General features: G+C 35.2%; 3 protein-coding genes and 1 long non-coding RNA gene across 5 annotated transcripts in view; 2 read left to right on the forward strand and 2 right to left on the reverse strand.

Moving 5' to 3' along the window:
• Positions 1 to 7,289: 7,289 nt before the first annotated feature.
• Positions 7,290 to 16,223, reverse strand: LOC105445422. The gene is made up of 5 exons (XM_030974450.1): positions 15,538 to 16,223; positions 14,736 to 14,774; positions 10,694 to 10,747; positions 9,879 to 10,039; positions 7,290 to 9,086 (listed from the first exon to the last, which is right to left on the reverse strand). Exons 1-5 carry the CDS (start codon positions 15,644 to 15,646, stop codon positions 8,601 to 8,603), a joined length of 849 nt encoding a protein of 282 aa, XP_030830310.1. The 5' UTR covers positions 15,647 to 16,223; the 3' UTR covers positions 7,290 to 8,600.
• Positions 16,224 to 22,907: 6,684 nt separating this feature from the next.
• LOC581114 (acyl-CoA 6-desaturase) lies at positions 22,908 to 51,974 on the forward strand. The gene is made up of 13 exons (XM_030973876.1): positions 22,908 to 22,952; positions 26,931 to 27,162; positions 32,722 to 32,868; positions 37,803 to 37,949; positions 38,905 to 39,006; positions 40,456 to 40,515; positions 41,053 to 41,179; positions 42,469 to 42,545; positions 43,914 to 44,011; positions 44,876 to 44,972; positions 45,425 to 45,504; positions 46,095 to 46,220; positions 47,619 to 51,974. The coding sequence occupies exons 2-13, from the start codon at positions 26,938 to 26,940 to the stop codon at positions 47,689 to 47,691; spliced, it is 1,359 nt and encodes a 452-aa protein (XP_030829736.1). The 5' UTR covers positions 22,908 to 22,952; positions 26,931 to 26,937; the 3' UTR covers positions 47,692 to 51,974.
• On the reverse strand, positions 28,853 to 31,681 carry LOC115919755. Of its 2 annotated transcripts, XR_004062006.1 has the most exons (3): positions 30,834 to 31,675; positions 30,406 to 30,468; positions 28,853 to 29,857 (listed from the first exon to the last, which is right to left on the reverse strand). It is a non-coding gene; the product is annotated as an uncharacterized LOC115919755 (long non-coding RNA). The 2 variants fall into 2 exon arrangements; XR_004062005.1 differs by having other exon boundaries at positions 30,406 to 31,681.
• A 7,219-nt stretch (positions 51,975 to 59,193) lies between the features above and the next one.
• LOC100890060 (cyclin-Y) overlaps positions 59,194 to 72,089 on the forward strand; it is a 21,828-nt gene continuing 8,932 nt past the window's right edge. Inside the window, exons 1-5 of the mRNA XM_030973968.1 lie at positions 59,194 to 59,310; positions 61,232 to 61,437; positions 67,411 to 67,479; positions 68,428 to 68,563; positions 71,414 to 71,501. Of these exons, the coding sequence (XP_030829828.1) occupies positions 61,263 to 61,437; positions 67,411 to 67,479; positions 68,428 to 68,563; positions 71,414 to 71,501 (468 nt within the window). The 5' untranslated portion in view covers positions 59,194 to 59,310; positions 61,232 to 61,262. The remainder of the gene's footprint in view (positions 59,311 to 61,231; positions 61,438 to 67,410; positions 67,480 to 68,427; positions 68,564 to 71,413; positions 71,502 to 72,089) is intronic.

Raw genomic sequence — 72,089 nt, forward strand, 5'->3', positions numbered from 1 at the left:
AAAATCAAATTGTCAGAAATTTAGGATTTTATGTTAGCTGAATGGGATTAGTTAACAAAAATGCAAGGGGAATAACAAACTAGTTTTAAAAGCCGTTCTTGTTATATCTTTTCACAGCTTTGTTGAACATCCCATTACTTCGAAGGTTCTCTGTTCGACAGCTAGTGATGTTCGGAGGGACAGTAGCGACCCTAGGACTTGTGAGTTCTTCTTTCGCCCAAACAACCTGGCAGTTTTCGGTAGCAATGGCAGCATATGGTGAGGTTATGAAGGAGTTAATATTTGTGATAGCTAACTTTTACAATGCGCTTTTCATTTCTTGCACCATTTAGGGCATAATGCGGAAAAACAACTGTATAGTTCAGGACACAGTTTTCCCGTTGACGCAGCTTACATGGACAATTTCAAATGAGAAAGCTATATATTTATCGATACTTTCATTTATTCATTCATGTTTATAACATTTGACTAGTTTCAACCAAATACGATAAGGATTCTATAATTGGTGTTTAAAGGTAAAGACCAGTATTGGAAACGCCCCAATTTGAAAAATGAAATGGAAGCTCTTATTACCAATCATGTTAAAAGAATATGTTTTGACTAATACATGATGATAAAAATTTTGCCGGGAAACCGCCTACTAATTGATATATTTGGTAAATTAGTTTATCTAATGGTCTGTGTACAGTGCTTGTAACTTTACGAAGACTGGGCCAAATTTCTTATCATTTTGATGATTCCAGAACCTTGCAGTACACACCAATACTTATATGCTAAATGATCAACCTTTTCTGATCCATTCCACAACGTTTCTTTCACAATGCAATCGCATGACCATAACTGGTCTTTAGCTTTAATCATGCATTTTGGGAAATGTCTTTGCACTCTTTAGACCTATTATAAACAGGCCTTCACAAAGTATCGAAGTTGCTCTGATGATTAAATCTTTTGAAATTATAATTAAAATACTAGCCGAATTGTCGTAGAACGAATTTCTAGGGGAAATCTTGACTCCGTCTTTCCTGTATTTTCTTCTTCGTATTACTTTTTTTGACAGGGATTGGAAACGTTCTTATCTTGCTACCAACAAACACCTGCCCAGATGATTACTTTCCTAACCAGATGATAATTGCCACTGGCTTTCTGGTATCTGGAGGAAGCGTAGGAGTTATAGTGATGCCTTGGCTGTTTGGACAACTTCTTGTTCAGTACGGTTGGAGGGGTTCTCTTTTAATTCTTGGTGGATTAAACACTCACGTTGTTGCGGTAGGCGCCCTCCTGAAACCGGTGAATAAGACAGATTCTTCAGAGGACATTGACGAGAACAATCAGTCCCCATCTTGTGTAAGGGAAAGTGGAAACAATGAGGAGATGCAAGACGGCGAAAGTTCATCAACTTTGGATGTTTTATCGAGGTCTGAGAGGGAAGTAGAAATTTGCATCACCGAGTGTGGCCAAAAAGCAGACATAACTCAAAATGAAGACATTGACAAAGACGCTGGCGTTAGGAAAATTGGAGAAAGTGAGGAAATACATAATTGCGAAAGTTCGTCAACTGTGAATGATTTAACGAGGTCTGAAAGGGAACTAAACATTAGTAGGACCGAGGAAGGCCAAATGGCAGACATATTTAGAAGCGAAGAAGGGGTAACAAGTGAAGGTACTGGAATCGCAAATATGAACTCTATCGACCAGATAATTAGTGGGGCATGCGAGCCTTCAAAAGTTTACTCGAACCCCATAAACGATGCTGTTGACCAAGATGATGACAGGACCGTTGTGGGCATTTTGTTAAAAGCTCTCCGAAATGCTACAAGATTCCTTGGCTTAACAATCTTCAAAGACCACCCATTTATGTTCGTTGTTTTTATCAATTCTTTGGTTTTTGGTCTCTCCTATAACGGTTGGCTACAATACATATTGCCCAATGCCCTTGCAAAGGGTCTTCCTCACCAGAAAGCTTTCCAAATATCGACCGTAGGAGGCGCTTTCAACTTCATCGGTCGTCTTGGAATTGGCTTCCTCTGGTCCAGAAAGTGCATTTATCTTCTCTCTGCGGCCGCCTTCTCGATCAACTTTGTTGCGCACACTTTCGAGGTTTTGATGGTCCTTTCTGCTTTCTATGGTCTCGCGATGGGCGCATTAGTACCATCTCAATTCCATTTGGTGCTGAAAAACGTTGGTGAAGGTTATTATAAGAATGGAATGTCTATCTTCTTCATCGGGATAGGTCTAAGCGGTCCAATAGCAGGAGCAATGTTTGGTAGGTTCAAAATCATTGTTCATACATGTTATATGCTCTGAAATGAAATATACGTATAAGCTTTGGTAATACCATGTTTGTTATGATCTTAGGACATCTTCTGCTCAGTAGAGGTGTTGTGGTCAAGTGGATAAGTTACCAGACTGTAGATCACAACGTACAGGGTTCAAATCACAGTCCGGCACTAACGTCTTCTGGCAAGTCCTTAATATACATTTGCCACTCTCCACCCAGTTGTTAAATGGGCACCCGCGTGGATGCGAAATTCATTGTAGTTTGCTTAGAATAGTGAGCGTCTGTAAAATGGGGCCTGGCTGGAATGCTCTCCAGGGAGTGGAAAGTGGTGGTGGTTATTTTACCTGACTGCTAAGAGAACAGTCAGGGTTAGCGGAAAAGCCTTAATGACCGTCGTTATAATATATCTGTAAAGAGCTTAGAGACATTGTCGATGTATATATATATATATATATAAACGCATAATAATATTAGTAGTATATTCTCTTTGTGTCAAAATATAGGTAATTTGATGGTATGTCTAGCAAAATACAGGTCTTGTTAACACTCAGAATGACTGTCAGAAGGCTCTCGAGGACATGTCATTCTTGTGAGCTATAACAATGTGCAAGATAGGCAACTCGTCAAAAACAAAACACAAATAAAGGCCTAGGAAACTGATAATTCCCTTTTTCTTGTAAATTAGAGAAAGTAAAAAAAAATAAGGATGAGCGGACAATATAACTTTTGCAAACTTTGTAAACTGTATTGTCGTACATTTATATTCGACTCTTGTGTCATGTCTTACAGGTGGGTTGTATGACCTTACTGAATCATACGATATCTCGTTTGGTGTCATATCGGGCTTAAACATCCTCAACGCTTTCCTGAGTATTGCTCCACTATGCTGGTCTCGATGCCGGAAACGATCTTCACTCGATGACGAAACGATAACAGATAGAGAAGGCGAGTCGGCTCTGTCGGCCTGAGTGTCTGCCCGTCGATCCCTCCTCTGTCAGTTATCCTGATACCAATCATATTAATGAAGCGGGACATTCAATATAAAGCATGAAAATTAAACAGCTATATGGGACATACCTACTGCTAAGTACACAACCCACCAAGCTCCTTTTGTACATGCGAGTTGCAGTTGGGTCGTAAGCCAACCCCTGCAATCCGCACGTCCTTCTTACGATCTCTAGTTGGCGCCTTTCACCCTCCTCAAAAATATATTTCCCACCTTTACCTGCATGACTCCTTGACTTGAACGTGCAACCCCTGTGCAGGTACCTTGCAACTGCAGTATTACGGCTCCATATAGGCCACCGCAAGTAGCCAGTGCAATGCTCGCAAGAAGTCCTTGCAAAGTCTACAAAGAAGAACAATATGGACTTTTAGATTCGCACGAAGACAATGGGGGTTGCTACGATCGACGTCCTTTTAATGCACTGCCTTGAATGGACGTTACACTTATCAGTCCAGGCAAATCTAAAAGTCCCTAATGACTGCATGTGTTACGTGCATAGCCACACGCAGATATTATTGGACATGTCGAAAAACATCGTGCAAGCGCTTACGTGTTATGCTTGCCTTCAAAGACACGTCCAGATCCCCGCGTGTCAGACGCGAGGATTTTCTACGAAATTCATCGTAAGCGAGAGACATGCATGGCCGGTTGTGACCATGGCTTTAGCTAGAATTCAAATGGTCTAACATTTCTCAAGATTTTAGTTTTAGATTTATTTTAGTCGTTTTATGTACACAGGGAAACTCTCTCCGAACTACAAAAAAACTGAGAGGCCCTGTTCAAATGAAAGATTACGCATAGGGAGCCTATAGGGAGAAAATCGAACAAAGTTTGCATACATTCAAAACATATGAAATGAAGGAATTCTTCCCGATGCCCAAGATGTAAATTGAACCCCGTTCGGTCTTTTTTGTTTAAAATTATCTTATTCTTAAGAGTCATTCAAAAGCGATGAAATGGAGGAGGTGAAGTTGTTTAATCTATGCGGTATGTCCAGTAAATGCGTTGAAAAGTATGTTCGATAAAATTTTGCCATTTAAGTCTATGTGGCCCTAGGTGTTGTAACGACTAGTTTTTTTTATCACAAACCAAATAATTAATGTCTATGCCTATATTACAGGAGATGTATGAACCCCATTGTTAGAATTTTTTTATATTTTTGGGGTTCCGTGTAAAAGTTCTGATACTCACGATATTCACGTAATTTATCAATGATTTGCAAATCCCTGATATTGATATTATGTTGATAAAAGTGAACATCCATATGACTAGAATGAGAAACCTGAGTGATTTGAAATTAATTTGAACGCACATATCGTCAATTCAATCAAATAAAGGCAATATGAATACCATTAAGTGATTAGGGAAATTCATATAACTAACTTTTTAGGATCTACTATCTACTTCCTTTATTTGATTTAGATTACCTAGAAATTAGGTAGGTCTATATTATGATTTTATTATAAAAATATTTTGTTTTGTTTTGCGTTCAACATATATTTTCCTTCCTGCAGCTATCAAATTATTTATGATTTATTTTCGTACATGTCAATTTTTAACATTATGGCGTATACAGAATTTATAGCTGTCTCTTGTGTTGCTAACATTTGCAGAGAGCCACAACATTTGTTCTCCTATATTTCGGAAGCTTTGAAAGGAAGTGATATTGAAACCCTGCAATCAATGCTAGTTTTCAATTATATCTCTAATTTTGTTGGGGGTGCGTAAATTTGAATAGGCAGGTTTTTTGCTTGGTATTAATCTTTCTTGAAAAGTCTGCATCTACATGATAAACCCACTCTATTTGATAATACATGTACCATTGAGATTTTCCAAAGCTCATCTATATTTAATTTCAGTGAATTGCCATTTCCTTTCCTTTCGTTTCTTTTCATTTTCTTTGCACTGGCAATATACACTCTACATACAAATTGACATCTTTTCCATTTAAGAATATCGAGCAGATAGTTTAATGGAAAAACACATTTCTCAATGCTAAATGAAAGTAAGTGCATTTAACCGAGGAATTCATATTTATAACCTATATTTAATATATATAAATAACAGTAGTCAATATTATTTGCACAAGAAAATAGATGAAATGTTTTGGTGATAGAATTTATTTATTCGTTGTACAAATTTCAAATAACTCACTTATAATTGGATGGGTGAATTTCATTATTTGTATTCATTATATGAATAGCGGTGGTTGATGAGTAACATAAGACAAATTGATTAAATGGTTTAACGACGAAAAAAATTATTATTTTGTAATACAATTTTTCAAATTATTTAAATATAATTTTTATGATTTCACGCAATCAATCGCGTGTCTTTTGCAATAGTTTAACAGATAACAGGTGTCATTGCTGCTACTTTGCGACAAGGATTATTTCCATCATTTTCACATCTTTTTGAATTATAATAATAATATATGCCTTCGTGACTAAAAATGTAAAGCTCTGGGAGCGTCGTAACAACAAGCAAATTGTATACGCATAAATACGCATAAATCTTTGGTTCTACCTGTTAAATAATCATTAGGTTTACTTACCAACGATTTCAAATAGATTTCATGTAATTCATGTTACATTTTCTTAAATGACGAATGACTACTCTTACGACATTTTCGTGAGAAGTGCTTCATACAAATTTAAACAGAAGTGTACTACTGATAACCAGAAGTATATCTAAATGATTAGCTTAAATCACGCCGTACGGTCAATATACTCAGAAAGTCTTGAAACCATAACCTACTGTATGCCAGATAATAGAAATAGAGTGAACGACTTTCTTAATGACAATTGATGCAGAACTATGTACAATGCACGAATGATACTTCTTTTTAATTATAGATATATACATAATTAGAGATATTAATTGCCCTTTTTGCTCATACTTGCGATGTTGGTTTTGTAAATAATATTTCGATGATATTTTATAATAATAATAATATATTACATTTATAAAGCGCTTAATACAATTTTTCTAAGCGAGTCTGGTATAAAGTACAGTGAAATGCAAGTTGATAAAGAATTCTGAATAAATTATTACTTGATTAAGTAAAGTCCTATAAACCATACATTTCTGGAAAGCTGAGACAATGGAGAATCTAATTCTTTTTGAGAAATTTATTTACCCTCATTGAATATGCAAATTATATGCAAATTTCTCAAAGGCATGAATTAGTGATTGTTCTGTGTGCTACTACTGTTATTGTATTTACAATATCAAAGCACTTTTATTTGATTTTGATAGAACTTGCTATGCACAAGAATCCTCTGACACCGTTTGTATGATTTTCATCATTTACATGAAATGCTAATATTTCAAAGAAAAAACAGAAATTAGAATGATTATTGGACGTAATTTTGCTTGTGAGGTATGTATGTGCAAAAACCATCATAGGATTGTTTTTTTTTGTATAAAAGCAAATGTAACGGCCAATTTTGAAGTAATTCTGATGAATATTTTTCAAGTTATAGCAATTTTTGTCAAAAATTTCTAATTCAGAGATAATTAGCATATTATGAAGGTACTTCAACCACAGTTTCCCCATAATTCGATTCAAAGTGGGATTAATTGACCTGCAATCGCAAGTTCAGTTGCACTCGAGTGCCTCCATGGAGGCAGCTTTCTTAGCAATGTACACAAATGCCCTGACCCTACTAGGCCAATAGATGGTAGCAAGTACACTGTCAGTTACATCATGAGGTGCAACATTTTTTTAAAAATAATTGTGGATCAAAGTTGTCCACTTCCGGTCTGATTATTGGCTTACCTGATATTTTCTTTGCCCTAAAATACAAAACAAATATTAAAAATATCATGAAAACAGCAATTGAATGTTGAAGAGCATAATATCAAAGTAACACTTAAATACTAAAAATAAAAAGTGAGATTTTTTTAACCAGACTGTTTGTTCCCTTAACAAAAATACAAAGTAATGTTAACCTACAAGTTACAACAATATTATACATGAATAACATGATACATAATTCTGATAACAAATTCCTAATAATTAATATTTACATAGCGCTTTATACATTGAAAAATGAAATATGATTACATTACATATTGAACAGATAAGTTTTAAGTTTACTCTTGAAGGTTTCTAACATTGGGGACTCGTGTATTTCATGGTGAAGTTTGGCACAAATAGAAAGGGCACGATTGCCATAGCGGGTGTGGGTGCGAGTGCCTGGGGCTATTGGTACCTTCCGGTTCACAAAAGCAGCTTTCATGAAATGATACAATAAAACGTTTACATTACTTATACAAAAAAATACAAACATTAATAATTAGCTTGAGCATATGCTTTGGTAGTATAATGAAGAAGTCAACAATGTTAGCTTACAGTAAACTTATCAAAAAGTGTTGGAGCACAATCCCATTTTTTATTATGGAAAGAGAGTTTACCTTTTCTCTTTGCAATTTGATAGTTTATCTTCTTCATCATGAATCCTCTTAAAACAAGCAACTCTTGGCTTAAATTTCTTGCCGACGCACGAGTAAATTCATCGTGATTAATCATTGTACTATGTGGATAGTTGGATTTAAATGTGTCTATTTACAGATTTTGAATGTGATGCGTACTATCTTCTAATCAATATCATTCCCTAAATTATTTGGTCGCTGTAATTTTATATATTTATAGCATATTTATGATTGTGAATCATTATAAAAGATGATACGAATCGCTTTCTTCCTTTAAGATAGATTATCTTATAATAACGGTTAAAACTAAAATTTAACCGAATCAAACTCATTTCCAACCAAATATTTGAGTCTGGAAGAAAATCTGCAACTGCTGAGTAATAAAACAAAACATACAAGGCTTTCCGTTATTGCCGGGAATTAGGTTGTCAACCTCTAACGTCATCATTGTTCTATAAAGTCTGCATTTCTCAGCAACTTTCTCTATTTCGTTTACATTGAATTTGTCCTGGCCTTAACTGTATCAGACTATCACGTATAGCACTTCACGATGTTCCAAACCAGTCTTGACATGAAACTTCACAGTGAGTATTTCAAATTGGCTTGAAAAATAACAGAATCTTTACGATGTCCTTCCATTATTGCAATCTGAACTTTCCCGGCTAACATGCATACATCGATATCTCCGGAAATCAGTGAAATTTAAAAGAAAAAGGCTTTGTAAATTATCTTGAAAGTCATTTATAAGGATGATTATTCTCGTTACTATTTATTTCAGTATTATCACAGATAATTATATCGGGACACACATACCTAATTCATAACAGGACAATCGAGTGTGGTTCTGTTCGGAACCGAAAGGCTGATAGATTTTACATCTCATAAGCGAGGGTCTAGATAACCGTCTTCATCATAGGTAAGACGTGGTCGAAACTGACCGCCTGACTGCCTCACTTGACTTGGTAACACGTTGCTTGGTACTGTTAGAATTGGTTGAGTGCTTGGAAGAATATAACCAAAGTCATCCTGTTCCACATCTTTTAAGTGGTCCTCATCTTCTGCATTTACATACGTGCTTTCAGGAAGATCTGAAAGAACAGTATTGGTGGCGCTCTCGTAGTGACCCTCCAGCTTGTCCGCTGGTACGGTGTCTGTGGCGCTTTCGTAATTCACATTAAGTTTGTTCGATGGAATGCTTTCATAGTATACCACAGTAGGTTTCAAATGCTTGGTGTCTTTATCTTCTTCATCTCGTGACTGAGTTCCTGGGAGGGGTCGGGAGAGAGTTTCATTCAGTGCTGTCCCCTGGTTTTGTGTGTCACCTCTTTGAAGAGATCTAGACATGTCGAGGTAGGTGTGAGTCACCTAAAACAGAGTGGAGGCGCAAGTTAAACCCATAATTATAACCTAAACAATAGTTGTTAATTCTGCGATATTCGTCCCTAAAGACACTTTAGGTGTCACCATTTCAATGTATACATTCAAGTCACCAATGGTCCGTTATTATCGTTTTTTCAATGTTTACATTTTTATCTGATATACCAATTTATTACATTGCTTTATCTTAATTATTGGATCGATAATCACCAACTACATGCTTATCTTGAAACAAAGATAAAACATATAAATAAATCAAATCAAATTTATAACCAAGCAATGTGTGGCTATAATGTCTAATGCGAATGTACAAGAAACCTAAATGAAAGTTACTGAGAGGATAATAATTCTCTGAAAACTCGGGTCAGGCGCAAATCAGTTATAAACATACCATTTTTTCTTTAAACAGGAAAGAATGTTCATATGTTACAGAGGAAATAACGGAAACTGCATTATCAATTTCCTTTAAAAAAAAATAATTTAGACTTAAAAAAGAGGGGTGGTGGTAGAGGAGGTATCGAATAAAAAAATAAATAATAAAAAGTTGGTCTTATTTACCAAGGGTAGCCAAAACAGCCTGCTTTTCTTGCGGACACTGCAATTACTATTACCCCCAACATTGCCAAGTATGCATTTTACACATGGCTGGAAAGGGACAAAATGTGGGCAAAACACCTCGTCCATGGATTAAGCACCGATGCAAGATCTAACCCAGTCAAGAGCCTTCACCAATATACCACAGTGATATACTACGACCGCGTGTGGGAGTGTCTTCATTACCTCTTTTTTAGCCACATGTTTAGTAGAAAGATGCCTTCGAATCCGAGACACTATCCAGCATGATGCTATGAAAAGGAGAAGAACAGCCAGTCCGCCAGTGGTGCCCATAAAGACCAGAGTTTGTGTGGTAGGTGGCACGCACTCCTTGCTATATGGAGGAACTTATAATGAACCGGGAGATATAAGAAAGAAAATGACTTTCCTTGAGTATATTCCGGAACATTGTTGAATTCAACTTGGCAATGCGAAAAAGTGGCGTATACATGATATAAGATTCAAATTTCAAAACTAAATGTTATAATTTATGGACGTTAACATCACTTTGATTAATTTTGTTTATTTGGTGTATGAACGAAATACTTTAGATTAAGGAATATAATTTTCGCCATTGTCATGATCGTGGGTCTAGGTGTTTTCAAGCAACTGTTTAAGGTTATAAATATTGTTGAAAGTGAAATATTCCTGACTGAAGCTCCGAATAATAAGTGTACAAGAAATCGAAATTATAGAGTATTTTAAGAGACAGAACCAGTTCAATATTGGGGTTCAGTCAGAACAGTCGCTAGATTGTCTCCTCACATCATGTAGCCGTAACTGTTTATGGAGAATTGTGATTCTCGTGTCTAACTTTTGTGAGTTTGGAGATGCCATCACAAGACATGGGGTATCTTGAATATATTCGTTATTGAAAACAAAATATACATTAGGTCAAACTATGTCGATGGTTTTCCACAGGAGTGGGTTTCCTGAATTTACCTTCATTAGAAAGGAAGTTCCTTACAATACAAGACGAACATTTAACACAATTTATTTACCTTTGGTGGGCGTGGATGCCATTCCCATATGTACTGATGACGTAATGTCGAAAACTGTGAAATAGATGGTGACAATGAGTTACGTCTTTCTTTTTCAACCCCCATCATTCGTTGCAAATATTTTTCTTCAGGCATACTTTCCTTGATGAGATATACAAAATTAACATCATCAAGCCATGCAAACATCCGAAAAACATCCGGAAATTGTGGGAAAAAAAAAATCGCGAAAAATGCCCCAATATGACCTCTAATAATGGATAGGGGTTTCGAGGCTTGAGCGGCACACCCCCGTCCAAACCAAATCTGAGTATCCCTCGGGAAGAACACAATTTGCAATTATTTATGGTTAGTCCATTCTAATCATTCCAATATATATTGAAGGGAAGAATATTATTAATAGAACGAAGAAAAAACAATGAGTGGACTCAAAACAGTCCGAATTGACTGAAGATCTAAGGGACTGACTGTGAAGTCGATCGACCTATTACATTGGATTCCCAATGTCAGTTCTACGAGACCCCAAAACCGTGAAAAACGAACAGCAGATTTTGGCCTCATCGGCCTTCGTTCCTGTGTGCCTCCTGTTCACTGGGAAGCATTTCCACTTTCAGAAGAGGATGACTTTCTTTGATGGTGTGCGAACGGCAGCAAGAACAAAACATAGTAATATTCAACATATTTATCGTTCCTAAATGGACACTGTTGATACTATAAGGCTATCCTCCCAATTAACTGCATGATTTACCTTACAAAATATACCCCTTTTTTAGAGGGGGCGGAGGAGAGGGGGAGGGGGGGGGGTGGAGTTCTTTTTAAGTTCTAACAAACGATTCTACAAGGAAGCTTTGTATTACAAGACGGCTTGGACTATCATAGCGGCTTACCATGCACTCCTTACACAAATAGTTTTATTATTCGTTCAAAACAACTACAAAGACCTAGAAAGTAAATAACATTCGAAACTATTTAATCACCTGGCATTAATAATTATATCTTTACGAAAGTGTATATTTTAGCGGTTTATTCTAAAAGGCAATAATCTTTTAACATTATTTATATTCTCATTGCATTGTAGTAAGGGGTGTTTTATATGACCCATCAGATTCACATTACGCTCAGTTATCCCGATAAATTATTATCAGCATGCATATTAATTAACCTACTAATCAGAAAGTGAAACTGAATGAATAATAGATGTTCAAGTTGTTTGTGAAAATTGCATGCATCATATTTGGTATCACATCCCATTGTGTGTAAGTATGGTATACTTTACTTCCATGTTTCTCAGTCCAATGTATTTTTACACCATAAAGTAAATTGTGGTGTAAAACAGACCTTCTTTCCCTACCAGTTAGGAATACAATATGTTTTCACACATGTTTCTAACAGAGATAATGATATACATTTTGAATGATTTCAAACTAACTAACACGTACTAGACAGAATCTTATCCTAAAATAGTGCCAAAAAAAGAGATAATAGAAATGATTTGTTGGGAGAAAAGGGGGAAAATCTTTCTTCGTCTTTTTCTTTTTGAAGTTAGTTGTATTTCTATAATAATAGGCAGGCTTCATTATGCGAAAAAAATCATACACTGTAATTTCCGATGAGATAGCATGAACTTTATGATATATCTAGAAAGGTTGTATACAATGATGATTACAATGTCTCTTCAATATAGTAATGTCCTTTCAGTCCATGAGGAAGGCATTTCATTTACGTTGTTTCTCTCCACCAAGAATAGATGTTAAGTGGATACTCGGTATAGGATGTAAATGCGATTGTGGTTGGTTTGGCATGATCTTGTCCGTAAAATGGCCGAAAATAATGCTCCCAAATGTAGTGGAGAGTGTGCATTGTTTTGAATCCATTCTTGAATCCACTGACGGGGTTGGGGGAACACTGTTTTAAAAGCGCTTTGATTATGGTGCTACATTAAAATAGTTATTACTGTTTTCTTCGTTAGTAGTTTACTGTAATATCCGAATGTTATCATTAATATCGTTATAATTATCATTATCATGAATATCTTTATCATTATCATTATTATCACTATCGTTATCATTATTATCACTATCGGTAACACTATCATCACTATCGGTATCACTATCATCACTATCATCACTATCACTATCATCACTGTCGGTAACACTATCATAATTAATCATCGTAGGTTCCATTTTTATTTTGCTTTACTATACCATCACTAGTAGTCATGTGATAAATCACTGCTCTTCATCAATCCACAATTATATTTTATTGACAGACTTGAGAGGATCTCGTATAATCAAAACAACGTGAATAAAAAACGAAGAGGTCTTCAGAATTATTTGGTTTTGAAATGCATATCCTTGCTTATTCACGATGTATAAAAAGGTTTTCTTTCTACTTAACATTTTTACAAAGACAGATAGATACTTGAGTATCCATCTCTTATTTTCACTTTCACTATAAGATTGAAGGGAGAAGGCTATACATAAAGCCCATGGTTGATAAACAGGAAATAAACGTAATGCGATGAAAGCTGTATGAATTTAGCGTCGGAGGTTTTATGCAATTCTTAAAATTCACTTTTATAAAATAAGTTAATTTGAACTTACCTAGCTGTGCAATGATTGATATTATTTTATACAAAGGTAATTCACAACATGTACTTAACAATTAAAAGTACAAGCTATGCTTATGTGCATGATTTCTTGATCACTATAACTATGAAAGAAAATATAAAAATGTTATGGTAAGAACTACCGGATGTTTGCAAGTAAATTCCTTCTCTAAAGTTTATGATAAATTACCATTAACTGTTAAATTATTTCGGTTTTAACTAGTTTACTGCCCTCTCATTTATTTTTGTTCAGTTTTCTATAATCATCCATACACGCACACACACACATCTGATGGATATTATTCTCATGATGCCTTCCGTTGTCCAAAAACAATAACAATATAAAGAGATCACAGGCAAAAATCAACTGAAGAATAAAGAATGTACTACTGTTTACAAAATATACTAAAGGTTGTAAGTTTTGCATCACGGCTGTGTCTTGAATGTACCTATTATGTTTATGCACTATTTACTCATACTTATGAGAAAAAAAATACTTCACATTGGAAAAAATATTCATATAGTCCTTTATAATTATGTTTTTAAAGTGTCAGAAATGAAAATAAATGAATGAAGTGAATGAATGAAATGAAAGTGGTTAGAATAAAAACACTGCTTATTTAATAGCTGATTGTGCTAGAAGAGGCGTCTTGAACGAAACGCCATTTTACAAACCCACATAGCCATAAACTAATGGTGTGACCCCCACTGCAGGAGGCCCACACGATTGACTTAATTTGATCTCACTACAGATTTAGAATATTACCTTTGAATTGGTCCGTGACGACAGTCAGTATGTCTGTCACTGTAATAATAAGAAGTAAATCAATGTAAATATTTTCACACTCCTTCGTCAAATCATGTATACCGCCCTTTTTTTTAAACTTAAAAGTAGTTGAATGCCCTCTCGTTGATTTTTATTATTTTTTATCTTATCTAGAATTACGCACTCACACACCCCAGGTGGATATTATTTTCATGATGCCTTCTGTAATTGTCCGAAAAAAGGGGAAAAAAGATCACAAACAAAAATAAACTGAAGAGTAAATAAAGTACTATTGTTTTTAAAACGTTTCGAAGTGTGTATTTTTGGAATCATGGCTGTGTCTTGAATGCACTTATTATGAAGATTTACTATTTACTCTAATATATGAAAAGAATGCTTCTCATAGGAAAACAAATATTAATATAATGCTTTATATTCATGTAACTTGGTAAAGTATCAAGAAAATGAAAATAAACAAATGAATTGAATGAATGGAATGACAGGAGTTTACAAGTAAACACTGCTTATGTGATACAGTAGTTGATTGTGCTAGAAGAGGCATGGTTAATAAATGCCATTTTAGTGTGTGGCCCCCACTGCAGTAGGCCCACATGATGAACTTATTTAGATTGTTAACATAAAATGGCTACACTATAGATTTAGAATTTTACCTTTGAATTGTTCCGTGACGACAGTCGGTTTGTCTGTCACTGTGATAATAAGAAGTGAATCAATGTAAATATACACACTCCTTCAAATCAAGTATACTGCCCTTCTGGACTTTTTTGATACACTGCATTAGATGGAATAACGTAAAGATTTAAGCGGGTAGGGGCACACCGGGTCCGTGCCCCTTTAGGAATTCAATGGTTATAAAATGTTTGACCCCTACCAAAAAAGTTAGAACCTTTTCTTTTGCTTGGTTGTCAGAATATTTTCTTTTCAGAATTGTAATCCCACACTTTTCTTTAGGATTCTAGATTGCACATGCATAGATAAGCAATATGTATTTTCTTCAACTGTACACAACATTTTGAAGATACGAGGACAAACGTCACTTTTCTGGACCTTCAAAAAGCAGTGAGTCGCAAAAAAGTGATAAAAAATGAAACTGATTGCTCTTTTAAGCCCGATGATATTGAACTAAAGGATGCTTTCGTCCATGGAATAGAATTTGATATTTTGCTTCATAACCATTACCATAATATGACCACTTTATATGAACAATGGGTGATTACACGAAACATAAAAAGGAATATTTTTATGATTATTATAAAGACTAGCCTAAGCCAAGTATCGCATATTAGATACGAATATATCATGTGTTGGTGTGCTCATCAAGCCGCTATTAGAGTCTTTCAATCATTTACCACCACTGACATTGACTACAGCACAGGAAATGTACTTTTCTTCTTGTAAAACTTAGAATATGCTAAATTTTATTACGAAGCACGATTTAATTGTTTGTATTACCTGTAACCTCTTCACATGTTGGTATAGAATCGTTCCAAAGCAGATAAAACTGTGATCCTCCTGGAACACATTGCAGCGTTCCATTGCCTTTCAGACTGTATCCATCCATACACGTAAGATGAACGATAGAACCAAACCACGTGATCTTAGAATCTCAGGAATCATTGTGATGTCATCTGTTTGATGGCAGACTTTCAACAGTGACAAAGAAAACGAGAGAAGGAAATACAGAAAATCAAAGATTAGATCTCACAAATTGTAACACTTTTTATCGCATTAAAAATATTTCGTATTTTCTGGGCACATTTTAAAGATCAGTACATAAAAAGTAATTTTAATTTGAGTTTGCATGTATTATCGTTTCTACTTCACAAATTTCTTAATCAACTCAGTAACCAAATTTTGAGAATAAAGCTTTTTTGTTCGATCGTCATGTGCATAGAGAAAGAGTTTCGTGCCACATGGGTCTGGGCCCCTAACGAGATAATACAAATAAATTAATGCTTCAAACAAGAAGAAGAAGAAATAAACGCAACCAAACCAGACAAACAAACATTCTTGAAAAGTGATGATGACTCGGATGTACGCCACTTCTTATTAGATTGCACAAAATAATTATGAGGAACTTTACAAACCACACTGACGTATAAATAACTGACCAAATGACAGCTAAAAACAAATTTAAAGATGAATCTAACTTTAAAGATAAATCTAATAAATTGCTAAACAAATTATATACACGTACATAATAGAGAATCGTGCGAAAAGATAAATTCTTCATTTTAAAAATCCCATTTATTCTTAAATATTAAAAAAAAAAAAATGTATAATTTACTATATCACTATTCCCTAGAGGATTATTAACTATCTTTAAAAATATTGATCCGTTACTAATTCCCTTGAGCACGTTACGAAGACCAATTGTGACGTTGGACTCCTTTCAACTGGCAACTGGCACTCATTACGACACTTAGTCGAGGTGCCAATTTTAAACAAGAACGAAACCAACGATGAAAGTAAGACGATGGATGTCTCCCATAAAAGCCTCTAAAATGTGTAATACAAACCTATACATCACCATGATCACCATTAACATGACAGCTATCCCGGTGAATGGGGGCGTTCCCTGAAAACTTAATAATAACCCGGAAACAAAGTCAAGAATGATTTTGAGGGGCGATTCAGGTCCAAAACCCCTTTTTTTATAGGAGGAGAAAAATCAGACAAACTGATTGAAAAAAGGTGGACAATCTGGCGCATAATTATACGGTCTGATTCCTCGCTCATAGAGTCCCCTGATCGTGACAAGAAATCAATGTGAAACTTTGCTAGAAAGTAGAAAATGTCGGGAAAGTGGCAACATTTCAAATTTAGTTCGCTTATTATGTCATTGTCATGTAGTTGATGTGATAATGATGAGAATGAGCAATAGCTCCACCTCATCTAAAAGAGGTCATCATCGTTAGTCTTTACATTTTGCTATTGATTATCTATAGATGAGTCCAATCGTTTTAGTGCCCAAAGAGGTAATTTGAATTTTTAACTATATTCAATTTTGTTCCACATTTTCATTTTAGAACACCCATTCAGATTCATACAAACTGAAGAGTAACAAAACAATACGGGTAAAAAAACACGAATGAAGTATAAAATGTAAAGTTAATAAGTTAATTTGAGACAAATGTAGATTCAACCGGCAACAAATACATTAATACAATGTAAAATGTGAGGAGCCTATAAATAAAAAGCAAAGCTTGTGCAAATGCTCCCCAAACCAAAAACCTTACAAAAAACTTTTGATATGAGATGAAACATAACATCTAAGGAATGTAGGAAAAGGTTGCGACCGGAGATATTTTTTATTTAGTCAATATCGTGCTAGATATTGAAATATCATATAGGTCAAGCCTTGATGTACAGATACAGTGAGAGGGTCGTCGATTATTTTCAAGATGCTTCGCATCATGATACATAGCTAACTATTATCACCTCGAAATCATTGGGGGTGGGCAACCCTGCTACACACCCACCACCTATATATAGAAACGACGCCCTTATTCAATTCAAGGTTTATTTCGAAAAAAAATTGAATATAGTGACGCACATGTTGTAGCTAAAAAACTGAAATGTGTGTTTACAACTATCGAGGATACATATAAATAGAAAAGAATATCTATTCACGAAAACATATCTACAAGTCTACCATTAAGAGAGATTTTTGTAGACACTCCTTGCTCTCATATAGACTGCCATCACACAGCGGTTTCTTCAGGTAGAGGCTTGCTCTCTGCTCTCCTGATCTTCTTTTCACTTCTCTACAGAGAACTAAGTCAGACAATATTCCCTAAATAAGTGAAAACCCAATGGTCATTCCTTTCATCACAATATCCTTGGAAAAGAAAGAAATGTAAATCTAAAAAAAAATGATAATACACAAGGCATTTCTATTCGTTAAAAAGAAAATATTATACCCATGTAAAATATGCTCTTGAACCTTTATAAACGACACCAAAGACATTTTCTAGTTTTTGTGAAATAGGCAAATTGTTATCAAATAATATAAACAATATCATGTCAATAAGAGATTTGAAGAAGATCTATCAGAGCACTTTGGGCCCTCGATTCAATCTAATTTTTTCAAGAGGGGCAGAGTATAAACACAACTGCGATTTGGATGAAGAATAAAGTTGAATAAAAGTCGGCTAATGTGAGACAGGTCAAAATTGCACTGTTTTGTGACGAAAATACCATTTCAATATCTTTATCTATTTCTATCAATAAATTTCTAAATAATATCTCCACAGGAAGTGAACATGGAGAAACAAAGAAGTTAATATGTTTATCAACTTCGTACTTCTAAAGAAGAATATGATTCACACATATCTGTTTAATCATCAATATGTTGATTTCTTTAGTGAGTTAAGTACTTTTTTTTTCTTCATATTTTTCCCTCCACAGGGATTTTATTGATTTTCATTTGAAACACATACAAAAATATATATTCAAGGTAATTTACATAACATAAATAAAATAAAATTGCCTTTTCCAGATACAAGTATTGTTGAGCTGTTGAGTTAACAGAAAACGAACAAATAAATAATTCGTTTCTAACACTCATGGAAAGAAAAACAAATACAGAAAAAATATCATTTTAAGTAAACAAATTCCTGAATTGAAACCATTTTCTTGTGAATTTATTATTTCTACAATTCGAATTTGCAATATACATTTCGTTTATGAAGTAATTTATAATCGAAACTCTAATACTATCAAAGTCGGGCAATTGTTTCTTTATTTTGGAAGTATCAGTGGCGTAGACAGGTTCGTACACCTGGGGGGGATGACTCGGGGCGGATCTAGCTTTTTGCTAAGGGGGGGTTGACCAATAATGACGATGCGGAGCATCGTCCACGAGCCGCGAAGCGGCGAGCCGATTTTTTTGGGGGTGTTTATTTGAACCCCGTAAGTGATGTTTTCCTGGCATCTATTAACACAATGGAGACCATAAAAAGCAGTGCATGATAACGTCTTTTTAAATCAAGTAACAATTAAATACACAGTTATATCCAGAGTTATCATGTGTTTGGTTAAGTTACCAGATGAGTTGAATATCTTCTCACAATATTTGCACTTGAAAGGGTTTCTCTCCAGCGTGCGTTCTTTTTTCTTTCTTTTTTTTCTTTTTTCTTTCTTTTTTCCCCCTTTTTTTTGTTTGTTTTTTGGGCCGCCAAAGGGGGGGTTTAAACCCCCTAACCCCCCCCCGTAGATCCGCGCCTTAATCTTGTGGTTATCTTGTGGTTTCCAAACCACAAGATAACCACAAAATACTTGTAAGATTTTCTTCTTTTTTTACCGTCTGAATTGGCTTTCACCGTGTGAATGCGGCCAATAACAATAAACACAATTACAATAATGATGAGGATTATTATTATCATCATCATAATTATTATTATTATTAATATTAAAATTGTTATCATTATTATTATTACTATTATTATCATCATTATGACTTATTAAGTAAGCAAATATCATTCCCCAAAACCTGGGGGGGATGATTGTACATGCCATCCCCCCCACCTTGTGTGGTGGGGGGGATGCATCCCCCTCATCCCCCCCGTTGTCTACGCCCCTGGGAAGTATACACCATCTGTCGCACCACAATCAGTATACAATTCAATGCATAATTATTTGAACCTTTTAAACCTAATAATTTATCTTGTAATGAAAATGTTAATTTATTTCCGGTTCCAGTATTAATCCAGTGTTCTAACCTACCCCAAATATTTTTAACATGCGTACAATCACATAGCAGATGTATAACTGTTTCAATCTGTTCATTAAAAAATGTACATTCTTTTCTTGGGACTAAATTCATTTTAAACAGTAGATCGTTCGTATATGATATGCGTTGCAAGACTTTAAACTGAAACCATCGTAAGCCCACATCAATGGTACATTTAAATCCAATAGAACAATATGTTTCCGAATTCTTATCATTCAGGTCGAAAATGCATTTCCATTTAAGAAAACTTTTACATAGTCCTTTTCTTCTCTTTAATAATATTGCATAGATATGTGAACATCCTTTAATACGTTTCATAACAAATGCCATTGTATCTGGGAAAAGAGGTTGTGGCACCTTGTTAAAAATAGTACAATTGTTAAACCCTTGTCTAATTGCATCGCATAATCCACGATAAAAAAGAAAATTTATTTGAATATTATAGTTTTCTTGAAAGTGTTCCAGAGAGAAAAAAAAATCACCATTTGTGTCTAAAATATCGTTAACAAAACGAACTCCCTTTTGACACAATTTTTTTATTATATATTGAGCTATTGCCTATTTTAATGTAATCATTATTCCATAAGGGTTGGCAAGAAAATGTTATCATGATGCATGGACAAGAGCGTACTATAAGCCATGAACATTTCTTTCCAAAAAAGGTTCTTTGTTTTACCTGCCAGTTCCCGAAAATAATTGTTTCCCATATATAATTTTAAATCTTGCCGTTCAGGCAAGAAAGATTGCAAAAGACAGAGGATATTGCTATCTATTGAGCCAATTACTAATCTCTTAATCCAGGAAATTTGTAATGATTGGCAATGTGTGTATATATCTATAATTTTAACCCCTCCGTCTGAGTAACTTTGTGACATTTGATTTCTACTTATTTTACCAGGTTTCTCCCCCCATATAAATCTATAAAAGTGAGCATTTATATCTTTCAAAAGATTTTCACCAGGATTAGGGAGGGACAAAAAAAAGGTAGTTTAATTTGGATACCAAATTAAAGTACTTGATTCTGATTTAGTAATAGTAATTTGAGATACTTTGAATGTTATTATGTTATATGTTATACTACTTGCAATCTTTAGGAGTTAGAGTTATATAATGTGTTGAGGTTAACTCTGGATAATTATTTGGCAAAACAGTTGTAAATAATATTTTGACAGTAAATAGTATGCGATTGTCATTGAATCATCTTCAGTTTTGTGTTTTAGAGTAAAATTCACACTTTTACCAACTATCATTCCGTTTATCATAGGTGTTGATTAAACGTGTATAGGAAGGACGGTACCAAAAAAGGATTGCCAGGGTGAGTGGTTATCATATAAACCACTAATCCAATCAGGCGCGTACGTAGGGGGGGGGGTGGGGGGGGGGGGGGGGGTTTGGGGGGTTAACCCCCCCCCTTTGGTTTTTGTACGTGCGTATTTTTGAGCAACCCCCCTCTGTTTTTGTTTTGTTTTGTTTTGTAATTAAAAAAAAAAAATTATGCCAATGCTTGACCTAAAAACCTGACCTTACCCCCCCCCCCTACGGAACAAAATGTCAAATTGTCAAATTTCGAGACCAAAAAAAAAAGAAGAGTGCCCTCTTACCCGATTTTTTGGGGGATCAAAACAACAAAAAGTGTCCTCTTACCGCCCCCCCCCCGCTTATTTAGCGGCTGGCTGAGTCGTTGCGAAATTTTCGGCCCGATTTCAAAATGTTAACCCCCCCCCCTTGAAAAAATCCTGCGTACGCCACTGAATTCAATGTAGTTTTAATTGGAAATTATGCTTGATTGTTCCATAAAGTTCATTTGATAGTTGTATTCATTTATTTGTTGGGAGAGTAATATAACGATGGAAAAACTATAGTTGTGATTAGATACTAGTTATTTTCATGCAATATTGATCATGAATGGAATAACAACCTGTATATCATTTGTTATTATGAGTCGGCTTGACCGTTGTTGGAATTCGTATCTTGGAGTCAATTACACGAATATGTTTATTGTCATGTGTGTTTTTAAAATGTGTCCTCATTTCTAATTAATCTTTTAAAAATGTTATTAACATCGAACCACAACACAATGATGGGGCGTGTCGTGTGTACCAGTTTCTGCGTGTTACAAGTATAGATAACGCCTTATCAGATAATCAGGGTTGGGCCTAGCTTTATGGTCTCAGGGGGCAAATAGCGGATCGTAACATGGCCGGAACCCCCCCCCCCCCCTCCACCCACCCCCACCCCAAAAAAAAACATACACAAAAAAAAAAAAAAAAAAATTAAAAAAAAATAATCGCAAAACAAAACGAAACACACAACAACAACAATAAACCAAATACATTATCGTACACCGCGTTTTTAAGACTAATTTGACGTTATTTTTGTTTTGTAATGACTGTTCCATTTCCGGTCTTGGGCCTGTAATAATGGAATGGAACAACAAACTCAGCTCAGCCTGATGATAAATTTGATACTAAAATTTGATGAAGGCTAAGTTTAGTGGTTTCCAAAACATGCCCAAGGCCTGATTACCAATGAATGGAGCGTTAGAATGTTTTGAAGACTTTATATGTCATTTTGAGGCTCTTAAAAAAAAGTCTTTGCACATGCAGGATTTAACTGGAATAAAGACTAGTATCATTCTAAAATTTTGAACTTGCGTAATGTCAATTTGATATCGATAGCATACAGCTGTCTCGAAACGATATATCGGACTCCGAGAATCGTACGGTGCTCGCCTCATAGCTACATGAGATCACCTGATTTTATATTGACGGGATTTCCCTGTTCACGACGTCACCCCATCCTCTAAATAAACACTTGATTACAGAAAATACTGGAACTTGAGATGAAATATTTATAGCTTAAATCAAAAACAATATTATATTTAAGTTGATGAAACCATCATCATCTGTTGGAATTATTACATGTTCTTGAATGAATGCATTAAATTAACACTGACGATGCAGGCTGATAAATAGTTTGAGGTCGTTAGTTACGCTCGCTAGGGCAAAGGTTAACGGCACGAGTATCGGACTTGCGCATGTACGATATTTATGACACGTTGAAGTTACACTGTTGTCAGCTGCTCTTCCCGTGCCGTGCCGCATCTTGTACCAGCTTCATTTTGGAACTTAAAGTGAGTAATTTACCTGGTTTAAATCCGTATTCGCTTTTATTATGATGTAATGTAACCATTAAATGACTGGCCATAATGACAACTTATTTTATATGGTTGATTTTTACGAAACAATGTAATTTTGTAAACTTTATTTCGGCGTGAATGACCTTCTCATTCCAGCGGGGACGTTGCCCCTGGGCGCCAGGCACGTAGACTGCGGTGCAGGTAGTGCTCGAGCGCGAGCACTGATCAGTGTGTGTTCTGCAATTCTCTTGAGTGTTGTTGGTGTGAACAGGTGAAATGGGCGGAGGATGTCGTAAGTTTGGAGATGTCTTCGAGAGTCAGAGTGAGACTGAGTCTGATCTTCCTAAACTAGCTAGACATAGATCTTCTAGATTCTAGTCTAGACTCTAGATCTAAATCTCTCATGATAATGATATTTGGCAAGATGAGGAAATGAGACATAGATCTAGATCTAGTCTAGCCTCAGACTATGTCGCAATTTCTACCTCATTTTATATAAAAGTAATTTTATGAAGACTGCAATTATTTGAATGAATAAGGAAATAAAATATTGAAAATAGAAATACATAATAAATAATAGTAGGGTGTCTGAACGATTTTTCAATTTTCAATTTGGGATCGTTTTTCACCATTTTTGTTTGATATTTGAATTAAAAATGTAATCATAATAATACATTTCAAATTTCAAGTCTCGCCGATGTTTCTATCAAAAGATACAGCCCCTTCAAAACGCTGAAATATTCATAGCATTTTGCTCAGAATCGACGAAAAAGACGTACACGCAGAGTAATGTTGTTTTGCTAAATTTAGCCAAACAGCTGTATCGCGCGATATGCAAGCGTATGCATATCGTACGCAAGTTGCTCAGCCAATGCGCGACTTGCAAGCTTGAGCCACGCTGTCTCCGCGATATGTGCCATTGACTAGTATGGGTTACCGTTCCCGCCATAGAACCCGGAAGTGAATACACGTTGTAGTCAATGGCAATATCGCGGAGACAACTCTCCGCGATATTGCCATTGACTACAACATGTATTCACTTCCGGGTTCTATGGCGGGAACGGCCACCCATACTTTCATTCACTATAAGCGCACATGTTACGCGATGTAACCATGGTTTGGACTGAGCGGAGCTCACGCCTCCCTAATTAGCTGATTCCAAAAATGTGGGAAGGGTATTTTCAAACTGTTATAACAAATGATCCCTTGTGGCTAGCAAAAAAAAAAGCATCTGGATATTATCCTTACGTCTAGCCCTGCTTAAGCCGCGGGGCGGCAGCTCAGGAAAGTGGCAAATTTTGGAGCTAGGATGCAAACAACATTTCAATCGCTGTTTTGACCAAGATATTTTTAGAAATCTGGGGGTGGCCCCCGATGGGGAATATGGAGAAAAACCTGCTCTTTCATATGACACCTCATTTATTGAGTTTCACCTTCAGGATCATTTGTTATAAAGGTTTGAATTTCAAATTTTTTCATAAAATCATTGACCAATTTTGGATGGTCGCGCAATGCACGTAGACCACATAGGGAAGCGTACAATCTCTATGGGAAGGGTTTTAGCACACAACATTGGGTGCGCGATCAGACACCCTAATAATAGCTTGGGACAAGAGATAGTCTAGACCTATAAAAACAAAATCAGAAATTACATAGATTAAAACTTGTTAAATAAAAGTGTGAGTGTTTCAAACTTTCAATTCATGAACGGTGAATCAGTATTTGAGATGGCTACTCCTGGAGATATTGATTTGATAGTTTATAAAAATGCACCCTTATATTTTTCTTATTAAACTAAAAATACAAATACTTGCTAAGAAAGTTGTGTCCAATGTTTTAGGCTTTGAAAACAAGTTAAACAACATAGGCTAGACCTATTCAAATAACAAAATTTAAGCTTATCTAAATGTTAATAATACATGTTTAAAACTATTCAGTTTACACATGTGGAGAAAATATCTTGAAATTTAAATTTAAATGTACATGTAGATCTGAAAACTAGAGAATGTACTTCTGACTTTTGTGTTCTGTATCTGTATCTGTATCTGTCCTTGACGTACAATCACCAGCATTTGGTTATCGCGACTTTGGCTTGCCTGCCATTGAAGACTACCCAGCTCTTCAGGGATTTTACTGTTTTACCAAAATGTTTTGATATTTTCTTTTCATACAAATATTGATTTTTGAGTTCACTTATAAACTATTCACAGTGTAATTTCTCATTTAATAGATTTGATATGTATTTAGGGAATTTAATCACCTAAATAAAAGAAATAGATTTCTTTCCTACCTTGTCTTGTAGAAACACCTGTTGAGTACAGACACTTGGAACATATATTATATCACAAGTAGTAGTTCAAATATTGCACAGCACCCGAAGAAAGAATATGTAAGACCATGTACAAAGTAATGACGCTTCTTTGCGAATTAAGTAAGGAAGAAGAAACTTATAATCTCTATAAAGTAATAAGGCCTCGGAACCGAGTAGAGAAACAAGCGAAGAAATAGGACAAGAATTAAGATGAAGCTGAATTAGCTTTGCTGTAGATCGATTCAAGACTCTCTAGAATACGTGTGCTCTAGATATGAACAGCTCAGGAGAAGTGATGAAAATAGGTGTGTCAAATAAAGCAAACAAGTGTAATGTGCCTGTACAGTACATGTATAAGCTATACCAGTACATTAGGTGGTTGCACATCCCAACCCATAGGGTGTGGAATGTGCTTGCCAGAATAAGTATGTGTGGCACTCTAGTAATGTAACAGGTGTCACTAAAGAAATGAGTGACAATGGAATAAAAGGCTAGACTTCAAGCCACACAATATAGACAAGACAATAATATATACAAATGCAAAGTTCTCCAAAGGTCAAGTCACTACATGTAGGACAAATCTAGGCTTAGGCCTACTAACAGCTATGAATTAAAGATAAACTCCAGTACTGGTAAAAAAAAAAAATTAATTCTCACAGAATCAAACGAAACTTACACTGAATGTTCAAGATTACAAATAAATGACATGTGCCAAACAATTTTAGAAGAAAATGTATACTGGCTGAGTAATGAGCATAGAAAGACAAGGAAACCAAGGTAGTACCATCCCCGACACCATGTATGTTGTCCCATATATAGCTTTCTATGTGAGTGTTTGTTACTTTACCAAGACTCGGTCAAATTTATTATGATTTTGATGACTCCAGAACCTTGCAGTGCACACCAATACTTACATGCTACATGATCAACTGTTTCTGATCCTTTCACACCTTTTCTTTCACAATGCAATCGCATTACCAGTACTAAAGTTTAGCTTTAATTAGTTTTCAAACTGATACAACTTTTCATGATTTAATGAACTTGATACATGTAGTTGCCTTGATCAATATGTTCTTGTTTACATTGTAATGTTTTTTTGCAGGGTGTCAGTCTTTCCAGGGATTAATATTAAAGTTAATTTTTTTGTAATCCCATCACATTTTATATTTATAACAGTCAATACATCATTAGTGTCCCCTATATCCCACTTCCTTTTTTGCAGGCCTATCTAACATTGACTAATTTTGGTTTTGTACATTACCATGATCTTTATTTTTAAGTTTATTTGCATGATTTTCATGATAATGTGAAAATAGATATGTAAAATCCGTTTAGGGTAGATAGGAAAGCCTAATATAGAGAAACATTACATGTTCCCCTATACAATACATGTTCCCATAAAATGTTCATAAATATTAAAGTGCCATACCAAGACGTGTGTCTGCATCAAAATAAGTCTTTCCTTTGCATTTTATTTAATGGATTCAACGAAAGATAGGCATCAGGTGAAGATCTGAAAGGCAGTGGTGAAGCCAGTGGCTCTTCAGACTAATGCATGCCAAGTAAGGCTTGGTGATATCAATATCATATTTCATAAATCACAGAGCCTGTAAGGTTAGCTTGCACAGTGTATTTAAGTGTTTTACTTCTTTGTACCGCAGTGTAAAGATGGGTCTGGGAGCAAACCAGCATGGAGAGGTACAGGGTGCCGTACACAAACCTCGAAGGTTTGTGGGTGATGTGACCTGGGATGAAGTAAAGAAGCATGATGGGAAGACGATGAAGGAGAAGTGGCTGGTGGTTGATGACCAGGTGTACGACATCACACAATGGAGCAAAAGACATCCAGGAGGATATAAAGTCATCACTCACTATGCTGGGCAAGACGGAACTGTAAGGGTCTTGAATTATTATGAGAAAGACAGTTTAAAGATATAATCAGGACATGTAGGGAGTAATCGGCATTTAATATACACAGCAACACTAAATTATACTTTTTGAATCCTGAAATACAATAGCAATAATCTTCTTGTTCGTACATGTACTAGTTTCTGTCATCAATTGCTGAACAGTCACTTTCCTACACTTGATGAATTCTTAACTTCAACCATAGACCAAATACACCTGGTTATGTTCTGAGCATGTATGTGATAATGATATACTGTAAGGAGTCCAGTCCATGAATCCAGAACCAGAGGCCACAGTATGAAAGTAAGGAAGCCAAAGTGTAAATCTGTGCTTCGTCAAAATTCCTTCTCTGTGCGAAGTTGCAACAACTGGAATTCCTTACCAGACTCGGCAGTCAGAGCAACAACTGTAAATCAGTTCAAATCTATCCTTGGGAAATATTGGTACAGCCACCCCCTTAAGTACACCCCAGTCGTAAAAAAATAGGAAAAAAATAGGGGAAAAATAAGGAAAAAATAGTCCCGAAAATATATTTTTTTTCTATTTTTTCCCTATTTTTTTTAAAGGAAAAAATAGGGAAAAAATAGTTTTGGAAATAGGAAAAAAATAGGTTTGAAACAATTTTTTCTATTTTTTTCCTATTTTTTTCCTATTTTTCAGACCTAAAAATAGGAAAAAAATAGGGAAAAAATAGTGTAGAAAATGGTGAAGAAAATAGTAAAAAAATAGTGATAACTAGGTGCTAGTGGACAGTGAAAAATAGTGAGGAAATAGGAAAAAAAATAGTGAGGAAATAGGAAAAAAATAGTAAGAAAATAGGAAAAAAATAGTAAGAAAATAGGGGAAAATAGTAAGAAAATAGTAAGGAAATAGGAAAAAAATACTAAGAAAATAGGAAAAAAATAGTAAGAAAATATTAAAAAAATAGTAATAAAATAGGGGAAAATAGTAAGAAAATAGGAAAAAAATAGTAAGGAAATAGGAAGAAAATAGGAAAAAAATAGTAAGAAAATAGGGAAAAATAGTAAGAAAATAGGAAAAAAATAGTAAGGAAATAGGAAAAAAATAGAAAATAAGTGAGGAAATCAGTAAAAAATAGTCAGGAAATAGGGGGGGGGGGGGTCACTCATCCTTTACTTTCATGGATTTCTCAAGCACTACCATCTCACACATCCAGTCAACGACTCTGTACATTCAATTAAATCATACAGTGCAAACTTGATATAAAGAGATCAGTTATACCTGAAATGACAAGGTAATTTAACAGCTTTTGGGGGTTAAGATTTCTTGGTTGCACATGACCTCATTGTCAAAAGTTTCCACTGTAGAATAGTCACCCTACTCCTACAGCTCTTTTCTCTGCATCGATGCACCTACTCAGTTTGCCAAATTCACTTCATCCTTTCAGTCCAATCCATTCAGTAGAACATTTAAAATAGTCAATGGGTATATGGAAAAATGTTATACAGTCCACTCCTATTATAACGAACATGGATCACCAAGATTTTATTATCAGGCAATTCTCATCAGTCCCAATTTTAAACAAACCAATGTGTTCAGTAACTTGAGTATAACATGATTTCATTTTAACAAGGAAATTGGCTTGGTCCCGAGCACCTCGTTATAATGGCAGTGGACTGTAACAAAAAAAAAGAATAAAAGGGAATGTGTCATATAAAATACATGTACTTTATTTTCGAGAGGTAAACACAATGACATGAGTTTAGTATAGTATGTGTGTTCATATAAGCAAATAAATAAAAGAACTTAACTGATATTTACAATCTTTGGTTAAGTACTGTAGTGTACATGTTGTAGTAATAGAGTTGTTCTTGGTTTGCTATGATTATACTCTAAAAAAACAAAAACAAGACAAATGCGACTGCGTCTCCTATATGCCTCCGCCTTAAAAAAATATCATCCACCTAGAATGTAGCTTTCTATTTTTGTTCAAATAAAGTATTCAGGTGAGTTTCAGGACTATTACTGAGCCGATGTGGATATGCCAGGCGATCACAAGCTCTCTCCCTCACTAGTAACCAAATAAAGCAGTATTCTTGACATGAGAGTGTTGTTTTCTGTCTCTTTTATTACAATTTAATTGCAAAGTGCTCTTAATAATGTAATAACATTTTCAAACCTCAAGAAAATCATGACAAGTAAAAAAAAAATTCTCGTTATTTACAAAGATAACAAAATAAAATAAATCATAAAACAGATTTTTCAACAATGCATGCATGCTCTATTGTACAGTTGACATGTTACATAATTTTCTCAATCTCAATTGAACTGTCAAAATCTTAATACAATCATCATAATCTAGAAACACTTACTACAAAATCAATGACATGTCATGTCATTGAGATATATATAAACAAGAAAATGACAGACTTACATGCTACTATTTTCAAATAGTTTTACAAAGTATACCATCATTACCATGTATCATAAGTAATGGTCTTACTGTATGGTCCTTTATCTTCACAATATGCAGGCACTCATTGTGTACACATACATGTTGTACTTGCCTATGAATCTCAATGATTAGACATAAGAATTACATAATAAAATGGAAACAAATACTAATGTAAAGGATACAGATGTTGGTCATGCTGTTCACAGGCATCGAATGGTGGTTGTACGTTACATGTACATTGTAGCTTGATTAGTTTCAATTGATCTGTAAAGATATAAATGAAATGTGAGTTAGGGGTTAGAATAATCATGCATTGGTACATTTATGAACATGCAATTAATACTTAGTACAAGTATTTATGTATTTCATAATGAAAAATTCAAAGGCACAGAACATGTGTGTACAAAAGTATGATAGCAAAAAAGATGCCAGGCTGACGACGAACGGATGGTGAAACAACAGAGTCATCAAAGAGCTGTCAAGGTGCATAAAATGTAAACCACTCAGGTAGGCAATTAATTAGAGTTATTTTATTCTTAGATATATTGGGTGAACATACATAAAATAAAACATAAAATACAGAAAAGAAAATAGTAAAGGAACAATTTGTTGAAGAAAAAAATAAAAAGGAAAGAGAAAAATAATGTAGATCTAGGTAGAACTTGTGCCACTTGCAAATTATTGTTCTAGCATAATGATGAGGTAAACTACTCTAATATTTTGATGTCAGATCTTAACTAACAAACATGAAATAAATAAACCCAAAAAAATTATCAACAATAGATTTAGATTTCTACTTAGTAAGGACATACCTCGCAGACACACTCTCGGACTTGGAAGACTTGCTCTTCTTCTTGCGTTGTGTTTTCTGATTCCTAGAAAAATAATTTGAGATACAATTTAGCCTAAAACCACATCAAAACATTATATCATGCAAGGCAAAATAATTGACAGACGTAGTAATGGTACAAAATCTGAATTTTTTTACGTGGATTTATTGTAATCACGTTTGTTTACATTCACTCATTCACTAACAGACACTACACTGCACTTGGAGATTCACTACACTTCACTAAGAAGTTGTGTAGTCTACAACCTCAACACTAGCTACATGGGAATATTGATACGTAAAATAACATTCTATAGGCCTACTATGTCTATGAAGTAGCATTATATTCAACAACAGACACAATAAAAATATATATATCATAATATAATTAAGTTTCAGAAATAAACGTACCTTTTCAGCTGTTTTCTGGGGCCAGTTCCGCTCGTCGATGGTCCGTAATTCGACAACAAACTCGTTTCTCTACGAGTGGGACTAGTAGTAATATTTTGAACATTAGTCGGGCTCATTTTCTTGGGAAGAATCACTAAAATGGGATAAGGAGGCATCGGAGTATGAGGAGTCACTATCTCTTGATGAAATTTCATCGCTAGAATAATTGCTGGAAGACATTTTGGTGTGATTTGGAGACGTTTGATGAACGAAAATCAGCAAAAGTCCGATGCGCACAGCAGTGTCAGTGGGGGGAAAAAAATAACGGGTAATTTTCAAATTACGTACTTGCGTACTGTCCTCTACGTTGAAACTTTGCGCACACATAGAACGGGAATATCTCGATCGAATGCTTTTTTTTCTATTAATAAAGGAGATTTTTTTTGGTTGAAATTTCTATGTGTACATTTTCTTTTTACACATGGTTTATGTATGGTTATCTTTGAGTGCACTAGTCACTACTATAGTTTGTAAATAAAATCAAGAATATTAATAAAGGAACAAAATTGAAATTTCGTACATTTTCTTTTTACACATTGTTTATTTATGGTCATCTTTGAGCTCACTATTCAATATGTGACCCCACAGCTAAAAACAACCAATAAGTCGCAAAATGAACAACAGAGATAATGGCAGGAGAAGCGGGCTTTTTGAATAGGATGCCAGTCATAAACAATGAAAATATGCAAGTTTAGAAAATAGACAAAAAATAGTTCACAAATTTGTATCATGTCATAAAAAATTTAAGTGCAAAAAATAGGAAGAAAATAGTACTCGCAAATAGGTAAAAAGAAGTCTGAAAAAGATTAAGGTGAAAAAATAGGGAAAAAATAGTCTGAAAAAGATTAAGATGAAAAAATAGGGAAAAAATAGTCCTATTTTTTTTGAGAAAATAGGCAAAAAATAGTCTGAAAAAGATGAAGGTGAAAAAATAGGGAAAAAATAGTTTGGTACTCGAGAATAGGAAAAAATAGAACTATTTTTTTCCTATTTTCTTTAAAAAAAATAAGAATAAAATAGTCCATAAAAGTTGAAGGTAAAAAAAAATGGGCGAAAAATAGTTTGTGCTTGAAAATAGGAAAAAAATAGGACTATTTTTTTCCTGTTTTCTTATAGGAAATAGGAAAAAAATAGTCTGAAAAAAAATATAGGTGAAAAAAATAGTTTGTACTTGAAAATAGGAAAAAAATAGGACTATTTTTTTCCTGTTTTTTTATAGGAAATAGGAAAAAAATAGTCTGAAAAAAAATATAGGTGAAAAAAATAGGGAAAAAATAGTTTGTGCTTGAAAATAGGAAAAAAATAGCCCTATTTTTTTCCTATTTTCTTGAAGGAAATAGGGAAAAAATAGTCTGCATTTCCAGAAAATAGGGAAAAAATAGGAAAAAAATAGGGAAAAAATATATTTTCGCAACACACAAAACTACTAGGGCAGTCCATACCAGAGAGATATCATTACCTGGAGGGGCAAATAAGTTTATCTTTACGCTTCAACATCAAAGTAAGGATTCAGAAGAGTAATCATTTTCTACATTACACCTAACATTCTGATGTTGGGCTTAAATAGTGAACACCAAAGACTAGAAGCAGCATCTAATTGCTGAAGAAATGTGGCTTGTTGTCTTGCCCATTTTTGCCTTATATTGAAAAAAGCATATTTATATGGTACTTACAGTAAGTTAATGAAGGAGATGTAATATATTGTTGCTTTTTATTACACATCAGTTTTCCTTGATAAATTAGTCAATTGGTCCCTACTATATGATGAATGAAAATTATCGTTTACATGTATGAGTGTTTACAATGCAAGTACTATTTCACTGTTGTTAAAAACTGTTCTTCCCTGTAGGAAGCCTTCACTGCTTTCCACAATGATGAGGAATTTGTGAGGAAGCACATGAAAGCTATCCATATTGGGCAGATCATGGAAGATCAGGTGGAGTGTAAAGATGTTGTGAAAGACTTTGCTGAACTTCGAAAGACTGCTGAGCAAATGGTAGGTATTTAGAGCATTTCCTCCTTTAAACAAAAATATTTTGCAAGAAAATTATCTTAAGACATAGTAGATTACAGATACCTGTTTTTTTTTTTTTTTTTTTTTTTTTCTAGTTAGTGAAACTCTCTTATTTTTTGTCCAATTTCTTTCAAACTTTCCCCAGTCTGCTTCTCTGATTTCTCTGACTTTTTTTTTTAAAGAAAAAATATTTGATTGCTAATAAGGTTTCTTAAAAAAAGGAAGATGAAGTGAATTAGATCTCTACACTTTACTTTTTTTCAACTGCCAAGGTTTGCCAAAATCCCTATAGATTCTTACATTGTTGAAAGTTGTTTCTTTGTGTATTCCAAATTTTCTCCTTAACACATGTGAAATAGATATGTACATGAAGCATCAGACATTGGCGTAGCCAGGGGGCAAGGGTGGGGGGGGGGGCATGGCCCTCCTATTTAGCCCCTAAAAAATGCAGTACCTCATGCTTCATGTAGGTACATCCCCCCTAAAAGAAAGGTCCTTTTGGGTAGTGTATTTCATACTCAAGAAAATGACACCAAGATTATTGATATGGGTTGAGTAGTTTTGCTTCTACGCTTATTTTATTTAACAGTGGAACGGTGTCATTTTCGAAAATTTTAGGGCGAATAGTTGCCACATCTGCCCCCCCCCCCCCCCATTAAAATATCCTGGCTATGCCTGTGATTACAGAACGACAGATCTATCAAGGGATAGAAACTAAGAAAGTGAAACAATTTTAATAAAGCAGGTTTGCTTTGTCTATATTTCACCTCTAGTGATCTTGTAATGTGAGGTCTTTGTCAGTATCAAGTGAACAGTGATTATATATAAAACAGGAAATAAGGTAGACAATAGATAGAGAATGAGTTACGTGCACATCACAAAGGTTTTACATTTACATGTAGGCCATCCATTACAGGTGTACATAAAAAAGAATGGTGAGTGTGTAAGTCACCTTGTGTATGTACGGAAAGAATCTGTAACTTATTAGTAATGAATGATTTTAGTTGGAAGTTGAGAGTTATGTCATTTATTAAAAAGTATCATTCACAGGGACCAACAGTGATCAAGAAGTTGAAATTAATTATTAAGTTAATGTGCTTAAATTTTAGCTAGAGTGTGCTATATTGGCGTTGCTGTGTTAGTTCTTGACATTTAAAAAAAGTACTGCAGTCATAAATTTGACTTGATTGGAAAACTAGTGCCTCATAATTTGTTTAATGATACAGAATACTTGCCTTTAAACACATTTGAAATCTGTTGATCAATAACTAAATGTTAAAGCCTATTTATATTTGTAGAAGGTCTAGTAGCCTAGGGATGCCCATTGATATATAAACATAATTTAGGAGCCTTGTGTATGGAATTTAACTGGGCTATTAAAAATATCTAATCATGAGCTCATCCATTTGTATTGATGAAAATAGACCCAGATGCAAAGAGTCTGTCAAGTTTGTTTGGTGAAGATAAAGAAAATGGGACAATAACCCTGATCGGGTGAAAGATGGTTTGTCTTATGTGACCTTTGATCAGTAATTAGGGTATTGAGCGATGTGTAATATTGCACGTACAGTATATCCCATGCCTATATGATAAACTAAGGTAAAGGTTTGAGACTTCTGTTTTGGCATGCCATTCCTAAAGAATTGGCAAAAGTTCAAGTTTTAGGTAAATCGTTCCATTTCTGTATCATGAACTTTGTTGAGTAAATATGAAAGCAGATCATACCATGAGCATCCCTGGACGGTGTGCACTCTATAGTTTACACTATTATTATTATTATTATTATTTATTTGAAAACTGTTATAAGTGAGTTTTGCAACTGGAAAACATTAATTGCATTGTTTTTCTACTAATGAAATCTTAACTTTATGACACATGAATTTATCTGAAGATGTGAATATTTAGATGAAGATGTTATTAAAGTGAATATGTAATTAACAGTGTTTCTCACAAGATTAGGAATATGGAGACAAATAATTAAGTAATAAAGGTAATGAATAAAAAAAGTATAGAAATTATAGACTAAATAAAATAGGAAGTAATAAAGTAAATGAGGAAGAAAATAAGTAAATACAAGAATAAAATGACAGATTAGTTAGTGCTACATTTGAGTTCTAAAGTACTACATGTACATGTACATGTAGTGTACCATACATGTATATGAAACATGCAATTTGGGCATGTGGCTTTAATTTTATGGAATTTTAAAAACACCATGGCATGAAATAGCTGTAAATTTAATATGCATCATGTCCACATGTCTGTTAGTCTCTAATTTTCAATTACATTTTTTTCCTCCAAAAATACAGATCAGTGGTTTACATAATAGTGGTACACAATTCAAAGATTACATCACTTTATAATTACATCACTTTTCTTTACATCACTTTGCTTACATCATTTCAAGAGACTGAATGCTAACCTTGGACAGTCATGTAAGAAATGGATCCTCACAGGGGCTGTGTACAAACTGGTTGAACAAACTTTGCTCCTCAGTGACACACTGTACCAACATACTGCCTTTAATGTCTGATTAATCACTAACTAGTAACAAGATCTTCACAGTACACATGTGTCTATGTATTGATGGAGTATTACATAATAATGACTCTGACATTCATCTATTAGAACCATACATGTATATTTTTAAAGAAAAAATGAAGTACTTTAACCCTATACAAAGAAGAGAAGAGTTAGAAGATCTGAGTTGTCTAAGACTAAGAGGATTATGGAATATGAACAAAGTAGAGTTGTACTTATGGAAAGTACCACTTTGCCACCAATGAAAAACGAGTAATGTAATCTTAAATACTGTACACAATTGAATTGGCAACCAATGGAGAGATTTCAAAATGGGATCTGAGTGGGTTGACTAGTTGACCTCTTAGATAAAGTAACAATACGGGAAGCAGTATTTTGTCTCTATGGCTCTATGGCTCGCTGCAATGCAACAATAGAATTGGTTATGCATGTGACGCAGTTGTACAGGCAAATAAATATTGTTATTTTAGTTCTAGATATAAAGCCTAGATGAACTTTGCTCATTTGCTGCCTGTGATCAAGTCATACAATTTAGGTTTAAATAACATGTTTAAGAATACATACATAATTCAAAATCATTCTTCTTAAACAGTTTGTAGTAGTCCTTAAGTAACTGCAGCACCAAAAAGGTACTAGAAATGTTGAAAAAAGTTGATGTAGGTACAAAATGAAAAAATAAAAGTTTTCTTCATTCGCCAAATTTGAATAAAAAGATGAATACATCAATATGAGCAAGAAAAGGACAAGTTGTTTCAGAGAATGTAACTATGTTGTTTTTTATGATCAAGTTCATGAGTTTGCAGTGGTAATCTATACAAGTGTTCTTGAAGTGTATTATCTAGATAATTACTCAAAGAAAAAAAAACTGAAGGTGGCTTACAGTGTATATAATTGCACATGTTATTTGAAATTCATGCTCATTCATTTGACATTCATTTGACATTGGGAAAGAGAGATACATAAGCAAATCTGACATGCGTCATGTGCATGCAGCAGTGCGATGACAGGATGTATCATTTGGCCCTCAATACAAATACTTAAATTGTTTTATCTCTCACAAGATTATCACAAGGTCACAAGACTCTTGAAATAAAGCCATGGAACTTGGTATTGACATGATATCCGTCCTGTTGTATTAAACCTGCTTTGGGATTATGTGGTCTTCTAGTAATTTGTATGGTTAATTACAGTTTTGATGAATGAACATGAAATGAATATGTTGAAGAAGGCGTGAATATTATATTATTATATACCATGCTAATATTTTTTTATTACAAAAAATTGCCTTACTCGGACTTACTTTTAATGTACCTGGTCCACTTGCCCAGTTTGGAAGTACGGTAATCAAGACATTCCTTTGAAAATATTGAGGTTTATCGTGGAAAGTCTGTTCATCGTATAATGGTGATGCTAAAAATTGCAATTTCTACATCACAGTTTCTTTTAGAAATTAGAACATACACACTCTCTTTATCATTTTCTTTTCCCCAAGTGTATCAAACTTTCATGAAAGGATTCTTAGATAATATTTCAATTTGTGGGAAAAAAAAATTAGCCCTGAAAGTAAGATTGCATGAATATAGTAAGTACACAGTCATTTATCAGTTAATATTATTTACTAAATGTTGCCAGACTCATCAAGGCTCATCTTGATATAAAACGTTTAAATGGCACTGTCTAGACACATATCTGATGTAACTTATTTTGATTGTATATTTATTTTGATGGTTGAAGAAATAAATGAATTGAATTGAATATCTAGTATGCTATGGCCAGTGTTCCGGTCAGTGGTCTAGTCAATATTTTCATTCATATTGAAGAGGTCAAATTGGAACTATTGAAACATAAATATCAATCTTTACTTTAATATAAGGGCTGATATTTGGAAATTACTATGTTTTTCTGGCAATGTGTATCAGTTTCATAAGAGGTCAAATTCATATTGATATGATTACAGGAATTTCTTCCCAGGTGTTTACATGCAAATGCAGGGTTGTAAGGTTCAGGGCAGACTTTAACATGAAGAAGAATTTGAGAATAAACAACAATGATAGAAGCAAAAATAGAAAGAAAGATACTCTATATTATGTTTATCTATAATAAATATAAAACATTTTCCAATTTGTAAATCTAAGTAAAAGGGCATGGGACATAATGTACATGTACTTTTCACCTGACAGTATTGCTATGATTATATAAACATTAATATACATGTGTATATGAAAACTGTTAAAGGTGTACACATAAATGAAAGTTTTGCAGAAAACTTACTCGCACCCACAGGTATTAATGTCATCTACTGTAATATGCTGATAAATCATATAAAATTGACCCAATTCAAATGTTTTTCTTTTTTGATATTCTCTCTTTTCTAGGGCCTCTTCAACGCCAACTTCCTCTTCTTCTTCCTGCACATGAGTCATATCATTGGTCTGGAGATTGCATCTTATATCGTCATGAGGACATATGGATTCAACTGGTGGACATTCCTAGCATGTGTAGCAATGCACGGCACACTTCAGGTACATTCACCATGCTTTCTCAATGCAAGACAATACAGTGTGTGTGTGTGTGTGTTTTGGGTTTTTACAGACGTGTACCAATCAGATATGCTTATTTACGTCTGGGGACCGAACTTTAAACGTCACCATCCGAAAGACGTGACTCAGTTTTGAACCTGCGTCCTCGGCTGAATCAGTTTGTACATGTAACTTCCATTGTTAATAGCTGGATTACAGGCGCACACCACAATGCCTTATTCTGCCTAGTTGTAAGGCAATACAGAAATGTGATTGACTCTCAGTAGCACAATTTGATATGTCCTCATCTACAATACACTTGCTCATTTTAAAGAGAAATAGTAGTAATGACCGTTTCTTATGAAACAAGCTTACTGACCAAAGCGCTAATACAGTATTACCATTCACTGGATTCTGCACTTCCAGTGCACACTCTCTACTCCTCTTGGAGCATTCCAGCCAGCCAGCCAGCCATGATAATCTAAACACATCAACAATAATCAGACATTATAGAGGCTTTGTTTTATCACAGTGTTCAAATTAGACATATAGAATTACTGAGTTGCAATTAAATTAGATAGCATTCTGTCTAAAAACAGAGCCAACATATAGCCGAAGCCAGACAAAGTTAGCTCTGTAATACATCATTGTTTAAAAGAAAATTGAGTATAAATGATTGGAGATGATCAATGGGTCCTGAAGAAAAAATACATTAAAAAAATTATTTACGTTGAACTACTTCCGTAATAAACTTTGTACTGAATGAAGAAGAATATGTTATTCTTACATATAATCTTTTTCTTTAAAATATGTTTGTGTAAGCTTTATGGTAGTACAGAAATCTCATAAGAGATGGAGTTTTATATTCTATACATTTGCACAAAACACAATTACATTATCTCCTTGTTTACAATGGAAATGTTAATGATAACAAACAAATTTTCTGCTTTTAATTCAGGCTCAGGTTGGGTGGTTTCAACATGATCTTGGTCACCTGTCTTGCTTCAAGTCTTCAAAGTGGAACCATTTCTTTCACTATTTCTTCATGTCTACAATGAAGGTAAGTGTCTTTTGATTTGGGTAGCTTGTATTAATAATAATGATATAGAGTATTTGTAATGCGCCAACTCCACATGAATAATGTGTTCGAGGCGCATGGAGAAGAAAGGATATAAGTACACAAAAATACACACAAAAATGAACAACAACAATGTGAAAGTAAAACTAAATCTACTGAAAAGCCGCTTTGAACAAATGAGTTTTGAGGGCATGTTTAAAGCAATCTACATTTGAAATATAACGAATATGTTGTGGCAATTGATTCCATAAGTAAGGTCCAGCGTGTGCAAATGACCGATCCCCCCCACGATTTCTTAGTTTTCGGAACAACAAGCAATTGAGAATCGGAAGATCTTAAGCGTCTAGGCGGATTATAAGGCATCAACAAATTAATATTGTACTCTGGGGCAGATCCATGTATACAGTGAAAAACAAGCAATAATAATTTAAATACAATACGGGATTCAACAGGTAACCAATGTAGTGAAGACAAAAAAGGAGTAATGTGAGAAGTACGTCTGGTAGGGGTAACAATACGGGCTGCTGAATTTTGTAATTTTTGTAACCATGAAAGTTGAGATTGTGGCAGCTGAAACAAAAGTGCATTACCAAAGTCCAGTCGAGACGATATGAGGGCATGAACTATTTTATTAACTCTAAGGAAGGTTAGAGCTGGCTTGAAATGGCTTGTACGGTTCTGCGACGGTTGCCTCGCGCAGTCACTTTCGTACACTAAACCTACATGTAACTCCTACCTTCAAGCCTGATCCCAACACTCAACCTAACTTCAATTTAAAATGTTGGATCACCTTGAAATCCTATCTTTTCATTCTATTGATGTACAGTACGTTTTACATTTGTTATCTATCCAGAGAGACTGTAAGTCCTCCAATTAGTAACATAGTCGTCATTGGCCTTTACAATGATAGGTTAGGTTAGGTGCTGCAATTTTGATAGTAACTGGCCATCTAAGATAAGTTGCATGTGATCCAAATTTTGGGGGTATGGTCTCTACATGTACACTAAGAATTCAAATGCAAGGACTTAAAAGGATACAGGTATTAAAACAAAATGACCACATAAAAAAAAAAGGACAAACAAGATATTGTTGCTGTACCGTCTAAATCAGTATAGAGGAATCATGTATTTCACTATGTACTTGTCCCATTCAAGGTGAGATTCATATGGATTTCCTGGCAGAATTCTTCTTTCGTCTTGCTCCAAATTGAGTGTAATATTTTTTCGCAGAATTCCAGAGTCCTTGTTGGGAGAATAGAGAATAGTCCTTGATATTTTCTGAAATCTTCCATACTTTTAAATGGCACCATAGGTTTTGTGCACTAGCAGGAACCCTGTGTTTACTTGTGCATGTGTATGTAAAGATACACATTTGAGAGTGATAAGCATGATTGATGTACTAAAAATGACTTTCTTTCTGTACCCTCAACAGGGTGCATCAGCTAAATGGTGGAACCACATGCATTATCAGCACCATGCGAAACCTAATGTGGTAAGTACAGATTTATATGTGCACCTTTCTATCTCTCTCTTTTTTCTCTTTCTGTCACACTCTCTCCCTCTTTGGCTTGGCTCAGTATATTACTTGATTCTTTCTTTTTCATCCGACTGGAGGTGCAAAGGTCATGGGTTCAATCCCAGCATAGCTCTTATTTCCTTAAGCAAGGTATTTTATCCACATTGCCTCTGTCACCCAGCTGTTAAATAGGTACCAAGTGGGATGAGTAAAGCCATCGTGGTTTGCACAGCATGGTGAGCATCTGTAACATGGCACCTAGCTGGACTGCTCCCCAGGGAGTGGAGAATGTGCATAGATTGTGTGGAGGCAAGCCTGAATCTGATGACTGGGTGAATAATAGTCTTTAAAGTGCCCAGAGATATTGTTGATGGATAAGTGCTGTTCAAACCCAGAATATAAAAAAAAAGGAAATGGTGTTTAAATAGTGAGGAGAGTGCTAAAAGTGATGATGCTGAAATATGAGTATAACCATGAGGATGATGACAATATATTCTTCATCCTGCTCTACAGATGAACAAGGATCCTGATGTTCGTCTTGAAGCACTTTTTGTAGTGGGAGAGAAGATGCCTAAGGTGGTAGCCGAGAGTGGAAAGTCATCAATGCCCTACCATCTTCAACAATGGTACTTCTTCATTAGTAAGTTGATCTCATCCAGACTCACATGCTTGTTATTTCCAATCCATTCTATGCAATATTTCATCTGTTTGGAGCCAGAAGGGTGTATATTCAATACTATATTTAAACACTGCGTTAACCTCTCTGGCTCTGAACAAATAATTTGCTATACTGCTTTCGCCTTTCAGTTACAAACTGCTTCACATCTGCTCCACAAAGTGATATGATGGCCACTTAAACAATGATAAAACAATTTAAAGAGACCAGATGAGTCTATAAAGTCAAATGACAATCAAAATTCAGTGGGCCTTCAAAACGGTCTCTTGAAATATACAGTGTGTGTGTGTGCTGCAGTTATTATTGACCATTGTGAAGTTGAAGGTCCCAGATAAAACAGAACATGTGTATAAAATCAAACAACATAAACTTATTGTTAGTACATAATGAACACATTGTCAATTCTCCATGCATTAAGCATTTAGGAAACAAAGTGACGCGTAGTCAATTAACTGATATATGAGGAACATTTGAAGGAGATATTGGATTTTCATGTCCTATTTTGTATGATGAGCTATCTTGTCATTAATGCATATGATTTGTATGTATGTCCATATGAATGATTTTCATACATCTTGCAGAGCTGCCAACCATTTCGTTTTTGCCGGAATTACTCCCGTTTTTTCTTCATAAAATATGTTTTTTAATTTATTTATTTATTTAAAATTTTTTTTTTTACATACCGCACGTCAAACAACTGCCCTTAAATGGTGATTTGATCACAAATTCAATAGAAAACTAATTTTAAAACATACTTGAAGAGAAAAATATTCTCAAAAAAAATGAAATACCGATAATACCATAATAACCACCAAAAAAATTACCTGGTTGTATGGAAAAAACAGCATGATGAATGAACATTTCTGCATTGGAAGTGTGTTGCGCGTGGTTGTAAGTTTCGTTTTTATGAATTCCTTTTTTTTTGCTTGAAATTCTTTTTTTTGCCATCATGATTCCTGTTTTTGGGTTCAAGGTTGGCAGCTCTGATCTTGGGAATCTTTAAGTGTTCTTGGTTTTTATTGATGTGCATGAATACTCCCATCATTTTTTATGTACATGTACATGAGGTTCAAGGGCTATATAGCTATAATGATGCATAATGATGCATCAAAAGAAAAGGCAAAGGCTTCGTAGTTTTTGTGTGTGTGCCTCTATTAAAGCCACGTCTCTCAAGCACTATATACTGGCAGTATTTGCTTACAATACCTCTCTCTGATTGAATTACTTAATATGTTTTATGATTTATTTTCTAGTTGGACCCCCTCTGCTGTTTCCTCTCTACTTCCAGTTTATGATTTATCGTCACATGATCAAGCAGAAAGAGTGGACTGTGAGTCAAACTTTCATTTGAAAAACATTTAAAGTGTACCAATCACCTGAAATTTTGTTTGTGTAAAGTTATAATGTATAAAACCAACCTAAACAAAACATAACAATATAATTATTTACCCTGCGTTTCGGGCTCGCATGGAACCTAAGTTGGACTTGAGTTCCATGCGCTCCCTTTTCTGTGCAAGTGCCTACGCTTGTGTTAACTAGTTTACTCATCAAAAAGTGTTAAGGTTATTATTATTTATTTATTTATTTAATTATTTATTTTCCCCTCCCCGACGAAGTTGGAGGGGATATAGTAACGCTGCCGTGCGTCCGTCCGTGCGTACGTCCGTAACAAATTGGGTTTCCGATCGATAACTTTAGTAATGTGTGACAAATTTTAATGAAATTTCATATGAAGGTTCATGGTATCAAAATACAGGCTAAGTTCGATTTTGGAGTACGTAGTTCAAAGTTCAAAGGTCATAGCTCACTAAATATGCAAAAAAATACACATTCAGTTTCCAATCGACAACTTTAGTAATATTTGACAGATTTTAATAAAATTTGATATGAAGGTTCATGGTATCAAAACCAGGCCTAAGTTCGATTCCGGAGTATGTAGGTCAAAGGTCATAGCTCATTAAATATGCGAATCTGGTTTCCATTCGATAACTTAAGTAATGTTTGACAAATTTTAATGAAATTTAATATGAAGGTACATGGTATCAAAATGCATGTACAGCCTAAGTTCGATTTCCAAGTATGTAGGTCAAAGGTGAAAGGTCATAGCTCATTAAATATGCAAAAACACCTAATTATATATTGAAATGTGGTTAACTTCCTTCCTTGCCTAGTAATATAATAGTAAAGTCCAATGGAGGTAACTTGTTCTGACGTACATGTACATGTACATGTATATAGGCCATTTGTACCCTGCGAGGGGATGCTATGCTTTGCGTTGACTTTTTTTTGGTTTTTTTTTATTTTTTAATTTTTTTTTTTTTTTTTTTTTTAAATATTTTTTTTTCTTTAAATATTTTTTTAAAATACTTTTTTTGGGGGGGGGGGGGGGGGGGGGGGTAGGGTAGAAGTGGGTATGTTAATATATTGATATCTTTATGAAGGTGCAAATGCCAAGGCCCAAAACTTAATTTTGGGGGAATAATGCCACTGACAAGAACTTGGGCAAAAACAAGATTTTATATAAACCATTGTGTTGGGGGAAAGACACAGTTCTCCACAAAGCTCTATGGTTCTGTTTACAGATTGCTGGCTTTTTGCATGTTTGATTCATGCATTGTTTTGTTGATAGTATTCGTGATGCTTGCAGAAATCATGTCATAACGAAATGGTGTAATTTTCTCATCATTTGTTGTTCTAGGACCTCTTCTTCAACTCGCTATACTACGCCAGGTTTTTATTCTGCTATGTTCCTCTCATGACGTGGTGGCAACTTCTTCTCTTCTATGAAGCTTTCAGGTTGGTTACTTTTATAGATGGACATGTACATTTCAATTCAATAATGGTCTTTAAAGAATCAATAGGCAGCATTAGATTTAAAGGTAATACAAAGTTTTGGGAAATTTTGAAAAATGGGTGGATAGTGGTTCTTTACAATTTTGATATATTTGGATGCCCTTGTGGATGTATTATAAGCACTAGAAAATTTAGCCCCTAGAACACTTCTGCTTTCTAGAAAGATTGAATATAAAAATTTGCCGGTGCTCCCGGTAAATTTTGATAAATTTCAAATAGCGCCTACGGCCGTACAATGGTAGCTGCGACCATGAAAATCTCAGAATATGTAGTTGTGATATATGATTTCCAAACGGGAATAGCAAATTGGTCGATTGTAGTCAAGAAACAGCTATACAACATGAAGAGTTTATTATTTACAATTTCATAACTTTAGACTCGATTTTAACTGCGACAACGATCAATGGATATTGTAGGATCACATATGCTTTCAATATGTTCATTTGAACCGAATTCATGACCCAATACCAAAACTTTGTATTACCTTTAAGCATTAAATTATTTGTCATGGTTTGCATATTAGTGATAGTTAAAATATGTAAGACTTGTAAGATGCCGAATCGTCTCCCCAAATTTACTTGAAATGAATTGCTCAAGGCACACTAGTTCAAAAGAAGTAACCGCATATGTATACATACATAGAGTTATTGAGGTATATTGTACTCTTCTATACTTCTCACAGATTAATCAAGAGCAGATTGCACTCTGAAATTAAAAAAATAAATATGATTTAAAAACTTCATGGATATATCCTTAATATGGTATTATTATCTAAACTTTTCTTTCTCATATGTCTATTTTTCACAGAGTTATGGAGAGTATTTGGTTCACCTGGGTTTCTCAGTCCAACCACATACCAATGGAGATTGATGTGGATTCAGCACGCCCATGGCTAGAGCTACAGGTTAGTTCCTTCATAGTTTGATGCATGCCTGCTGGACTTGTTCTTCCAGTGTTAATACCTGACGCTTGTAGAATTCTTAACATTAAGCCTAGAGTCAGTCCTATGCCTACCCCTAAACCTTGTTCAATCCCAACCCAAGTACTTCACCTACTTGGTGTGTCTTTGATGAAATAATAAATGTCGCTGGAGTCACTGGTACACATAACCTACTATTCCTAACACACCAAAGTTTTTATTTGTTGGTTATCTTTTTCTTTGATGTATGTGTAGATTCTATGAAACAACTTGTTAGCCAGAGAATGATGTTGCCAGATATTTTTTAATTAAGATTCCCCTATGCTGAGTATTGTAAATCGACAATATTTCATATTAAAAATTATTCTTGATTCTACCCCCCCCCCCCCCAAAAAAAAAAAAAAAATCTTTAACTTTCTATTTTTTTCTCATCCTAGCTTCGTGCCACCTGTAATCTTGAACAAAGTTTCTTCAACGACTGGTTTACTGGACATCTCAATTTCCAGATTGAGCATCAGTAAGTTTCATATCAGAAATAAACCAAAAGTGTTTGTTTGTATGGGTTCACTTTCCAGAAAGTCCATTTTACATAGGGTTCTGTTTCAATGGTTACATGTTATTAGCAATGCCAGCTAAGATTTGAAGTTAAAACTTTATGTAATCAAATTGAAAGTTGGATAACCTAGTACAACATTACACCGCCCATTTTCTAGTATTTGTGAATGAAAAAAAATGTATTGCAAACCTTGGGCAAAATATTTAAAGCCTCAAGTGCATCAAAGTCTTCATTTAGACACAAATATAGTAGACTGTATTGACTATGTAGCAAATTAGGTCATCCTTGCATTCAGTATTGAAAAAAACTTGAGCCAGATATCTTCCCTCTCTCAATACAAGTAAACCTTTGTTTCCTCTATGAAATATTTTTCTGGTTACTAACTGTTTAGTAGATAAACATAGTGAAAATGTAGTTGTTAATTATAATACATGCAAATGATGAATTTATAATGGGATATCTTGTGGTTTCATTTACAATTATCAAAACTTAATCGCAGATTTTACCGCATAATTCTATTTCTATGGTACAACATTTCTATTCTGTTTCAGTCTGTTCCCGACGATGCCCAGACACAACTACGTACGCGTTGCACCCTTGGTGAAGTCTCTGTGTAAAAAGCATGGTGTTGATTACAAGACCAAGACGCTGCTCGAGGGCTTTTCTGATATAGTCAGGTAAGGAACACAAGATTGAATCTTATTGTATCCCCTGGCAGTATGCCTGTGGGGTACTTTGGATTCAGCAGTGTTACGCTGCGTTATATTCTTGTGTGCGCTTGAACTGCCACACTCCTTGACGGATTTCTTTCAAATCTACAAGCCTATAGATTTTGGTGATGCTGCCTCCAGTGTTCCATCTGTTATAGGGTCAAAGGACATATTTTGATGGATGTCTTATTTTTCTAACCTTTATTTGCTTTCAAAATATTCAGGGTTTAAAGAGAAGGTTGAGTTCTGGGAAGAGGTAAAAAATAATTTGTGAGCGTTATCATTGTTATTATGCAAGGGTGGAAGAACATCGGATTAAACATGTTCCCTGAAAAGCATGGCTCTTCAAATGCCTTCCTATTCTAAATATGACATGAAACATCGTAAAAATCTGGGGTAGGTTTTTTTCGCCATGTGCTTGTGTAGTCCCATATACATCATTCTGTGTACAGTGCTTGTAACTTTGCCAAGATTTGGCCAAATTTATTATCATTTTGATGGTTCCAGAACCTTGCAATACACACGAATAATTATATACTAGATGATCAACCTTTTCTGATAGATTCCACACCATTTCTTTCACAATGCAACCACATGACCAGAACTCAACTTTATCTTTAAGGTAGTGAAATCAATTAGCAACAGTTGTAGAAAGAAAAGGAAAAAAAGTTCACACATTTGCAAAATATATTTTAATTTTTGTAAAAGATACCTTAGTGGGTGAAATGAGGAAGGCACAATGATACTTGTCAAGGTCTTTTCATGTGGTTCAATTTGTTCTGGGAGAAAATAGGCGTTACTTTGCAGTGAGTTGAATCTAGGGGGAGAATGGCTTTGAAATATTAAACGGTCATTCATAAAGGCATTTTTCCTGAAATGATGTATGCATTTGTTTTAAGAATGAACCTTATACTGATACTCACTATGGATTAGACTGCCATATTATTTGTAGTATATGGTACATATACACTGTATGTGTAACAATAGTTGACTGTGGCAGTCCGCTATTTGTTTGATTAGATGACCAAAGCCTGATAAGAGTTAGGCATAATGTTCCGTCAATCATGCTGCATTGACCTTAAACAAGCTTGGTTTTTGTTGATACAATGTATAAATCACCATCTGTCTCTTCATTAAAAAGGAACTTAAAACATTTTTTTTTTGTAATCCAGATTTTTAGGATTCTGTAAGTTTTTATTTTCATTTTTGTAGGATGCTTCTTGTTGTAAGCGCTTTGGGCCGCCCTGGGAAAAGCACAGTATATAAATAATAATAATAATAATAATAGAGCTTATGTAGAATAGGTAGTCGATACGCACTCATGTTGAGGTAATTGTTTCCTTTCATGTCTTTGATATTGGTCAGGTCCCTCAAGTCGTCTGGTGAGATTTGGTACGATGCCTACTACCACCTCCAGGACCAGTTTCCAGAGAATTAATTAACCCTTCACCTCTCATCTCCCTGCAAAGCCTGGATGACGCACTGTACATGAGTGGAGAATGGCATTGTAGGTGTTAAATTGAATGATGAAGATACCCCAGCAATGGTGGTAGTCCAGAATGTGAATGCGTCATTTTCTTTACAAAATATTAGGGTACTGTGTAATTCTTTGTATGTAAAGCCCACTGGACTCTATACGACCTGTCTATGATTTGATTTAGGAAGAATGGGATAGGAATATTTGAAGATGTCAAATTTTAATGATGGAGGTTCTGATTAGTCATATGATGAAACGAAACCCCAATATCTGGGTATTGCACTTCCTGTTGGTGGAGTAAAAGCCAAATTGGCTGCAAATCGTAGTGACATCATAATGATGCAATTATCTATAATATTGAGCAGATTTGGCCTTTTCTTCATCTTGAAATCTTCCAACAGATTGGATTTTGTTTGTATTCATATCATTATTCTCATTGGGAAAGAATGTTTTATGTTGAATGTTCATATCTGAGACAATAGCCGTTTCATTGGAAATCGGATCACGGTCGGATCGTATAGTGTGCGGTGGGCTTGAACTCTTTTGCTATCCTTTGCAAATCAAGGTGAAAGGTCAATCTATGTGTTTTTTATTTAATGTCCGGTCAAGGTCTCTTAGATCCAAAACTTCACAGGAAGTAAACCTGCTTGTTGGTGGTAATTTTTATGGTAAAGTGTGTTGTGATTTTGTAGAAAAACAATAAAATTTATAGATTTGAATAAGCCATCTGTATATATCTTATGCAATTGATTTTGCTCTTTCAATTAGAAAGATCATGCTTTTTAAAATAAAAATGGAGTCTACTGGGAAGGAAAACAAAATCACTTATTTGACTTGAATACTTTGAACTCAGTTTGGTGGAGATTTAATTACAAAAATTATGAATTATGAATTGATCTTTAGGTTCAAAACCATCTTCTTTCCCTGTATGATAGATCTTCATTCAACAACCATGCAAACCTAGCCTTAATCATGTTCTATTTACTTGAAATTATTCATTTGCAAAATGACTTTATTTCCTTTTTAATAGATATATTAATTTGATATATGCATATGAACTTGTATGGAATCATAGGCCTATTTGTATTACTTACATGACAGAGGGGAGTTAAGGTTTTAGTTTTTGAAACGATTATTGTAACATCAAAATTTTGGTGTGACCTTAAATTACATATATTTGTCTCAACTGTATTTACATGTAAGAAGAAGACAGGGAAAATGTAATTTGAATGTAATTTTATCTCCGTCATTTATCGTAGAGTAGATGTATAATTGTACTTATGAGGTGGGGAATGTTTCATATTGTTTTGCAATAACAGATGTCTTGCTTGCATTTTTACCATGCTGTCTAAAGAGATGAAGTTGATTTGTATAACATTTCACCTTTTAATATGCAGTGCATGTAATGTGGTACATTTACTTAAGATACATGTATGTACTCTTTCATGAGCATATAAAAGCATAAATCTTGCAGAGTGTTGAAATGCCAAGAAATAATATATCAGGCAATTAATTCCAGGTTTTCTGGTGACTTGTTATTTACATGAGGAGTAATTTTTTGTATAAAATACAACCAGATGAAAAGTTAATTCAGGTGTAGAATGTTACAACTATGGTGTTAGTATCATCTGCCTTGCAAGAGATATAGATTTGGGCAATTTTTCTTTAATTATCTAGATATTCTAGATTGTAGATTACTATAGCCTATGCTTTATGCAAAGAGTTACGATTGGGATTAGTGGTCAGTTTAAGCAAGGTTGAGATCATGTTGATTCAAATTGTATTTTGAGCATAGGATTGATGGTTTAAAGGACCATAGGATCTAACCTGAACGAGTATGGAGACTATGTTGATATTCAAAATAGTTTTATTTAGTACTCTTGAGAAGTAGCAAATTTCCTTTTTTTTTAAATGTGGTAAATACGGTAACATCTGATCTATATATATATTTTTGGATCTGATTTCAATTATTTTTCTTTCTTTCCATCTATTCCTTTTCCAATTTATTGCTTTTTAAACTATTGAATACACAGGTATTTGCCCTGTAAAAGTTTCTGCATGTGATATGTTGTGTAAAATGAATGAAATATGCATTTCTCATGAGCAGGCATTGCTAAGTTGAGTTCATTATTCTGCATTTGCATGAATATCGGTTGTATACATATACTGTGTAGATTGTACGCACTTTGCATACAAAATCTTCAATAATTTGCTCTGATTTGTCTCAAAGAAAATCATGTTCAAGTGTGATGAAATGAAACCAGCCATTATGTCACTTTTCTAGTAAAACAAAGCTTGTGTGTTTGGTGTTGGGTATGTTCACAAATGGGTGCTTGCAGTGCATTTCCCTTGTACAAGTACCAAGGGCCTCTTTCTCTAGTTGACTTTTGTTGAGCTCTATCCAAAGTGGAAAATATTAGCAAATGATTCAACCTGATATATTTTTTGCAACAAAATGTGGCATTGTGACTGGAGCATATATTTTTTACGAGGAAACAAAAAAAATACGCAGAAGATGTGTGAGGATCAAAGTAAAATAATAAATCATGAATTTGGTTGATTACTATTCAGCATCAAATTTTTACAGAACCGTTGAATGGAAATGTATTTGTAATGAAAACACATTGTGTATAATGTCAGGAAATTCATTTAATAGAATGTATCTTTTTCAGAAGTGTATTTTTCTTAAATTGATGAAGCAAATCATGAAAGATTGATTATTCTAAAATCAGTACAAATTATGCTCCATTAAAGTATTGTGACATCTGTAACGTGCCATGCAATGTGTAAAACTAGAAAAGAATGCATATCATTGATGTTAATTTTGCTGCTCTTCGTGACTGTAAATAACATTTTACAAGATTTAGAGGGTATGATACTTGTGTAACTTTTTAAATAAATAGCAGTATTCAAGGTTATAGTATTTGAAATCTGAACAGGAATATTTTGCTCAGCAAACAAGATGTCGAACTTTCCCCAATCTAATGATTGTGTGAAACATTATTGTGGGGAGAGCAAATCACTGTCCCAGCCATGGCAATGTGGTCCGTTCACAGCCAAAAGGCTAGAAATACCAAAGAGTGGTTCTATTACAGGTGGTAGTAAATCAGAAAGTTTTGGTTTGTCAACCAATTTTTTTTATAATCCGAATTTCAATCATGCAAACTTTTTTTAATTGCACAGAATCAAATGCAGCAGCACCAATGATTTTATTGGAACATTTTATTAATAAGGGTGTGTTATGTTTAACCAATTTCTTAATGTTCTACAGGCTAATAAGACACAACTTATTTTGCTTTTTTTAATAAAGTCATCAAATGATTGTCTGACACAGCCACTGAAAGAAGTGAGTTATTCTCTCATTTTCAGGCTTTTATAGTAACATATTCATATAATTTTTGCTTTGTATGCACATTACCTTAAATAATCTTAATGTTGGATTTTCCTGAGTTTGTGGTGCTCTTGCTGGCATTGGATTGAGGTTTGGAATCGTGGGGATTAAATACCAATAAGTGTTTTTTTTTATAATCATTGACTTCTTAAGAAGAAAGAAAAACATCTGCTGATCAGTCCATAAATTGCCACAAATATATGTTAAAAACAACACAAAATTGTTCATAAAGAGAAAACAGAAAAAAATGAAATATTGGTCTAACTTTCCAAATAATTGTTGATTTTTCAGGCTCTTCCTAAAGGTTGATCTAATGGGAGATGATCAAGTACTTTCTATTTTTTCTGAAGTGGAAAAAGATTACCGGTATTTAATATCCTCTCTTTTTTTTAGGGGGGGGGGGGGGTGTTGCTCCTACATGTGCAAGCATTTTATGTCTCAATCACACAATCATACCAAGTTCAAACCGACTCAAAACCCCTGTTTCAGGGCCTCATATTATGTATAGTATGCTTGGTCTGTTGTCAGACTGGTTTAGGTCTTGTTTGAATGATCGAGGTTTGTGGAAAGAAAATCGTAAAACCATTTCCCAGGTCTGCACACTTTGTTCTGGGAGTCTTCTAAAATGTTTCAAGTTCATATGAATTTGTGAGATTGTCTAAATCGTTTCGGTTAGGAGTGAAATTTTTTGAGGTGTGAGCCGAAAAATAGGTATTGATTGTTGTACTTTGGTAAGAATCATGAGAATTGGTGATTGGCAGAATGAGACCTTTTGAACTGTAATATATTGTAAGGAGATGAAAGAATGATACAAAACTGATCAATTTGGGTAATAAATCAAAGCAGATGAATATGTTGCATGGGTTATCGTTCCTTCTTTGTGGAGGTTTTCTGTAAGTGAGTCCCCGCTGAGTGAGATATTCATTGCAAAGATAGAAGACAAGCGAAACTTTGTAACAAGTTGAATTGTGTGAAAGCAGAAAGGAGTTGGTGAATTTGTGAAAGAAAATTGAAAAATCATGAGAAATTTGTGATTGTTTGAAAGCAGAAGAGAACTAAATTATATTTACACAATATTCTTTAATGTGTGCACGACACATCAATAACGGACTAGTAACTTTACAGGTTATTCCGTACTATATGTAACACCTCCATGGGTGCCGTGTTGTAGAGCCTTGAATCTTGTCTACATCAAACAAAGTTTGTACTTTTCACATAGAATTTATTCTTCTTCTTCTGTTGAAGTACAGGCCATCATGTTGTTGGTGTATCTTCATACTTATTTATCCATATAACAACACAAATCTCTCTGGTTAGGAGCCAAGGGACCTGTGAATGGCAAATCCCGCCTCTGTTGAACATCTAGTTTGAAGAACAGAATGTTGAATGATTGTGTACAATTACAAAAGATGTTGGATATCACAGTTCTCTATCTCTCTCTCTCTCTCTCTCACTGCTTTTCACTCTCTGCCCCATACATTTACAGAAAATTCTATATATTATAAATGTGTGCAAAGACTTGTGCACAATGTTCTCTCACTTTCTCTTTCACTCCCTTGCTTTCTCCCCTCTGCTTACCTTACTGCGAAAATATGACTGTATAATGTTGAAGAAAAACAAGCTGCGTTAGGACTACATTTAAATATTTGGATAAGTAAGCTCTTCCCAATCAAAAATTATGAATGCTAGCATGAATCATATCAAAATTTAAAAAGATATGTAAAGCTTTTCAGAGAAAAGACCCATATCAGCTGGGCTGCAAATTGTAACAATGTCACTGTCTAACCAAAGAGTTCCTCATGACTGGCAATGGACCCGAGGCCATCGCAGCGTTTCTATGACTGGGGGGGGGGGGGGGGGGGGGGCTAAGAACATCATATGGTTTTAGTATTCCCACATTTCACAAACATTCTGCTCCTCAGTCAAGAAGAATGTCAAAATCAAAACTTTCAAATCTAATCCTGCTATAATTTCACAATCCAATCATAAAGATCATGTCATCACTGAATCTTGAATCTCCTTTCAAAACTCATGATAATGATACATGTTTATAAACCCATAGAAAAAGCACTGATCAATAAATAGAGCACAAGAAAAAAAGACAGGAAGAACTTTCATTGTATTTTTGTAGCAACATTTCTTGTTTAAGTGAATGATATAGTCTCTGAGACATTTCTTTGACACAAATACAGAACAGAATATGAAATAATATTTGACATTTATAACTGCCTAGTGTACTCTATACTCCTGAATTATAAACAACATTTCATATTTGGTAAAACTTTTAGATGCTTTGTATCACATATCATTCAAATCTACATGTAAGTAGTATACATAAAGAATTATAATATCAGAGACTGTAGAGTTGAATAGTGATATAATGTATATTTCTCTTAAATGCACACACACACACACACACATCACATAAAGCTTTAACAGAATTTTCTTACATAAATTTGAATAACACTTTGCAGACACAAAGCACATATTCTTTTTGACACAAAAATAAAAATAGACTTACTTTCAAACTTAATTTTTCTATTTGTTTTGGCATGGTATTAAGTATCTTGCCTAATCATGAAAATAAGTACCGGTACATGTATCTTGGATAGAAATACATAAAAGTTCACATTCAAAAGGATCTCTAAGAATTGGAATTCTGATATTAACAATCTGATTCAGAGAAACGGCCATTTTTTTACATCAAATAAATACAGAGAGGTGCACCAAACAGCTAGCGCCAATGTAACCATTTCTAAGCATACCATAATCACAATTATCGTTTCAGTTTGGCCAATCATTGAGATGTGTTAACCAATGAAAAACAATACAATTAAAAAAATCTGAGAGCTTATTCAGTTTACTCTACTGAATGCTAGCTCAAGCATGCACATGTATATTGTATAACGAAGGACTGTACATACAGAGGCAGAACAATGTCATCTCAACAATTTGCTACAAAATCTGTCTGCCGCATTTCAGATCCATGATGATGTGCATTGCAACATGCATTGTTAAAAATCAATGTATATTAGATCATATTTGTAAATGCACACCCTTACACAGCTACATGTATCAATCATGAATGGTGGAAACTTGGAATTCTACTAAAACCTGATGCTCCATCTAAATTCCTGTTTAACAAAATTAAAACTTAGACCAGGGGCTAAATTCCTTTGCTAAAACACGACTTTAAAGTAAAGACTATGTATAAATTTGAGCAGAATACAGGCCTATGTCTCTTTCATCTGTGAATAGATCAGCGCAAACAGTTCACAAAATTTTAACGTATCAAAATTTCAGGCTTGCATCTGAAACAGTGAATACTGGTACTCAACCTTCAATGCTAGCCGGGGTAGAAACAAGCAATGTATGGAAACTGCATTCTAGTTATTGAAATACATTACCTTACAACATGGAAGTGCAGAAGTTACTCAAAAGACTCTTTGGAAAGAAATGATTCACTATAAAATGGAATACCATATGTGAACAAGTCTATCATATAACGGGCTTTGCTAACTCTCTTTGATCTACCGTATCACATGACCATTACAACTATTTTTAAATCACTGAAAGAACTACAATGTAAATAAATAATCAATTATTAGATATATGTACATGACATGTAGTAATGAGCACAGACACATAGATGCGAGCGATTACACATTTTTGAATAAGTGTGACTGATTCAGTATTTATTAGAGTATATAATTTTACTGTCAATTGCTATATATATATATATATATAGTGTTTCTTTGTATAATACATGTATATTAAGAAAATATATATGTATTTGGCTAATAATAATAATAATAGCTCACATTTATAATGCGCCTAATACTACGTTTCTAGGCGCGGAACATATTATTACCCCGGTCATCGGATTCAGGCTTACCCGCATACAAGGTATGCACATTCTCCACTTCCTGGGGAGCATTCCAGCCAGTCGCCATTGCTAATCAAACCACATTAGCTTTCGCATCCTACCGGATACGGATTTTAACACCTGGGTGGAGAGTGGCAAATGTAAATCAATGTCTTGCCAAAGGACATTAGTGCCGCGGCGGGACTTGAACCGCGGACTTTGTGATCCACAGTCCGGTGACATATCCACTCGACCACGACTCCTCTACAAAAATTAGTCGCTCCTGGGTGAGCACGAACCACCAACCTTTCGGTTAACAGCCGAATAGACTGGTTTACTGTATTGATGTTTCTTTCCTGGAGACCTACATGTACAGTACATGTATACTAGTGAAGGGTTATTCCATTAATTTATTGTTAATAAATGAACAACTATAATTGGAATCCAACCTGCATAAATTACTTGTTGCTATGTCAGGCAAGCCTTGGACAAGCTTTCAGTTTGTAAAAAAAACTTGTTTAAAAAGCCAAGTAAAAAACATATTACAGGAGTATCCCTTCAAGTTATACATGAGTTGGTTTTGTGTGCTGCCCTCTAACAAAATGTAGCATAAAGGTGACCTTATCAGCGCACTGTTCTCCGCACATACTACATCGGAAACTAGACCCTGGTTCATGACATCCCTTATGTATGACATACATCAAACTGTCTTCAAATGTGATACCACAGAAGGAACATCTCCATGGTAACCCCTCCTGGTCTCTATCCCCCAGCAAGGATGAATTGACCAGAGGGTGAGGAGGAGGTGGGTGACTGGACTGGGAAGATGAAATCTGCATATTTGGTGATTCATTGCTCATTCTCCCAAGAGATGGACCAGAGTCTGAACCCTTTCTAGAATCATTTCCCTGAGGTACAGAGAATCTAGGAGAAATGGCAGGCTCTATTGGTCTATCTACTTGCATGGTTCCACTGGATGATGATGCCTCTGTTCCACCTAGGGTCACAGACTGAACTTTCCTATGTTGATCATCTTTCTCATTATGCCTGCTTTTTGTAACTGAACCTACAACTTGGTGTTCAGTCCTTTCTCTGTTAGCTATTTCTTCATCTCTGTTGAAAGTATAGTGAGGCTGTGGCTCCTGAATACTATCACCATCACCAGATGGTTCCTCTGATGTTGTTGTGTTACTATGTACTTGTACAATGTTCACAACTTCACTCCATTCTTCCTCCTCCTCAGCTTCTGTCTTGATGGTGATTCTGTTAATGGGACTCTGGCTTCTCTGTTCCGAAGCACTTTGGCTGCTTGGTGTCTCTTTGCTGACTGGGCTACTTGTTTCATATTGAAGACTCCCCATTGAATGTGCCGATCCCGCATATCTTGCTGCAAGGGATGGTGGAAACTCGACCAAAGCACCCTCTGCACTTGCAGGATACCTACTGATCATAGCAAAAGGTGCTGGAGGATTTCTCAAGAACGAGTCTAGACTCCTGCTACGGGTATTAGCTTGTCTCTGAGCAGAGACAGCCATCAAATGCGCAGCACTGTTTGGTGAGACAGGAGACAGACTTCCAGGTGAGTCTATAGGCGGTGACAACAAATCCGAACTAGAAATAGCTGTGCAACACGAGTTCTTCAGGTGCCTTTGATACTCTGCCTCGTCAGCCAACAGAACCCCACATTTGCATCTCCGAGGGTTCCACTGATAAAGTCTACTGTGCCCTTTCATATGGCCTTGTAATGCCCTATTTGTTTGGAACTGTCTGCCACAACGTCTACAACTCACAGGTTTATCTCCTTCATGCGATGTTGAAGGCAATGGGTCTGGGTTTCCCGATTGGAGGTCAACCCTAACAGGTATATTTGGTGGTCTGTGCTTTTTATAGGTCTTTACCATTGCAGGATGCTCTATGCTGATGTGCTTTTGCATGCTGCGAGAACCACCAATGAAGATTCCACAATGTGGACAGCTTCTCCTCTTTTCTGTGTGTATCTTCAAGTGCTCTGTCAAATGCTGAATATCTGAGAATTGAGCATGACAAAGGGTGCAGGTATGTGTCTGAATATCAGCCATGGAGCTCTTGTGGGATCGCCTGTGCCTTTGAAACGATGCCCGTGAGTTGAAGTTAGCAGGGCAATGTGGGCATGCATACGGCTTAGCTCCCATGTGCTTGTTGATATGAAGCATGAGTCTCTGTTGGCTAGAAAACACACGATCACACATACTGCACTTCAGAAGGAATCCTGGACTGCTGTTTTCTGATCCTGCAGCATTTGCTGATGCCTCACCAGGGCTGTCCAAGGATTCAGTTTGCATGAATTCAACCCTCACATCATCCTCAATGTCATCTTCATCATCATCATCCAAGACAACAAACTGCATGTCCATATTAGTTCCTGTGGTCTCTGAGGATGACTCTCTGGATATGTGACTACCATGCTTGGATAAGTCCTGTGGAACTGCAGACTCGTCTTGTTTCATTGTTACTACTAACATTGGATTCTGGGAGCCATAGTTCATAAGCTGGGTGCCTCTTTCAAGGGGTGGTCTGGTCGAGGGATCATCACTACTTTTTGACCTCTGTGACCTTGGATGTCCAGGGATACCCAAAGCTGAGCTGGCCTGTGGAGCTGGGTCAGGCTTGTCCTGCTGAGTGCTCTCCATTCCACGAGTGACAATAACCTGAAAATGAACGACAAATAAATTGAGGAATCAATTAGTTTCATTTATACAACTCACTCCTAGATCCTAATCAAATGATTGGTCAAGCGCAGTCACATGTGATTCATTTACTAAGCCTATTGCACTCGTTTTAATGAAAAGGAGTGCAATATTTCCAGTACTATTGAACTCGTTTTCAGAGCGCAGTAGTGCGCGTAGAGGTTAGAGCGCGTAATACTGCGTGAGCATGAGCCTATTCTTGCGCAGCACTATGCGTAAATGGGTATAGGGTAATTAGTGCGCTTGCTATATCTATAGCTATGTTTGCACACTAAATTAAGCCTTATTAAACTTGAGATTTATTTGTCAGCCAAATACTGTCACAAACAATCTTGAATGAATTTTTTTTTACACCAAATAACAAGGATCTAGGAGTTTCGTTGTATAAAACAAATGATGCATGTTTTCATTCATTCATTATAGATCTACGATCTATCCGCCCTTGTTGATGCTGTGTGTATCTATCGCACTCAGCCTAATCGCTTCGTGCAATAGATACACACAGCCTCAACTCGAGTGCAGATAGATCGTATAATGAACTCATGCGCATGCATCATTTTTATAATATAGGTCTAGATCTAATATAGATTCTAGGCCTATACTATAGAGGTCTATAGAAGTTCTTCAAAACGTATTGTTTATTGTCTGCCGAGTGTTGTTCTATTTATCATGAGGATTACTTCAATCCGAGATCATATTCATAGAAATATAGAGTAGACTCAATCATGGAAGCACAGCTCAGGTCGTCAGGAAGTGATTTGTTGACATCTGATTCCGACTCAGAGAACTAGTATAGCTAGGGGTCTAGTTCAGATCCAGAGATCCGTATAAAATATAGTTCAGGCAATCTGGATTGTAGCCGATTGCTGGGCACTTGTTTATTTTGCTCTAGGTCTATCCCAACAATGAAGGTCCCTGACATTTTGTAATAGAATTTAATTTTCTAGGGAGGTCTAGATCTATCTAGATCTACTCACGTAGTGCCTAGTCTGTCTGCTAATGGCGAAGTGGAAGCTTTCAATTTCACATCATTCATTCACAATCACAGTTCCTTTCACGTTCAGGCACTGTGTGACTGAACCAGGTTGAGCTGAATATAATTCGAAGATGTTCCAACAAACACTGTCTTTAGTATAGGATCTGTAAGCAGTATTCTTAGAGTCAAGACAAACAGAAATTTATCAAAAAGATGGATTGGATTCCATATATTCACATCACAGTGAAATAATATTGTACCACACACATTACTAGGGAGCTGTATATATTTCGATTATTCTATTCGGACTCAGGGCAAACCAAGAATGGGATAGAAACAAATAATGAAAATTTGAAATTTACTGTTCCGTTCAATTAATTTAGAAAAAAGTGTTGAGGACAATTAAAAAACAATAATGGAAATTTCTTGTAGAATTAGTAATGTAAATCTCAGTTTGCATGGTTTTTAACAGTTTTCTTGTACAGCTCAAGCTGATAAAAAAAAGGTACCCTAATGACAGAATAGCAGCTTCCATGTCCAGCAGACGTCACGACAAAGGTCAAGGGTCGAAGCTTTGCGGATAACCGTGTGAACTCTGATTGAAGTCAATCAAAGAATTTCGGTAATATTTCATTTTATACATTGTAATTTTCTGTATTCGTATGTTTTGTGATTTAATTAAGCTGTCTATCATTATATCTGTGATTCATGTGTTTCCCAAGTATTGTAAGACATGAATAATCGTAACGGAAGCGACGTAGACACACAGTCAACGTACGGAGCGGCCGGAGTCGGACTCGGCATTTTGGGTGGAGTGCATCATCATGACTTCAGATGCAGCGGCTGCTGCAGGGGAGGGCTTCCACAAATCCGACGGGCGTCCCTCCCTGCTGAGCGGTGCGCTGCGAGCTGCTCGCTGTTCGCTGTGTCTGTAAAATGAATGCAGAAGAAAGTTGAACTGAAGCTGTGTGAAGAAAGAATATGTTTTTTTTGGTGTTGGTTGCGTGTTTTGTTTTATTAGAATCGCGCAGAAGTACCTTCAGAGTTCACAAGTGGACTGTTCTTTCTTCTCGTTGAGTCTCAGCTGATCCACACTTTGAAATCGGTTGAGAACTTGCCCACTTCACTTGCCCACAAGAATTAAGAATTTAAAAATGTGGAAATTTGTTTCTGGATAGCGGTTTGTTTACCACAATACATAGACTATACCAGTTGTACCTCCACGCATGTGCTCCTGATGATAATGACCTAAAAATGTGATTTACAGTACAATACAAATGCAAGCACACTGCCACAAAGGCAAGTACATGTACATGTAGACCGAATTTTCCGTCTCTTTCGTTCGTTAGCCTCTTATTGGGGTAGGGTCGGCTCTCTCTTTAGAGACCGAAACAGACTATCCCGCGAAATGTGTAGGGTTATGTGGGCAAATCAGCACACCAAACTTGCAAAACTTATCCCCGAATTACTCCTTTCACAGGATGCATAGCCGATGCATTTTATATTGTAAATTAGATTAAAACTTAACTACTTCGGTTCCACTTACCAACTTGACTGAAATAATCCGTTTAATGGTCCATTTTTAAGAAATTATGGGTCAAAATTGATATCCATGATAAAAATCTTGCAGCGGGCGTTTAAACTCTTGCTGCGCATGACGTCATCTAAATCTCATCTCTTTTAGTCTACGCCAAAGGCAAAATGATTATAACGGAAAAACTGTGCATGTCATTACGAACTCGTCGCTCATGGCCAAACTCTGTGTATAGATGGCTCTGATGTAAATCGCATGTTTGCCCATTATCATCATGGACACAGATGGCAAGCAAAGCTACAAAGGTTGTTTGCAAGGTCTGTCGAGGAGGAATGGGCAATTACACTGTTAAGGGTTTGTTGGTATTAAACATCACTCTTCATGCAAAGGAATGCCAATTATGGATTGTTGTTATCAGTGCCATACTTTATTATTACCAACCTGTAGCCCTAAGGCTATTCTTGACTTAGCTGTGAATGCAAATAAGACCCCAAATCAGGCAAAGCACAAATTTATTGATACAAAAATGGAAACAAAATTGTTGAGTGTATGATTTCAAGTGTGATTACATCTATAAATGTCAATTTTATCAACTAATTTTTTTTACAAGGAACTTGTAACAGAGATATGATTATTTGAAGAAAAAAAACATGGAAAAAGTGTCAACATGGAAATGGGATGCATGACATACATGTAGCAAGTAAACTGTTTTTTAATGAATGTAATTTCATAAATGTTTTTGCTGGCTTACACATGGCCTCTCAAAGCAATCTTTAACTTAATTTTATGCACATTTACATGAAGGATAATTCTCATTACCGGTATTACTGTTAACCAGTTTCTCTTGAAACAAAGTTTCATCGCTACAACTTAAACTTAACTTATTGCCTATAACAGGAACCAGGTGATGTATTAAGCCTATGGGAATTAGAAAATTCAGTTAAATCAATGAGTTATGATTGGATTATTCACAAAGAAAATCATTGTCATCTTTTTTCCTTTGGTACAGATTTGGTATTGGTATTCATTCTCCTAACACAATGGGGAATAAGCATTCATGTAGCTGCTTACGAAGCTGTCACAAGAACCCAACCAGACGGGCACACAGGACATCTTCACAAGAAATAGAGCGATATGAACCGTCCCCTGAAGATATTGATGTGGATGAGAGATCCAATCTCCAGCACATTGGTGACAGAGAGACAGGAATTGAAGGTAAATAGCATCACAGGTTTGAAATTTGCATAGTTTATTTGTGTTTAAGGTAGTGTAAACCATTTGACAAATGGAAGTCACGCCGTAAGCAGGCTGTATTCTTATAAGTGGAAAGACCATGACCTAAAGACAAATGTATAGTGAAATGATTTATAGAGTTTAACATTGACCTCTCCATTTCTTACAAACTATTGTGGTTTTGTCACAAAAATATTGATGTAATGTAACATTAAGAAATCATATCATGATGACATCATTTTTGTTTGCTCATGGAGTTATAGAATTGTTGTAATGTATCCCATGCCCCACAAACTTTCATTTCATTTTTCAATTCTTTTTTGTTGTTTTTTCTTAATGAAAGAGGAAGGGTATTTAGAGCTTAAAATTAAGATCACGGAGGGCTGAATGTTTTTTGTACAGTATATGAAAATACAATTTGTCAAAAGAGGGCCAAAATTTTGAAATGCAAATGGACATCCTCTGGTCATGTTCCATTGGCAGCCTTCTGCTGGGCAGATAACAAAATGTTTATAAAAAACACATATTACTACAAGTATCTCACTCTGGGAACTTCGAGTGAGAACATGAAATCTCTGTTCCCTTTTACATTCTTGAACTTGCTCTTTAACTCATTCAATACCCATGGCATTTTTCAGAACACTACGTGTCATCTACATGTACATGTATTATGTACATGTACCTGTATCGCATAATTGACCCCTAGTATCGAATAGGTTAATGCTAACACTGATGAGCACTCAGTGTGGAGACTGTGCAGCCAAGCAGAGGAGCTAATGCAGTCATTAGGCTTTGAAGTAGGGACGTCTCTATTCCCACAGCTTGCTCATTATAGCACATAGAGAAAGATCGAGAAAGCTAGTGATTATGTCACATGTGTTGTAATAATGTACCAGTAGAATGAAAAGATTGTATCTACAGTGTAGGCTGCTATCTCGCATTTTGTTTGTACCGTATGTACATGTATAACATTTTTGTTAAGCTTGAAAACGGATTTTGAAAATCCCAATACCTACAATGTACAGGGTACATAAACTACGCACCTTTCTAATAATTCCAACAGATCTTTAGTCAAAATTTCCTACCATTCCGCTCTTTTTTTTTCTCCAGAAAAATTGGGGTTCGAAATAATACTTAATGCGGTTTTATAATTTTCAGAAGGTGTGCTTTGTGCTTTTTTTTTGAGGAGGCAGTGTGAAATCATCACAATAGCTGACTTTGCCTTTGATCGAAGCAATATATCTATTTTGGAATTTCAAGTTTAATGAATTTGGTACTACATGTAGTATACATGTTCTTCTCCTCAATTTAAATACTAGATTTATGAATTGTATAAATACTATACATACATGATATAGCTTAAAGGGATAGTTGAGTTCTGTTTTCAGACCGCAAATCCCTTCACAGTCCATGGTTATTGCTCTTATTCTTATCTATTAAATTTCTAGTGCCCTTTGAGAACATAAAATTGCTACATTTATGAAGGTAATTTTAGACCCCAAAATGTGTGAAATTTAGCCAATACGATCATACCTATTCTGCTCCACTTTCAAAAAAATGTGGTGACCGTTAATTAATTATTTAATTCAAAATAGCAATATATGGGCTGGCTGGTTGTGCGTAATATAACCAAAACGAAAATGCCAACAAAAAAGCCAACATCGGCATTGGCTAAAATACAACGTACATGTAAAAGGCGCTATTTCGTTTTTTCAAGAGCTTTTTCAAATTATCTAATATTTGTGGTGGTACACAAGTATTAGAAATTGTTATATTTGGATATTTCAGCCGTCTCTGAACCGATTTTGATCAAGCAAAGATGATTTGTCATTAAAATTGTATGTTCTTTCAAATTTGACACTCAGTTTTTCATTAGGTCACAAAACTTATTTTGCGTAGCGCCCTCTGCAACAGAACTTGATTTTCCCTTTAAATACATACTGTACATGTATACCGGTAGCTAAATTTAAATAACTCAGAATTTTATGAATGTGACCTGGGCTTTAATTAGGCCGTTAGTATCCTTGAAAATACATTTTTATGACATGAACATTTACAAAAAGAATATCCATGTAAGAACTGTGATGACTCTGCTGGTTAGGGATATTGAATATCATTTCCTTATCATTGTTATAATTTTTCAGTCATTGATGTCAGTTTGGTCTCAGTTCAAAACGACATGGTTTGGTAATACTGCAGAACGGAACAATATGGTTTGGTTAAATGTTTGCCCTAAACTTGTAAGACTCCTAGTCTTCTACATGTATAATGTCTGTAGCTCACATCAAGATTGTTCTGTATGGGTTGGGAATTATTGAGCTAGAAGGAAACCTACATGTAAGTCTTGAGTTAATTTTCTAAGATGAGATATACATGTGCCTGTAAGAACTGTATTAAATTCAATTAAAAAGAAGTAAAACATGACAGTTTTTCAGATCCAATCTGAATCTCAAAAAAATATAGGTATGGCTAACAGACTTGAAACTGTAGGCCAACACTATACATTTGGTCCATTTTGGAAGTTTGTTAATTTGAATGATGACAAATTTCAATTAATAATAATAATAATAATAATAATAAAAACGGCGCTTATAAAAGCGCTTACCACCGAAGTCTCTAACTGCTATTAAGGTTCATCCTATTGATTCCTACAGCACAACATACAGTAAATCTAAATGTACTGTAGTATTGGTGCAAACTGCAAATCTGTATCACACATTTAAGCATCTACATGTATGTACATTGTACATGTACATAGATTACAAATCTGCATTAAAAACAATCAATTGAAAGGTACGCCTACTGATTGATCAGCTGTCTGACATTTGCATTGCTTTGTTTTTATAATCAATAATTCATCACATTGGCTTGCTTTAAAGGCCAAGCTTAGGTTCTGGGTACAGATTTATATTTTCAAGAAAAATTGGGTGTTAAGTGCATTTTCAGTAATGACATGTAACATGTGCTTGTCCATGATCATATGCATTAGCCTACATGTAGATGTTTGTTTTGATCTGTTATTGAAGACAGTGTACTTTTCAGTATAATTTGTTGTAAATTGAATTTTCTTTATTACAGCTCATAGTACATGTACAGTTAGTATGTTGATACACCCTGTACATGTACATCTACACATTGTACATGCATATAGTGTCAATATGTCCAGCATAATTTTCTTGTCTTTTTGTTTGTTGTTGGTCATATCTTCAACCATTAGGCCTGTGCAGCCTATATATATTAACTGTATTGTAGAAAATTTGTTATTTGTAGTCTTGAAATTGAACGTTTAGTTTGAGTTTGTTTGAAGTCATTGAGAATTTATTTGTAGTTGTTACTAGAAATCTAGATACCTCTAATACACCATACAACTTAACTCCAAACTGACCAACTCTTGGCCTGTCAAGGTAATATAATTTTCGCTCTTGTATTAGTCCTGTTGGTGTCACTAAGGTATAAATAATACTAATAATAATACATTACATGTATATTTCTATAGCGCTTATTATAATGTTTCTAAGCGCTTTACAAAGTTGGCAATACTTAGATATTAATACATTCAATATCATATTTACATAATATACTAATCAACCTACAATTAATTCAAAATACATAAGCACAGAAACATCTAATCAATACATATAAATAAAATAGAATATACATAGTATATAAAGCAAGAAGACAAGATAAGATGTGCGGAGTACTTAGTCTTGAGGAGGATACGTTTCATCATGTCATTGGTATTTTTGGAATGTTTGTTGAGCAATAGAGCTGTCACACGGCACACAAACAAGTTCTGTGTACAGTATATATTGAAGTGTACTGAACTTTTCTTAGGTTCATATCAAGATATTGTTTAGTTTGCCTGCATGCACAAACCCTTGTCAGGCGTTGTGCAACAGTGTCTGCATTATGAGACTACTCTAGGCTACTATATAGCTGCTCCTGGCAAGATTTGACACAGGCAGTAACTGAGAGATCTAGGCTCTGCTCAAGGCTTTAGGAATTTTGTGTTTAAGTGTCAAATTGGAGTCTGTGCTTGCAGACTATTCACAGTTGGGGAAGAGATAGGTTGAATTTACCGGTACACACAATTTGCTTTTTTCCATTCTTTTTCTATTCTTTTTCTGCTGCCTTTCATGAACCAGAATATTAATACCTGTAATATGTTTATAATATAGGTTACAATCATGTATTTAAGCATTTGCACATTGATAAATTATGCTTTTTTGATTTAGTTTACCCCCCCCCCCCCCATGAAAACAAAAAAAAGAAAAACAAAAATAGTGTTTATGGCTACCGTTATTAACATTGTATAAACCGCCCTCGTGTATTAACTGCCCTCGTGTATTAACCGCATCCCTCTTTTTCGCCCTAAAAAACAAATAAAAACATTTTTTTTTTTGGGGGGGGGGGGCGTCAGCAGCAAGCCAGGTCCGTGTTAAAACCCACGCGGGAAGGCCTTTCATTTAACTGCGAGGTGCAGTTGAATGTGTAAGATCATTAATGTAAATTAAAAAACAGTAGAGGACCTAGGAGGCTAGGATAGAACCTTGTGGTACGCCGTGTAATAGAAGAAAAATTAGAGGAATTATCATTATAAACTACATATTGAGATCTATCAGAAAGATTACTTTCAAACCAAGATGACAGACAAATTTGAGTGTTCTAGTTTCCGAGTGGTGAGTCAACACACCAATTACTGAGCTGGGAGACATTGCCAGGCATAGCGCCAGGTTTTTTTTTTTGTACCTGTGTATAAGACGCACCCCCGACTTTGATTTTTTTTTGGCGGCAAAAATGTGCGGTTAATATAACTTTAATTACGATATGCATAAGTGTACATCTGTGTCTAGTGTTCATTTTTTTTTTTCATTTCACAGACAATGTATGCAGTACAATTTGTTCTTGTCCATTGCATTCTGTACTTTTGTATGGCTTTGTTCTATTCAGAGTCTGAACCTTCTATGGATTTATTAGAACACCCATGCATCATTAAACAAACCTAGACGATAAGACATTATGATTTAGGCATGAGTCATTACTCTTTCATTCCCATGTCACAATCTAAAGCTAATCTTAAGTTCTGGTAATGAAATGAATAGGAAACTGTTATAAAGTATTGACTTAATTGCATGTTATTGCTGTAGTTAGTACGTAGTCAAGTATGGTATTGATTCTTTAGACTGTCACCAAATTGATATTACATTTAAGTAGAAACTTTAACATACATGTACATGTAGGAAATGACATTTACTGTACTGAAAAGCACAGGACAGATGTGGCCATATGGATAATGGAACCATATGGGACTATATGTTGTAGTTGTTGATTCATGCATGGTCAACTGAATCAGCTGAGAGCCAGAAGGGCATTAACTCTATGCAGAGACTAACTGTATCTCTGCTCTATGGGAAGTGGTACTGTTTCAAAGTTAATGCCCTTTAGACTATCAGCAGATGAGTCTACTACGATACATTACATTGTACATCAGTTTGCATGATTTCCTTCAAATCATATCTCCATGTTCAAATGTTCCCAAATTCAGGTAATTCTGTGCTATGCGCTCCACATGACAAATGTCTTTTTTTGTTGACCATGTACATGTATCATCGATGATTGAATAATGGTGCTTTCTGGTATCACTACCATTAGCCATAGTCATACAGTATTATTAAGAGATTGTTTTTTTTATTGATGAAATGTACATGTATGGATAAATGCCATATGTTGTATGGAACCATTGCATGCCTGCACAGAGCCACCCTATTTAATATGAATTTTTTTAAATAACCAAATTCACTTATCAGAAGGTAACCAAGGCTTGGATATCTGTTGAAGTTTTGTTTGATTTGTAAGAATTAATTTCCAGAACTCAAGATTACTTAATATAATATTTGAATTATTCACCTTCAGCATGCAATAATGATATATATTTTTTCCTTTTCTCTTTTCCAGAGGATGTGTTGGATCCATCTGTACACCCGAGAACGAGCACCATTTTCCTCACCAAAGCAGAGTCATTAGGTAGGAACAAATTTCTGATTTGTATTAGGATAATTTTGATTACATGTGATTATAATATTTCCACCTTTAAAAAAAAACAAACTTGAAAGGCGTAATTTGAAGGAACAAAATGTGATTTAAAAAAAAGGGGATAATATTGCTGTATAGTAAAGTTATAACCAAGTTAGGGGTAATGTAAATTAATTGTTAATACTAGATGTGCACAGTTTTTAAAAATAAATCTGCCATGTATCACACAGTGAATCAGCAAATAAGTAAACTGCCTACGAGTACTTACATTACATACTGTATAGACTAACTTATCATTAGATTGAGTAGAGGCCCAGTTTGGTGTTATGCACATATAATAATAATAATAATAATAATAATAATAATAGTCTAATAGTCCACTCCAATATTTAGTAGAGCTATGTTCTAATTACATTGTACATGTATCATCAACTTGCAGAACTTTTGCAGAGTATACTGTACATGTAGTTAGTCAGAGCTTCGAAATCTTCAAGTTCTGATCTTGTACTAATCTTACTACTGTATTTCTGTGATCAAACAACATTTTTTCTTATATTCTTTATTACTCTTCTTGATCTTCAAAAGACGTTGTAATGATGCTTTACCAATGGAGTCCTGCATTCTCTCATTCCCATGGCTTAGAAGAAGAAAAAGACCCATCAGGGCCCTGTTTCATCAATTTCATCAATAACAAATGTCACATTTCTATAATGAATGCTCACAGCCAATCAAATGCAACAATTTCAGTAGCTTATAACAGTTTTTGTGACTTGTTGTTGATGACAAGTTCGATGAAATATGTTGACACTTACTGTTCTGTACATCAGTGGACTAAAGCTATCCACTTAAACCTGGATCAAAGTTAGGAAGTTTTTATGAATACCAACCCAATACATTGTGTTTTTTTTAATTTGATTTTTTTCTCTTGATGTGATACAGAGGTAACACAAGACAGAAGAAACCACCACAATGACAGCAGGCTGAGTTCAGTCAGTAAGAAGTTCAGTTCATGTTCAACCATCTTTCTAGATGACAGCACAGTATCACAACCGAACCTCAAGTCTACGATACGATGGTGAGAAAGATGAGAGCAAGAAACCTATCACCTGCTGAGAGCTAGAAGGGTGTTCACTCATAGCAGTTATTACAGAGTTTGCATCATTCTTGCTCTCAACAGACTAAGTACTGTAAATCTCCATGTACATGTATAAGACGCACCTGTGTATATTAAAGACGCACCCCTATTTTGGGGGCCATTACAAAAACAAACACAATTTTTTTTTTTTTTTTTGCTGACTCTGTAGGCAGCAAGCCACAAAAATCCAGGTGGAGAAGGACCTCTATTTTACTGTGAGGTGCAGTTGAAGGCGTCAATTTGTGCTTGTGAATTTGTGTAGTTTTTTATTGTTGTTGTTTTTTTTTTTGTACCTGTTTATAAGACGCATCTCGACTTTTGATAATTTTTTTTGGCGGGAGAAAAGTGTGTCTTATACACATAGATTTACGGTATACTGTGCTAGTTAAAGATTGTCAAAGTTGCATTTAGAAATTGTCAGAATGATTGGAACACATTGTACAGAATAATGCTAGCTCATGTATGATTTAGATCTAAATCTAAGATTTTGAAGATATTCAAAGGAAAAAAAAACGTATTGGTTTAGGGTCTGAGTTTCTTCTGATAACATTTGTACAGTTATTCAAATTAGTTGTTTTCAATATATCCAGGAAATATTCAAGCAATTCAAGTGCTCAAATGGTAGACTAGTTGAGGGTCATTCCATGTCAAATCACCCAAAAAATCTGAAAATCTTAACCCGACCATTTTTGATTTTGATGAAACTTAGTGTACTTGTTAAGTGTGATCTCACAGCACCAAATCCAAAATTTTAGGTCAATTGGGTGAGGGGTTTGGGAGATACGGCCAACCAAATTTTGAGATATTTGCAAAAATAGGGATGGCGGGCCTACCTTTGAACCCTTGTATCTCGGGACCTAATGGGTCAATCTTCACAAAATTTGTACTGTTGGAAAGGGTATTCAATAAGGATTCCAAATCTGCCGCCATTTTGAAAATTTGTATATGTTGGGGTACTTTGACCTCTTGACCTAAGATTTGACCTTGAAATTGACCTTGTGGATCACGTAACCTTGACAACATTTTTCATGAAATGCAATCTCTGACATGTTCACTTAAACATATAAAAGTTTCAGAGATATAATATTTTTTGTTTAGGAGCAATAAGGATTGAAAGTATCCGTACTTACAGATATTCACAATAAACCCTATTATAATGTATACAATACATGCAATATGCACAGTACAACATACATCTTCCACATGCTTTTTTGTTCTAGTCATACCCATTCTAAATGTCAGCAGTATTTGAATAGAAATAAAATGACAAGTTCATATAGGCCTGAAGGGTTAACAGGATGTAAGACTTTAGGCCTCTGAGTCGGTTCTAGGATAATTACCCCCCCCCCCCCCCCCCCCCCCAAGGACAATTACCTCCGAGGACTATCACACCCAGAGGACAATTAACCCCAGAAAATTACCTCCTAGGACAATCTATCCCCCCCCAAGGACAATTACCCCCCCCTGGAAAATTACCCCCCAAGGATAATTACCTCCCCCCAAAAAAAAATCTGCTTTGATTAAAACCAACTTATTATCAGGATGGACTTCCCCTTTAACGAATAAGGGGGGGGGGGGGTAATTGTCAGGGGGGTAATGTGCTCGGAGGGGGGGGGGTGGACAGATTGTCCTAGAAGGTAATTTTCTGGGAGTAATTGTCCTATGGGTGTGATAGTCCTCAGGGGTAATTTTCCTCCGGGGGGGGGGGGGGGGGGGGGGGGGGGGGGGGGGGGGGGGGGGGGGGGGGGGGGGGGGGGGGGGGGGTAATTATCCTAGAACCGACTCAGAGGCCTAAAGCCATACATCCTGTTAACCCTTTAGGCCTATATGAACTTAGAATGGATATGCCTAGAACAAAAAAGCATGTTGAAGATGTACATGTATGTTGTACTGTGCATATTGCATGTATTGTATACATTATAATAGGGTTTATTGTGAATATCTGTAAGTACGGATACTTTCAATCCTTATTGCTCCTAAACAAAAAATATTATATCTCTGAAACTTTTATATGTTTTAGTGAACATGTCAGAGATTGCATTTCATGAAAAATGTTGTCAAGGTTACGTGATCCACAAGGTCAATTTCAAGGTCAAATCTTAGGTCAAGAGGTCAAAGTACCCCAACATATACAAATTTTCAAAATGGCGGCAGATTTGGAATCCTTATTGAATACCCTTTCCAACAATACAAATTTTGTGAAGATTGACCAATTAGGTCCCGAAATACAAGGGTTTAAAGGTAGGCCCGCCACCCCCATTTTTGAAAAAATCTCAAAATTTGGTGGGCCGTATCTCCCAGACCCCTCACCCGATTGACCTAAAATTTGGGATTTGGTGCTGTGAGATCACACTCAACAAGTACACACAGTTTCATCAAAATCAAAAATGGTCGGGTTAAAACCATTGGGTGATTTGACATGGAATGACCCTTGAATGATAATTGTACCCGGTAAGTCGATGAGAAAGTAAAACGGTGAATAAAATGATAATTTGAGGATTGAAAACAGTGCATCTTTATTTACCACTTGACCTATAGCGAGGTGTAAGTGAATGTCTCTGTAAGAATGGCAGTAAACAGTAATTGGTCAAATTAATTATGCTGGTACAAAAGCCAGATTGTAAGTACTGTACAATGCTATGCTTCCAAAGAGTTACATAACTCTTTGAATAATATCTATAAATATATGTCCAACAAATTAATCTCATATATACATGTACATGTAATGTATGTTGCATCCTTGTTCCAGGTATTTACCACTGTACTTTTTATCTTCACATTTATATTCAGTGTGGCATTGGCAATATACTACCATATAAAGAATAGAGACAGTAGCAGACAAATGGATATCTTTGATGAAAAGCAGTACCCACTATCAGTAAGTATACTTTCTGATGCACAAAATAGAAGAAGGAGAAGGAGAAAGAGAGGAGAAGGAGAAGGAGAAGGAGAAGGAGAAGGAGAAGGAGAAGGAGAAGGAGAAGGAGAAGGAGAAAAGAAGAAGGAAGAAAAAAGAAGAAAGAAGAGGTGGATAACCAAAAGAAGATCTGACATGCCAATTAAGTGTAAACTGCACTTTATATCTGCGGCAGTAATTTTTTCTCATCCATTTTTCATGAGATCTTGACTGTTTGCTTGCATTATGCTTCTTTTTCCAGTAATTGGAATGTAAACATTTTAAATTAAAAACAACCAGCATAAAAATTCATGTACTTTCTATCCAAACCTAAGTTTTGTTAAAAGGCACTTTGCAAATACAAAATCACTTCTGCTGTCCACTCCATATCAAAGATGTTTTCTATGCTTATCATTTCCTGGTATAAAAGTATTGCGTTTCTAAGCTAGTGTCTATCAACCCTTCAAGAAAACAACTTAATTACCATGCTAATTGTTATTGATACAGGTTTCATAAGTTAATTCCTGTGTATAATGAATTCATCTTAATTTGCTGACCTAAAAAACAGAG

This window comes from Strongylocentrotus purpuratus, unplaced genomic scaffold (assembly GCF_000002235.5).
Source record: "Strongylocentrotus purpuratus isolate Spur 01 unplaced genomic scaffold, Spur_5.0 spur5_scaffold_7, whole genome shotgun sequence".
Lineage (NCBI taxonomy): Eukaryota > Metazoa > Echinodermata > Echinoidea > Camarodonta > Strongylocentrotidae > Strongylocentrotus > Strongylocentrotus purpuratus.

Bases quoted from the DNA above. Each gene is read 5' to 3' on its own strand.
- LOC581114 (XM_030973876.1), top strand. From the start codon at position 26,938: ATGGGTCTGGGAGCAAACCAGCATGGAGAGGTACAGGGTGCCGTACAC. The intron at 39,007-40,455 runs GTAAGTGTCTTT...TACCCTCAACAG, and splicing joins TCTTCATGTCTACAATGAAG to GGTGCATCAGCTAAATGGTG. The intron at 40,516-41,052 runs GTAAGTACAGAT...CCTGCTCTACAG, and splicing joins ACCATGCGAAACCTAATGTG to ATGAACAAGGATCCTGATGT.
- LOC105445422 (XM_030974450.1), bottom strand. From the start codon at position 15,646: ATGGATGGATACAGTCTGAAAGGCAATGGAACGCTGCAATGTGTTCCA. The intron at 10,040-10,693 runs GTAAATAAATTG...GTTCATTATAAG, and splicing joins GGCATCCACGCCCACCAAAG to TTCCTCCATATAGCAAGGAG. The intron at 9,087-9,878 runs GTAATGAAGACA...ACTCTGTTTTAG, and splicing joins AACATGTGGCTAAAAAAGAG to GTGACTCACACCTACCTCGA.